The sequence below is a fragment of the Nicotiana tomentosiformis genome, chromosome 4 (genome assembly GCF_000390325.3).
Source record: "Nicotiana tomentosiformis chromosome 4, ASM39032v3, whole genome shotgun sequence".
Taxonomy (NCBI): domain Eukaryota; kingdom Viridiplantae; phylum Streptophyta; class Magnoliopsida; order Solanales; family Solanaceae; genus Nicotiana; species Nicotiana tomentosiformis.
Window position 1 is genome coordinate 112008429 of NC_090815.1, and position 72089 is coordinate 112080517.

General features: G+C 38.5%; 1 long non-coding RNA gene across 2 annotated transcripts; it reads left to right on the plus strand.

Moving 5' to 3' along the window:
* Positions 1 to 4748: 4748 nt before the first annotated feature.
* Positions 4749 to 19124, plus strand: LOC108948812 (uncharacterized). 2 transcript variants are annotated; one of them, XR_001973587.3, is made up of 3 exons: positions 4749 to 4879; positions 4974 to 5075; positions 18980 to 19124. It is a non-coding gene; the product is annotated as an uncharacterized lncRNA (long non-coding RNA). The 2 variants fall into 2 exon arrangements; XR_011415595.1 differs by having other exon boundaries at positions 18589 to 19056.
* Positions 19125 to 72089: the final 52965 nt, after the last annotated feature.

Consider the following 72089-nt stretch of genomic DNA (forward strand, 5'->3'; position numbering starts at 1 on the left):
TCAGTTAACCATCCGGAATACGAGGCTCCTGGGACCTTGATCAAATATACCAACATGTCCCAAAATACAATACGAACTTAGTCAAAACCTTAAACCACGTCAAACAACATCAAAATCATGAATCTCACCCCAATTCAAGCTTAATGAACTTTCGAACTTCAAAATTCTACGTTTGACGCCGAAACCTATCAAATCAAGTCCGACTGACCTCAAATTTTGCACACAAGACATAATTGCCATTATGGACCTACTCTCACTTCCAAAATCAGAATCCAAACCCGATATCAAAAAGTCCACTCCCGGTCAAACTTCCCAAAATCATCTAATTTCCAACTTTCGCCAATTGACGCCGATAATTTGAAGTCTTGAGCAGCTTTGTAATGTGTATTATGACTTGTGTGAATTGTCGGATTTGGTTTTAAGATGATTCAGGATTAAATTGAAAGAACAATCCTTGTTTAGAAGCTTAAATGAAAAGAGTTTATTGAAGTTTGACTTTGTGCAAACGACTCCAGAATGGAGTTTTGATGGTTCCAATAGCTCCGTATGGTGATTTTGGACTTAGAAGTGTGTCCGAAAAAAAATTATTTGGAAGTCAGTAGTTAAATTAGACTTAAAATGGCTAAAATAGAAATTTAAGTTTGGAAGTTTGACTGTGCGGTTAACTTTTTGATATCGGGATCGGAATCCAAATATGGAAATTGGAATAGGTCTTTTATGTCATTTATGACTTGTGTGCAAACTTTGAGGTCAATCGTACTTGATTTGATAGGTTTCGGCATCGAATGTAGAAGTTGGATATTCCTAGAATGTTTCGACGTCGATTCTTCAAGAATACATGGTATCATATTAAGTAAATGAGATCCAGCTTCAGTTTTTATTGAAGAGCTAGATCCGTATTCAAACTACGGAGCCATAGCAAAAAGAATCGTCGAATTCGGACATCGTATGAGAGAGATATGCCCATTTCCGTGTCGGAAAAAACAAAACTCCGTTACCAGCGCCCGGGGTAGTGTGGGGTGCTAGCCCTGGCGTTGGGATGTTTAAAGGTTCTGGAAACAGCACCATAGGCAGCGCCCTACGCCACTTGTGGTGCCCGAACATTAAAATCCCTATAAACGGGAGGTCTTTGCCATTTTTGACGAAAACAGAGTTGGGGAGCTCAGTTTGGGCAATTTTTAGAGGTAAATTTCACCACACAACTTGGGGTAAGTATTCTTGACTCCCTTGTGATTATATTCCATGAATTAATCTTCATTTTCGGCGTTAGATTATTGACTTTTCCAGAGAAATCGGAGGAATTTTCTACAATTCCATAAAATAAATTTTCGAGATTTGAACATCGAGTCGGAGTCAGATTTGAGTAAATTTAGTATGATTGGACTAGTAATTGAATGTATTGTCGGATTTTGTGAGTTTTGTCAGATTCCGAGACGTGGGCCCCACTGTCGATTTTTCGAGCGGAGTTGGAATTTTTTGTAAATTGTTAAATTGTAAGCATTGGAGTATATTTTAATTAATTTGCACGTTGTTTGACAAGTTTCAAATCGTTTGGCATGGAATTGAGGAGATAGGAAGGCGTTCGGTGGTTGATACGCGCAAAATAGAATTTCTGGAGCATTGTTTAGCTTGCTCGGTATTGAATTCGACTTGTTCGACGTAAGTAACACTTCTAAACTTGGAGTTGAGGGTATAAACCCTGATTATTTGTATTATATTAATTGTTTGGAGGTGACACACATGTTAGGTGACGGGCGTGTGGGCATGCACCATTGAAATTGAGACTCAGTCGATTCCGTAGAGCTGTATAGTCAATTAACTTGTATTTTTCCATGTATTTTTATGTGTTAGAGAAACTGAGTTGTGACTCATGTTAGAAATCATGCTTAGGTAAATGTTGGTGTTATTGGGACCCATTGAGGTCATTTCTGCTATCGAATTATATGTTTAAATTGTAATTCCGTACTCATCCATGTTCATTTATTGCATATCATATCTTAGTCTTTGTTGCTATTTATTGATATATCATATCATCATTTTGGGCTAGTTTCATGACATTATGAGCCCGAGAGACTGGAGAGATTGATGACTGAGTGAGGCCGAGGGCCTGATTGTGAGTGATATTTATGGGATCGGGCTGGACGCTGCATCATGTTTTATTTATTTATGATTGGATCTGGCTATTGTAGTGTTTGGGCTGAAGGAGCCCCTCATGAGTCTGCACCCCCCACAGTGAGCTCAGTTGATTTTATATTTGGGGATGGATCTTCCCCTGGGCATGGATCTTGCCTGAATTATTCATATTGAGCGATGGATCTTCCCTGGACATGGATCTTGTCCGAATCATTTATATTTGGAGATGGATCTTCCCCTGGGCATGGATCTTGACCGAATCATTCATATTGAGGGATGGATCTTCCCTGAACATGGATCTTGTCCGAATCATTTATATTTGGGGATGGATCTTCCCCTGGGTTAGATTGGCCTTGTATAGTACTGGGTGACTGAATGTCAGTTATTATGTATGTGTGTGTGTATATATATATATATTGGGATGGATCTTCCCTGGGCTGGATTGGCCATACACAGTACTGAGTGACTGGAGTGGAAATGCGAGATAGTGAGATTGAGTACTCTGAGAGTGTGAGTACATGAGTTACATGAGTTCATCACTGTGCTACATTGCATTAGACATGCATATTTGATATGTAGGCATAAAGAAGTATTTTTTTCTCATGCCATCTGATAATGAGGCTTATTACCTGCCATTAAAGGTTTTTGAGAAAAATCACAGATTTCATACTTACTCTTATTTTCGGTGACTTTCAGCAAAAGATTTGAGTTTTACTATTATACTTGAAAAGAAAATATTTATTTTCCAGAACTGTATACGAGCTGAGCATGTTATTATTGAGTTATTACTAGTGCTGCTTTAAATTGTATTGTTATGTGATGTTATTGGTTATTGGTGTGGACTCTGACCTTGGTAAAAGCTCGTCACTGCTTTCAACCTAAGGTTAGGTTTGTTACTTATTGAATACATGGGGTCGGTTGTACTCCTACTATACTTCTGCACCTTGCGTGAAGATTTCTGGTGCTGATGTTGTTGCGTATGGTGGGAGCTGGATCTGAAGATGTACCTGCGTTTCAGTCACAACTACCTTTTGTTCTAGGTAGATTTAAAATTTTTAAATCTGTTCATGTATATTTCAAACAAATGACATATTTTATTTCACAGCAACTTTGTAAATTCTAATCTTAGAAGCTCATGATTTGTACTTTCAGTCCTTGGGGAGTGTATTAGACTCAGTTAAATATTAATTGAATTGGGTTGTTGTTATTTGGCTTATCTAGCGGTTGAGGTTAGGTGCCATCACGACTAGTTGGATTTTGGGTCGTGACACCATAGGCGACCAGATTGGCTTATTATAGCGCTTGGGCTGAAAGAGCCCCTCCATAGTCTGCACCCCCGCCCCCACAGTGAGCGCAGTGGATATTATATTTGGGATAGAGTTCCCTGGGCATGGAGTTGCCATATATATTCACATTTGGGATGGAGTTCCCTAGGCATAGAGTTGCCCTATACATTTATATTTGGGATGGAATTCCCTAGGATGGATTGGCCCTGTATAGTACTGAGTGACGGAATTTCAGTTATTATGTATATATATTTGGGATGGATCTTCCCTGGGCTAGATTGGCCATACACAGTACTGAGTGACTATATGCGAGCTGTCATTTATATTTGGGCTGGATCTGCATGCCGAATATTGAGCATGATGAGTAAAAATGCGAGACAATTAGATTGAGTACTCTGAGAGTGTGAGTACATGAATTCATCATTGTGTTGCATTGCATTAGACATGCATACTTGATATGTAGGCATAGAGAAGTATTTTTCCTCATGCCATCTGATAATGAAATTTCTTATCTGTCATTAAACGTTTTGAGAAAAATCACAGATTTCAGACTTACTTAGATTTTCGATGATTTTCGGCAAAAGATTTGAATTTTACTGTTATACTGAAAAGAAAATATTTATTTTTTCGGAATTGTATACGAGCTGAGCATTTTATTATTGAGTTATACTTTTGCTGCTTTAAATTGTATTGTTATGAGATGTTATTGATTATTGGTGTGGACTCTGACCTTGGTAAAGCTCGTCACTAATTTCAACCTAAGGTTAGGTTTGTTACTTATTGAGTACATAGGGTCGGTTGTAGTTATACTATACGTCTGCAACTTGCGTACATGTTTTGGATGTGATGCTGATGCACATGGCAGGAGCTAGCATTGAAGATGTACCTGCGATCCAGTCATAGCTGCCTCTTGTTCTAGGTAGCTTTAGAATTTTTTTTAAATCTGTTCATGTATATTTCAAACAGATGGCGTATTTTTATTTCACACTAGTTTTGTAAATTCTAATCTTAGAAGCTCATGATTTTACTAACAGTCCTTGAAAAATGTGTTAAAGTCGGTTATTTCGTCACTTATTTTATTAGTAAATTTCATTTCAATTGGATTTTCGTAAATTGGATTACCTAATGGGTTGAGTTAGGTGCCATCACGACTAGTTGAATTTTGGGTCGTTACACTGACCCACTTAAGACCAAAGCAGAGATTATGGATAATGTTCTGGCAGGAATTCCACGGGATCAATGGACTTCTTATGTTGCTTACTGTTTTAATGAAAAAATAATGGTATTTATTTGAATGCTTCAATTGGTATGTGTAATTATATAATTTTTTTATTTGTATATTTGATTTTTATGTGTATTTATATAATAAAATGAGTAAAAGAAATGTTGAAATTCAGAAGAAATAAATTGTTGCACACACTGGTGGCTCCAAACCAAACTCCAGAAGAAGAGCTGAAATGGTGATAAATGTTAATTCAATATGTTTTACTTTAATTAAACAGGCAAAATATTCCTATTTAGTTAAGTTTGTCTGACTTGATTTTTCATTTATAGATGGCTGAATCTGGACAAAAGCCTGGACGAGCGCAACTCTATCTTGCTACTCATAATAAGGAAGATGGGTCATATGTTAATGAAGCGGCAAGAGAAATATGTGTCAGTTTCTACCTGTTAAAAGCTTCATGTATTGTGTTAGATCACTAGAAAGTATAATATGAAGACAAAGTTGTAGCCCATTAATGAAGTTGACATTGTTCCAAATACAACACTATGGCAGTAACATACCAACACTACGACTATTGTATATGAGTGGTAAATCTGAATAATGAATGTTATAGAAACTTAAACTTTGTGATCTCTCTCTCTCTCTCTCTCTCTCTCTCTCTCTCTCTCTCTCTCTCTCTCTCTCTCAAGGAGATTCAATTGATTGAGGATCATATTTGATATGAATGGAATCAGTAAACTGACAGTTACAGATAGAAGAGAAGCCCGCGTATTTAACTCATTCTGTGTTCATGCTTGCGTGTGATGAGGCATCTTACTGTTATTCAACTACTTAAATTATTCATCAAGGTGTTTCTTGATGGTTCACAAATATTATTAGAAATATTTGCAACAACAATACCAGGCCATTTGCAAGGTGATAAATCTGTAGGATTCCATTGAGTGTATTTAAATCCTCTGTCAATAGAATTTTGATCCTCAAGAAATGACTTCAAGTTTAGAAGTAATTGTGGATTATATAATCTGATCAAATACCTGTGCCAAACAACACTAAAATAATCCATTATTGATTGTTTTGTTTCTCCAGTTGCCATATACCATAGCTCTACTTTATGCCTATTTCATATGTTCAATATTGAACATTACTAATATTTGAAATTCATTTTCAGATGTTCAAAATTGGTTGAAAATTATCAATACTAATTATGCTCGTCTCTCTAGTTATCTTTTACTTTCCTTATGTTGTTGTCACGACCCAAAATTCGACTAGTCGTGATGGCACCTAACCCAACCCGCTAGATAAGCCAATTATCCACTAACCAATTCCAATAACAATTAATAAAGTAATTAAGTAAAGAAATATCCGAATCTAATACATTCCCCAAGAACTGGTAGTACAAATCATGAGCTTCTAAGAATAGAGTTTACCTATGCGAAAATGAAATAAATACATCATTTGTTTGAAAAATACATAAACAGAGTTTTATAGATCTAAGGCTACTACGAATAAGAGGCAGCTACAACTGGAACGCAGGTACATCTTCAAATTCAGCTCCCATCGAACACAGCAACATCAGCAGCCAACATCAACCGACCCCATGTACTCAATAAGTGTAACGACCCGACCGGTCGTTTTGAGCATTTACACTTCGCTCGGTTGTTTGAGGGCACGAGTAGCTCCGTAAGATAATTGGATTGTGAATTTTATAGAGGAAATTGGGGGTCTTGGCTTAAAGTTTCATAATATGAATTTTTAAGTTTTGAACATCGAATTGGGGTCGGATTTGAGTGAAACCAATATGGTTGGACTCGTAATTGAATGGGTTATTGTATTTTGCTAATTGTTTTGGGTTCCGAGGTGCGGGCCCGGGTTGGGTTTTGGCTAGTTTTGGGCTTTTGATTTATGATTTGATCTTTTTTGATCGGGATTGGTTCATGTAGCATTGTTTGATGTATTTGAGTTGTTTTTGGTTAATTTTGAGCCGTTTAGAGGTCGGAACGTGCGGGATGGCATCTTTGGAGCATTGTTTGGCTTGATCGGCATTGGTATTGGCTTATTCGAGGTAAGTAACTCTTCTAATCTTAGTGTTGAGGGTACGAAACCCTGTAATACATGTTATGTGATTGGTATTAAGGTGATGCACATGCTAGGTGACGGGCGTGTGGGCATGCACCATGTGAATTGGGACTCTGTTATTTCTATGGCACTGTATAGTAGTCCTACTTTGTTGATATCCGTGTTTTCACCTTGTGATAAAGTAATTGAGCTGTCACTCATGCTAGATATCATGTTTAGGCATTATGCCGATACTGTTTGGACCCATAGTGGTCGTTTCTTACTGTCATCTCACTGATTTCGTTGATATTTCATACTCAGTCATATCCATGCATTCATACCATTTCTCAATCTCAGATATTATTTATTGATACATCATATCATTGTTGTCGGGCTAGTTTCATGACATTGTGAGCCCGTGAGTGAGACTTGAGAGATTGATGACTGAGTGAGGCCGAGGGCCTGAGTGAGAGTGATATTTTGTGATCGGGTTGCACGCCGCAGCATATTATATTGATTATATTTTATATGGATCGGGTTGCACACTGGAACGAGCCTTAGGGCTGTATATATATATGTGGATCGGGTTGCACGCCGCAATGGGCCTTATGGTCATATATGGATCAGGTTGCACGCCGCAGCAGGTATTGTACAGTGCTGAGTGATTGAGTGTCTGAGCATTGAGCATAGTGAGAGAGAATGTGAGACAGTGAGATTAAGTACTCTGAGAGTGTGAGTACATGAGCTCATCATTGAGATGCATTGTATTTAATATGCGTACTTGAGATACATGCATAGAGATGCATTTCCTTCTGCTACCCGGTGTTGGTGACATTTATGATTTTACCTGTATCTTGACATGTAGGCATAGAGACGTACTTTCCTCATACTATCTGAAAATGAAACATCTTACTTATTATTAAAAGGAGTTTTGGGAAAAATCACAGTTTTCAAACTTACTCGTATTTTGGCATTTTCGGTAAAAGATTTGGGTTTTCACTGAAATAGTTGAAAAGAAATACCTATTTTTTTTGGAACTGTGAATAAACTGAGCATTTTATTTCTGGGATAGCTCTTTTATTGCTTGTACTATGCTGTTATGAACTGTTGTGGAATATTGGTGTTGGACCCGACCTTCGTGTTAGCTCATCACTACTTTCAACCTAAGGTTAGGTTTGTTACTTATTGAGTACATGGGGTCGGTTGTACTTGTACTACACTTCTGCACCTTGCGTACAGATGTTGGTTGTTGATGTTGCTGTGTTCGATGGGAGCTGGATTGAAGATGTACCTGCGTCCCTGTTGTAGTTACCCCTTGTTCATGGTAGATTTAGGTCTATGAAACTCTGTTTATGTACTTTTCAAACAGACGATGTATTTATTTTATTTCAGCTTTGTAAATTCTATTCTTAGAAGCTCATGATTTGTATTACCAGTTCTTGGAAAATGTATCAGATTCAGATAATTTCTTTACTTAATTGCTTTATTGATTGTTATTGGAATTGGTTAGTGGTTAACTGACTTACTTAACGGGTTGTGTTAGGTGCCATCATGACTAGTTGAATTTTGGGTCGTGACAAGGTTGTATTAGAGCTCTAGGTTTATAGGTTCTACAAGTTTTGAGAAAGTGTCTAGTAGAGTCTTGCGGATCAGTATGATGACGTCCATACCTATCTTCGAGACGCTACAGGACATTTAGGATATACTTCCCATCTTTCATTCCTTATCGTGCGGCATTGATTCAGCTTGAAGCGTAACTCTTTGAATTCCTTCCACGTATTCGTACGTGCGTGTGAGCGCTTGGTATCGGCTGTGCGCCGATGGCTGGTGATTCTATGGTTGAGGTGCGAGATATGGTTTTGGCGTGCTGATGATGGGCGAGTCTGGAGGACTTGAGGCCGGGTTTTGATTGTAGCTTGAGAATGGAGATTTCGATTGTGTGAGCACGTGCTTTTGGGACTTATATGTATGGTGGTGTCCCTATAAGTGGAATTTGTGATTTGAATGACTATGTGGTGAGTATGATGTGACTGAGGGATGTGTTCGGATTGTTCGAATGTGACGAGAAGAGTTTACTTGAGATGTAAAAAGGACTATGGGGTGTCTGATTTCTATCTTGATTTGGCATATGGCCTCAAGTTATGGGTGTATTGAGGGATCTCTCATGTTGTTTAGTTGTGAAGTGAAGTAGATTCTCATGTCTTGTTGACGAGTTCAGAATCGAGAAGATTAAGTGATTGCGTAGTAGTCGTGACTGTGGAAGGGTATAGAGAGATGTCAGTTTGCGGCAAAGCAGGTGGGTTATCCCCTGTGAGGTGTCTTGAGGTTGTGTGATCCCTTATATGTTTTGTAGAGAGTTCTCGTTTACCAGTGAATGATATATGTTTCAATTTGAGTTTGGATCGCCTATAGAAGTTGGCTTAACCATCACGAGGGTGAACGCGAGATTTGCAGATGATTTGATGTATTAGATGGTTTGTGTTGCATGAGCGAATGAAGGATTTAATGAAATCTCACTGTGGTATTAAGGTAGTAATGGGGTATGGTTATTGTAAGTAGTCTGATGTTTTATTCCATGGCTTTGAGCCAAGTGGGGGAGTCTGATATCGATAAGTTGATTGCATGGTTATGTGTTGTATTGGTTTCAGTTCGGGGTATACTGGTGAATTAGTTATGACTTGCAGAGGTCGAGATCGAGGATGACTCAGGTAAAGGAATTTTTGGATACAGGTTGTATTGCACTCTATCGGTATATGAGAATCATAAACTAATTGAGTGGTTATTCGCGAAGGATGTTGTGTACATGGAGTAGGAATTTGCTCGGTTTCTTAGGAGTGTGGGTTACTCCCTTGGGTGTTGGTGTGCTAATGGGGCATAGGTCATTCGGTCCGTTTGGTTGGTTTAATTAAGATTTGATCAGAGTGGATGACTCTCGATAATGGTTCTAATGGATTCAAGAATTATATGTAGCAATTGGGAATTTCGGATTGGTGTATGGCTAGGATATGATATTTGCATTGGACGGTGTCGAGACTTGTGGCATTTTTATATCATTGTGGATTATGCATTTCAGTATCAAGAAGGTAAAGGAAACAGTTTTAGGTTCACATAAGGTCTCTTTAGAGTGGGTGTCGCGGTTGTGGTTCTTTGGGGTGCTTAAGAGAGAAGTCAACGACTTATGGGCCTTAGGGCGTTGTGGTTTTATACTAGGGTCTCTTGTGTGGTGAATTATGGTTAAGGATCGTGGTGTTCTAGCAAGGAGAAGTATCAATTTGAAGGCATTTTGGAAAGGACTTGGAGAAATAGGATAGATTGGTAGTAGGTTGGGTTAGCACAGTAATGGATATAATCGGTTGTTTGGGTACTTATGATGTGGCTAGTCTCCACATGTGTTTCGTGGAAATGCTCTTGGGGTTTGACGATCTGTGTGGCTGGGTTGAGTTAGAGAGATTCGGTTCTGAGAGCTTGGTTATGTGCAAATGGGTTCGAAGAGTTCTCGATGGTTTTTACCACGGTTCGAGGAGTATGTTTCCTACCGGCGTGAGGAATGTGTTGTGTATTGGGATTTTCTCCGGGATGAGATCAAATGGAAGGTTTCTAACTGATCGGGTATGTATTCTGCTTGTGACTCAGAGTTGATTATGAGATTCTTGTACTCTTCACAAGATGGCATGGTAGACGCGATGTATTGTGTGGGATTGAGATTTGCATGTGCAAGGTCACACTTCAGTTTTGAAGGGAAGGACATAGATTCGTAGGCAGCATGGATGGTATTAGATGACTAGGTAACTGATATTGCTAATCGGTATGGCTTGATGAGAGTATACATTTCAGAAGGGGCAATGTGTTTTGATTTATGGATACTTCATTGGTATTGCGGCACTCTCCTAGTTGATCGGCTGCTGATATTCAAATTTTGCTTTGTGGCACAAAAGAATTATAGAAGTATTCCTCGTGGGATAATCGTGTATGGGAGATATGTTAGACATTCGGGCGGTGGAGTTGGGATCAAATATGGTGATTTGTGTGTTCTATGGATTTGGAAATTGAGAGTTCTCAGGAGAAGATTATTTCATGGTTGTGGACTATGAAGTTGTGACTGAAGCTAGCCAGATGATAGTATGTGTTATGATTCAGTCATTGTGGACTTTCGGAGGTATTTATCTATCTGTGGGTGACAAGAGCTAATTTGGGGGTCCATTGTTAGGACCAATTAGGATGTGTATTCTACACCGAGCCGGATTGGTTGGCTCCATACTGCTATTATTAACGAATGTGCCATTCAGTTGTTGTTGAGCTTATTCGTATTCTGAGATGATCTGTGAGTTAGTCTTCTATTCTACGAGGAGTTGTGATCCGTTGGTTATATGCACATATGGTGTGGTTCTATTTGGGCTTTATAGTAGAATTTGAGCGAGATGAGTATTTGGGTATTGTGTGATTGATTGCGTAATGGCTATGTTCTTTCCGGATTGTGGTATTATGTTATTTTTTCTTCGTGGTTACAGTAATGCACTTTGAGTACTTGATGTCGAATTGCGCATGGTTATTGATTTTAAGCAGGGTAGCTTGAGGTATTTCATATGGACCAGTATTTGGATAGGGTCGTGCATTGCAGCAGAGTTATATTGAGATATGATCCCTCGTGTTAGATTCATGTGTTTTGGTTCTACGGTGTGTGATAGGTTCTTGGCATTGCGTTGTGGTGGTACTTGTTGAGCTTGCGGGACAGTTCTCCTGTCTGAGTCAGATTTCCATGATTGAGTACATTTGGAATGTTGCTAATTGGTGCACGGATTGCACGGGTTGTGGCTTTAGATTGTATGGGTGTGTTATGTTACTAGAGTAGTCGTGTTGGATGAGATGAGGTCATTGGACCTAGAATGGATACTATCGAAATAGATTACAGCGTGGTTGGAAGGATAATATCAGAAGTCGGCTTAGAAATTTGCTATAGTCTTGTCGAAGGAGATGGAGTACCATGACTTGTTGATCTGATGAATGGTTATAAGTTCTTCATGTTTCTTTCATCATTGCTAGTGTATGAAGGTTTTAGAATAGAGTCTTGTTTGATATGAAGTTATTACCGGAATTGAGCTATTTTGAGCAGCTACTGTGATTAGAAATCATTGCTTCGAGCATTTGAGCTGTGGTATTTGAGTTTTGAGTATTTGAGTTATGGTTATAGCTTTTGGTATAGCTTTTTCAGACTTATAGAGTGTGTAGATGCGAGATTCTGATCTTATAGAAATTTTGGATGTTGGAAATTGGATTTTAAGGTTTATGGGCTAGGTTGAATTAAGAAACTATAGTTATGCTATGTTGTCAGGCCTATATGGGATAAGGTGACATGAGATCACCCCCAGGTATGTGCATGGTAAGGTTACACGACGATTTGATGGCTTTTGGAACAACTCTTGGCACATTCGAGGATGAACGTATGTTTAAGTGGGGGGGATGTAACGACCTGACCGGTCGTTTTGAGCATTTACACTTCGCTCGGTTGTTTGAGGGAACGAGTAGCTTTGTATGATGTATTATGACTTATATGAATCATCGGTTTTGGTTTTCGGGTTATTCGAAATTGATTTGAAAGAATAATTATTAGCTAGAAGTTTTAAATTTGAAAGGGTTGACCAAGTTTGACTTTTGGTGAATTTGAACCTGGATCGGAGTTTTGATGGTTTCGGTAGGTCCGTTGGGTGATTTTGGATTTAGGAGCGCATCCGGATTGTTATTTAGAGGTCCGTAGCAGAATTTGGCTTGAAATGGCGAAAGTTGGAACCTTGGAAAGTTTGACCGGTATCGAATTTTTGATATCGGGGTTGGATTTCAATTCCAGAAGTGGGAGTAGGTCCGTAATGTTACATGTGACTTGTGTGCAAAATTTGAGGTCAATCGGATATGATTTGATAGGTTTCGGCATCGGTTATGAAAGTTTGAAGCTTCAAAGTTCATTGATTTTGAGTTGAGGTGTGATTCATCATTTTGATGTTGTTATGTGTGATATGAGGCCTCGAGTAGGTCCGTGTTATGTTATTGGACTTGTTGATATATTCGGACGGGGTCCCGAGTGGCTCGGGTGAGTTTCGGACGAGGTTCAGATTATTTCATTGCATTTTGGATTTTTGCTGAGCTGTTGGTTCTGGTGTTCCGCACCTGCGACTAGCATTGCACAGGTGCGATGGTTGCAGAAGCATTAGTGGAGTCGCAGAAGCAAGAAGAGGATGGGTGAGGAAGACCGCAGAAGCGAATTTTTGTAGCGCACCTGCGTGCACGCAGATGCGAGATAAGAAGCGTAGGTGCGAAAATCTTCGCAGAAGCGGAATTTGATATCTGCAGGTGTGGGGTTTGCTGGGCAAGGCTATCTTCGCAGAAGCGAAGTTTTTACCACAGAAGCGGTGGTCGCAGATGCGACATATTGTCCGCAAATGCGGAATCGCTGGGGCAAAAGCTATATTATCGAGGGCTTTGGTTCTTTCTTCATTTTGGGAGCTATGGAGCTCGGATTGAGGCGATTCTCGAGGCAATTTTCACCATATGAATTGGGGTAAGTGTTCTCTACTCGTTTTTGGTTATATTTCATGAATCTACCTTCATTTTTGGTAATTGGATTGTGAATGTTATAGAGGAAATTTGGGTTTTTGGCCTAAAGTTTCATAATATGAATTTTTGAGTTTTGAACATCGAATTGGGGTCGGATTTGAGTGAAACCAGTATGGTCGGACTCGTAATTGAATGGGTTGTTAGATTTTGAAAATTTTGTCGGGTTCCGAGGTGCAGGCCAGGGTTAGGCTTTTAGCCAATTTTAGGCTTTCGATTTAAGATTTGATCTTTTTCGATCGGGATTGGTTCTTGTAGCATTGTTTGATGTATTTGAGTTGTTTTTGGTTAGTTTCGAGCCATTCGCAGGTCGGAACGCGCGGGATGGCATCTTTGGAGAATCGTTTGGCTTGCTCGGTATTGGTATTGGCTTGTTCGAGGTAAGTAACTTTTCTAATCTTAGTGTTGAGTGTATGAAACCCTATAATACGTGTTATGTTATTGGTATTGAGGTGACGCACATGCTAGGTGGCGGGTGTGTGGGCATGCACCATGTGAATTGGGAATCTGTTGTTTCTATGGCACTGTATAGTGGTCCTATTTTGTTGATATCTGTGTTTTCACCTTGTGATAAAGTAATTGAGTTGTCAATCATGCTAGATATCATATTTAGGCATTCTGCCGATAGTGTTTGGACCCATAGTGGTCGTTTCTTACTGTCATCTCACTGATTTCATTGATATTTCATACTCAGTCATATCCATGCATTCATGCCATATCTCAGTCTCAGATATTATTTATTGATACATCATATCATTGTTGTCGGGCTAGTTTCATGACATTGTGAGCCCGTGAGTGAGACTGGAGAGATTGATGACTGAGTGAGGCCGAGGGCCTAAGTGAGAGTGACATTTTGGTATCGGGCTGCACGCCGCATCATATTATATTGATTATATTTTATATGGATCGGGTTGCACGCCGCAACGAGCCTTAGGGCTATATATATATATATATATATATATATATATATATAGAGAGAGAGAGAGAGAGAGAGATCGGGTTGCACGACGCAACGAGCCTTATGGCTATTTATATGTTATGGGATCGGGTTGCACGCCGCAGCGATATAGCGTTTGGGCGGAAGGAACCCCTCCGGAGTCTGCACACCCCCAGTGAGCGTAGTTGACTGTGCACGCTGCAACGAGCCTTATGGCTATTTATATGTTATGGGATCGGGCTGCACGCCGCAGCGATATAGCGCTTGGGCAGAAGGATCCCCTCCGGAGTCTGCACACCCCCAGTGAGCGTAGTCGACTATATATATGTGGATCGGGTTGCACGCCGCAAAGGGCCTTATGGTCATATATGGATCGGGCTGCACACCGCAACAGGTATTGTATAGCGCTGAGTGATTGAGTGTGCTGAGCATTGAGCATAGTGAGAGAGAATGCGAGACAATGAGATTGAGTACTCTAAGAGTGTGAGTACATGAGCTCATCATTGAGATGCATTGCATTTGACATGCGTACTTGAGATACATGCATAGAGATGCATTTCCTTCTGCTACCCGGTGTTGGTGACATTTATGATTTTACCTGTATCTTGAAATGTAGGCATAGAGACGTACTTTCCTCATGCTATCTGAAAATAAAACATCTTACTTATTATTGAAAGGAGTTTTGGGAAAAATCACAGTTTTCAAACTTACTTGTATTTTTGCATTTTCGGTAAAAGATTTGGGTTTTCACTGAGATAATTGAAAAGAAATGCCTATTTTCTTTTTGGAACTGTGAACGAACTGAGCATTTTATTTCTGAGATACCTCCTTTATTGCTTGTACTATGCTGTTATGAACTGTTGTGGAATATTGGTGTTAGACCCGACCTTCGTGTTAGCTCATCACTACTTTCAACCTAAGGTTAGGTTTGTTACTTATTGAGTACATGGGGTCGGTTGTACTCATACTACACTTCTGCACCTTGCGTGCTGATGTTGGTTGCTGATGTTGTTGTGTTCGATGGGAGCTGGATTGAAGATGTACTTGTGTCCCGGTTGTAGCTACCCCGTGTTCGTGGTAGCTTTAGGTCTATGAAACTCTGTTTATGTACTTTTCAAATAGACGATGTATTTATTTCATTTCAGCTTTGTAAATTCTATTCTTAGAAGCTCATGATTTGTACTACCAGTTCTTGGAAAATGTATCAGATTCAGATAATTTCTTTACTTAATTGCTTTACTGATTGTTATTGGAATTGGTTAGTGGTTAACTGGCTTACCTAGCGGGTTGGGTTAGGTTCCATTACGACTAGTTGGATTTTGGGTCGTGACAATAAGTAATAAAACTAACCTTAGGTTGAAAGTAGTAATGAGCTAACACAAAGTCGGGTCCAACACCAATATTCCATAACAGTTCATAATAGCATAGTACAAGTAACAAAAGAGTATCTCAGAAATAAAAGGCTCTTTTCGTTCACAGTTCCAGAAAAATAGGCATTTCTTTTCAATTATCTCAGTGAAAATCCAAATCTTTTATCGAAAAAGCCAAAAATACGAGTAAGTTTGAAAACTGTAATTTTTTCAAATATCCTTTCCACGATAAATAAGATGTTTCACTTTCTTTTCAGATAGCAAGTGTGAAATACCTCTCTATGCCCTCATATCAATGTGTGTAAAAAGTCATGAATGACGTGATACAGTACAACATGAGGAAAAATGCATCTATATGCCTGTATGTCATGTGTGCATGCCAATACCATGTATCTCAGAGATGAATCATGTACTCACACTCTCAGAGTACTCAATCTCACTGTCTCACACTTTCCGCTCATCATGCTCACACTCGGTTCTATATATGGCCCATACGGCCTAGGGAAGATCCATCCTGGAATATATACATCACTGACCATCAGTCACTCAGTAAAGAGGAAGGCTAATACGACTCGTGGAGAAGATCCATCTCCAGGTATATAATGCTTCGGACAAGATCCATGTCCAGGGAAGATCCATCCCTCAATAATATCAACCGCGCTCCAGAGGGGCTCTTTCAGCCCAAGCGCTATAAACCGCACGGACAACTGACGTGCTGCACGGACAACTCATGTGCTGCACGGATAATTTACGTACCATAATATCAATATCTGGAATCGCACGAAAAACTCACATGCCGCACGGATAACTCACGTGCTATAATATCAATATCTGGAATCGCACGGACAACTCACGTGCTATAGTGACAACATCCTCACAAACAGGCCCTTGGCCTCACTCAGTCATCAATCTCTCCAGTCTCACTCACGGGCTCACAATGTCATAAAACTAGCCCGACAATAATGATATGATATATCAATAAATAACTGAGACTGAGATATGATATGAATGCATGAATATGACTGAGTATGAAATATCAATGAAATCAGTGAGATGACAGCAATAAACGATCACTATGGGTCCAAACAATATCGGCATAATGCCTAAACATGATATCTATCATGATTGACAGCTTAACTACTTTATCACATGGTAAAAACACGGATATCAACAAAGTAAGACCATTATACAGTGCCAAAGAAATAACAAAGTCCCAACTCATATGGTGCACGCCCACACGCCCGTCACCTAGCATGTGCATCACCTAAATACCAATCACATAACACGTATTTCGGAGTTTCATACCCTCGGCACTAAGATTAGAAGAGTTACTTACCTCGAACAAGCCAATACCAATGCCGAGCAAGCCAAGCGGTGCTCCAAAGATGCTATCACGCACGTAGCGACCTTCGAACAACTCAAAACTAGCTAAAAGCAATTCAAATATATCAAATAAAGCCCAAGGAAATAATTTCAAATAATAAAGATTGAATCCTTAATCAAAACCCAAAACCGGCCAAAATTCACACCTGGGCCCGTGCCTCAGAACCCAACAAAAATCACAAAATCCGATAACCCATTCAATTACGAGTCCAACCATGCTAGTTTTACTCAAATCCAACTCCAATTCGATGTTCAAAACTCAGAAAGTTATATTATGAAACTTTAGGCCAAAACCCCCAATTTCTTTTTTAAATTTCACAATCCAATCACCAAAAACAAAGATAGATTCATGGAATAAGATCAAAACCAAGTGTATAACACTTACCCCAATCCTTGTGATGAAAATTACTCCAAAAGTAGTCTAAACCGTGCTCCAAAATCCAAAAATGGGTGAAAATCGTGAACCCTCGAACTTAAAGGGTTATGTCCAGTCAATCCACACCTACGGACAAGAGGTCACATCTGCGACCCCCGCTTCTGCAGGAACAATCTCGCCTCTGCGCGAACAGCTTGGCCAGCCATGATCGCTTCTGCGATGCCTAGGACCGCACATGCGGTCGCGCTTCTGCGTGCATTGGCCGCTTCTGCATATGCGCATATGCGCCCTGGCTTCCGCTTCTGCGGCCTCCTCATCCAGCTCTCATCTCGCATCTGCGACACCTTTGCCGCACCTGCGACCATTGCACCTGCGAGCCCATTTCTGTAGGTGCGAAAATAGCAGAACCAGCAGCCTTCAACAATGCAATATGCAATGAAATCGATTTGAACCTCGTCCGAAACTCACCCGAGCCATTCGGGACCCCGTCCAAACATACCAAAAAGTTTCATAACACAATACGGACCTACTCGAGGCCTCAAAATACACATAACAATATCAAAACGACGAATCACACCTCAAATCGAAATCTATGAACTTTGAACTTCAAACTTCCATAACTGATGTCGAAACCTATCAAATCATGTCCGATTGACATCAAATTTTGCACACAAGTCACATTCGACAGTACGGACCTGCTCCAACTTTTGGAATCAGAATCCGACCCCGATATCAAAAAGTCCACTCCCGATCAAACTTTCCAAAATTTCAGCTTTCGCCATTTCGAGCCAAATTCAACCATGGACCTCCAAATCACAATCCGGACGCGCTCCTAAGTCCAAATTGATCCAACTGAGCTAACAGAACCATCAAAATTCCAATCCGAGGTCAAATGCTAAAAGTCAAACTTGGTCAACTCTTTCGAATTTAAAGTTTCTAGCTGAGAATCATTCTTTCAAATCAATTTCGAATAACCTGAAAACCAAAACCGATGACTCACATAAGTCATAATATATCATACGAAGCTACTCATTTTCTCAAACAACCGAGCGAAGTGTAAATACTCAAAATGACCGGTCGGGTCGTTACAGTTGTTAATTACTAATTGATGTTATGATAGTGAATTTTTGTATATTATATTTAGGAAAAAAATTGAGCTAATTGTAAGTCAAAGCGCCACAGATGAGTCTGAAGTTTCACCAAATAATGTCCTTGGTAAGGTGTTAGGAAAAGAGCATTCTGGAAGGGTAAGGTGCTTGAGGTTAAGAGCTATCGCAAGTAAAGTTTTTAGACAAACAAGACATCATTTTGGAGGTATAAATACTTCCAGTTATGATAATGGTTCATGTCCGTCCCAATGCGAAGAGAAATACAATCAGATTTTGAATGCTGGCAATCAAAGCCAAGAGAACTATGCTCAAATGATGACTGCACACCACCCAATGATGAATGCTTTCAAAGCATATATGATTATGAAAGAAGGGACAATACCTGAACAATTTTCTGGAATCTTTGTTTCTCTTCCTCCTATATCGGTAAACAAAATCTAGCTATATGCAGTTTTTTAATTTGAAAAACAAAAAAATATTAATGCTTTTTATTTCTTTGCAGCCAAATGATGCAGTCAGAGGGTCCATTTCACCTATGGGCTTAAGAAGATCATCTGGTGATAGTAATCTTAATGAAAATCATTGAGTTTCCCTGCAAAAGTATTAGATGATTAAATATGATACTGTAATTGAATGGTTGAACTAGATGTTTTATCTATTAGAGAAAACAAATATCATTGCCGATCGAGGATTTGAGGATCCCTTTTTGTCTAGTTAACCTTTGAAGATCTAATTTAGTACTCCATTAATATTTACTGTTGTGTCGTCCACCGCTCTCCTCATGGGTTCTTTTCGATTTTCAAGGATGATATGTTGAAAACTGAAAATTAGGAATGAGAAAAGAATGCATGCACTTATGATAGTCAGTGTGGTTAAATGAAAATGAGGAATGGAGTATGATATTGCAATTGCAAAGTTTAGTTTTTGAGATTAATGACAATACTTTATGTCAACTGCTTATGATTTTATAATGTGGTTGTTACTTAACATTTATGCATTTTTAGTATTATGTTAATGCCTCATAAAATTTATTAATATAATTGAAATATCGTATTAAACAAACAGGTAACCCCATAATTGCCTAAAAAAAGGTCTTCAATTAATAGAGGAAGTTAAAACTGCCACTAAATAAACAAATTGAAGGGGTTAATGTTGATGCGAAATAGAATTTGCTATATTTCTAAGATATATTGAGGATGTTAAAACCGCCGCAAAATAATTATGTAGCGGAGTTTTCAACCGCCATTGTATATTTTTTATATGTTGCTAAATTGATTAATATGTTAATTTGTGGAGTTAAACCGCCGGCAAATAACCTCCGTTAAATGGTTATGGCGGGCTATAAAAAACTATCTCAAAATGACAGTGGCGAACCTTACAACTTGGGTTTTGAAGACTGCCGCAATATCAATTAATAGGGGTTGCTAACCGCCGCAAAACATAAAAATAACCTCCGTATATAGACTATTTTTTTGTAGTGAGTTATGTGGGTGATGGTGTGATTTAGGTTTGGTGAGTTAGTGGAGTATTTGTATTCCATGTATTGCATGATAACAAAGTTAAAGGTGAGTAGGTTACAAAGGTTATTGTAGTAGTTGTTATTCCTATTGAGCCAAAGGTGCCAGACGGCGAAAGGGAAGAATTCATTCCAAGTCAGGTTTAAGTGGTCCATATTAATAGGTAGGTCTAGAGTATTGTTCTATGGGATTATTTCTTTCCAAAAGATTTGTGCTACTAGGCACTCGAAGAGTATATGGATTATGGTCTTTTCGATTCCTTTACATACTGAACAAACCGTATCAATATCCAAGCCTATATGATTAAGATAGTATTAAGTAGGTAGGTGGTTATGGGAGCATTGCCAAAAGAAAAACTTAACTTTATTAAGAGTATTTAATTTTCAGATCCAGTGGAACTTATAGTTAGAGAGAGTTAGCGGAGAGAAGAGTTAGATAGACTATTTTGGTAGAGAAGGAGCCATTAGAAGTAAGATCCCAAATTGGTATATCTTTGGAACCTTGTAAGGTGAAAACACTAATGGGGCGAATATTTTTGATAATATAGAGGAACAACTTTATGTAAAAAGATGGAATAATATTTATAACTTAAATATAAATTTCATATAGTGACTCATACAATATACAACTAATTTTCAACTTTCATATAATATTAAAAAAAACTACAAATAAATACAACCAAATACAGTTTTTATACAATTTTTATACAACTATTATAAAACTTTAATACAATTTTATATGCATATTGTATGTCATGTCGTTGTCTTCTTCTTCTTCTTCTTCTTCTTCTTCTTCTTCTTCTTCTTCTTCGACGAATTTCAATCTGAAAATCTAACTAAAATTAATTCTAAACTTCACCAAATACCCTCAAAATCGAGATATAAGCTCCATAGAATATTCCCAATCATTTTCAATAACAGCAGATTCAAACAAAAAAAATATTTTTTGAAAATTCGAATTCGAATTCAAAGTTTCGAAGGCGTCGAATCAAGAACTCAACGCGACGTGGTAATCGGGGAGTGGACTTTGAGACGATATAAGTCTCTTGTCTAATCTTGTGAGGGGGAAATTACCCCCTAGGGATTAAATTGAATAATTGTTGCTAACTGTGGGGGCTACGTACGCACGGGAAATTACCCCCTAGGAATCAAAGCATGAATTACTTGTGTACATTGTATTCTTTGTTTAATTAATATTAATTGATATATATGAGTATATTGTGAATTGTCAGATAAAGATATTAAAGGATGGAAATCTCATATACTTGATTTTCTGTTTAAATTAGTTAATTGCTAAAAGAAATTGTTCTTCCTCCCGAATTTATCATATAATAAATATACTCTCCTCCTGGAGGTACATAAGAAAATGTCCTCCTTTCTTGTGGAGCGGGCCGAATGCCTCGGCAAGATAGATGCATCTATGGATCATGCCGCAAGTCCCTCGGTAGTGTATACGACACTCTGGCTGTCAATGGTGGAGAGTCAAACACCTTCAAAATTTATTGATTGACAATTTCAATTTGAATAATCGATCCAAATAATTAATATACATCTGATGCTAGCCCACCATCGGAACGCCAACAAGAAAATGGGAAGTCCAGAAAGCTCCAAACTCCAGTCATGGAAAAATTAATCCCTTTCTTCGCAATTGTTAGAGAAAATTATGAGCTCTAGAAGAACAAACCTTGTAGAATCAATGTAGAAAGAGGGTTGATTTCAAAGAGAGAAAGAGACTTTAGAAAGAAGTGTGATTGGGGTTTGACTGGGTAAGAAAAGTATTGTGAGGGTTTAAATGGATTTACTAAATTAAAAAGCTACAATCAAGTAATACTCATTTAAAACTAATTTGTATATAATTAGTAAATTATATATGACCTTATAATTAAGTTAAAATACTATTAGGGAGGGTAAATAAATTTCATATGTAATATAGATAGGTAAAAATCTCAATTGCTCTAACTGAGGAAAGACACTTTTTTCCTTTTCTTTTTGTTTTTGGTAGAAAGATGAATAAGCAATATTATTTGCAAAAGGGTGATCTTAGAAAGAATTACATGTTTCATAATATCCTAGCTTTATCTCCAATTTCATTATCGGTAACATGTTTTGATAGTGAAAAGAATCATTCTTTCTTAACATGGGCAATATGGATATAATTAACATCATTGCTTAAAATTATTTTTGTGATTGTTTCTATACATAGGGAGGTAGGAAATGCAAAGACATAGTAAGAATTGATTATCACTACAAAAAAATACTAAATTTGTGGAGGTTTTATTTCGGCGGTTACTATAATCTCCGCAATCTATATCAAATTGTGAGGGTTTATTCACCACCGCAAATATATTATATTTACGGCGGTCAATAACCTCCACCACCCTTAAAAAAAAATAGCGCCCACTAACCCTAATTTTTCCTTCATTTTTTAATCTTTTCCCTCTCTTTTTTTTCCAAACCCCTTTCTCATTTTCAGCTACCCTTCTCTCTCCCCCTCGCTCATTTTCCGCTTTAAATTAAAAAAAATTGCGCATTTTACAGATACAAATGAAAGAGATTTGTAAAGGAGAACATGTGAAATAGTTTTCTACAATCAAACTTCAGATCTTTGGTAATTCCTCTTCCCCATTCTTTGATTTTTCTTTTCTATTTTTCTTTCTTCTTGCATGTGGATTTTATATTTATTTTCTCTATTAATTTGTGTTTTTTCTTTGCTGATTTTTTTTCTTTCTTTCATCTCGATGTATTTCGATTCTCAACAGAAAGTAGCAGAAATTTAATAGAATCGGTGTATTTTGAAGAAGGATATAACACTCTTTGTTGAAATTGAGATGTAAGTTCTCTTTCTCCTTCTGCATGTCTTAATTAAAATACCTCCTTTTGCATGTGTATTTTAGAACTCTTGGGGACCTTCAGAGAAGACGCAATTATCACTGGCTATTTTTCCTCTTTTTGCTCTGCGTTGTGTTAGAATCAATATCAAGGTACTATTTTAGGACTGTTCAAAGAGTACAACTAAAGTATAAACAGATTTTTAGTTTTCTTCGTAGTGTTGAATATTAATTTTTTTTCTTTCCAGATTCAAATTGGTTTTGTTGTAGATGTGCTTTATGTGTTTGAAAACTATTTTTCTGGAGTTGCGATTTGGTTGGTGATATTTACAAGTATGCAGTTTTCGAAATGTGTTATTTTGGGATTTAGAATTCTACCTGTTTGATTGTCAATAAGCTTTGTTGATGTTTTGAAAATTTCATTTAGTTACTGGCAAGATAATCTTCTTCTCAGTAAAGTTTGTGCACCCTTATAGCGCTCCAAACAATATTATTTTGATTTTATACCTGCTTGAGTATGTAGACACGTAAATATTAATTGCAGTTATTTCAGTCTCTTGTGATTTCTACACTGCATCTGGCTTTATGGTGCATCTACAGAATTCTACTTAATAACTGAGGAATTAGAACTATGCTGCCGAAATTATTTGATATTTGTAGAGTTGAAATATGATATATAAATCATTTGGTGCTATGAGTAAAGAATGGGTTTATGAACTACCACGAATTCTCAGCCTTATTACCACTTCTTTATTTTGAAGCTTCAATTTTTGTTCTCAGCTTTTTTTAATTTTCTGTGTCAAATTCTCAGCTCATAAAACTTATTATATTTTCACATACACACTCACACAATTCACATCTACTGCTAGTCTGCATTTATTTATACATATAGCATTCCAAGTTAATAGTTTATACTCTGAAGTTAATTACTCATGATTAATTAATGGCAAGGAGAATACCAGTAGCAAGCATATTTTGCCCAGTGATGATGTTTGTGTCCCCCATTGGTATTTCTTACAAATTCCATACTTAGCTCCAAACCAGTGCTTGCAATATTGGCTACATTTGTGAGGGTAGTGGCAAGACCCATGCCATTTGTGATTTTTCTTCCAACGGTATTTTTCTTCTGCCATTTGCATCTCTGCATGAGTAGGAAAGGTATAATTGCAAAAGAAGATATACTGTTTGTGTAACAAAAGATACTTTCTTGAGACATTCTGAACTTCAAAGTTATATATATCACGGTAACTTTATGTTTTCCATTCTTTAACAAATTATTTTATTGTGCCATTTTATTTTATCTTACAAAATATTTTTAATGTTATAGCGTTGATAGGTTACTAAATCATCCTTTTTATTGAAAATCTTGTAGGTTACAGTAAACACTCTTGCTCAGAGAAATCCTTATCGGTGGCATACTAGTCTGATTGTGGATCAGTTTGACTTTTGAAAGGTTATATATCAATACCTTCCAATGGATAAATCTTGTATTGGAAATACAACAAAGTATTTACTTGATTTGAATCAATTTCTAAATTTTGCATTTAAGAATGCTTCTATAGGAGATATAATAAAATGTCTGTGTCCTAAATGTGATTTTGGGAAGTGGCAAACTAGAGAGATAGTGTACGATCATTTGATTAGCAAGCCATATGATTAGCAAGCCACCTAGAACCTATGAACCTACAGCTTTGATACCACCTTGTCATGATCCAAAATCCACCTAGTCGTGATGGCACCTAACATAATCCGTTAGATAAGCCAATTAACAACTATCCAATTTAAATGAGATTTATTAAGAAAAGAAATAAAAATACAACTGCTTTATACAATAATTTCCCAAGGACTGGTAGTACAAATCATGAGCTTCTAAGATTTAGAATTTACAAAATTGATATGAAATAAAGTACATAATCTGTCTGAAATATTCATGAACAAAGTAAAATTCTAAAGCTACCAAGATCAAGAGGCAGTTATGACCGGAACGCAAATACATCTTCAAATCCAGCTCTCGCCGTGTGCAGCAACATCAGCATCCAACATCTGCACGCAAGGTGCAGAACTGTAGTATGAGTACAACCGACCCCATGTATTCAATAAGTAACAAACCTAACCTTAGGTTGAAAGTAGTGACGAGATAAAACAAAGTTCGGAGTCCATCATCAATAGCCAACAACAATTCATAACAACATAATAAAAGTGATAAAAGAAGTAACTCAGAGATATAGTGCTCAGCTCATTCACAGTTCCGTAAAATAGGCATGCTTTTCAGTTATATCAGTAAAAACCCAAATCTTTTACCGAAATCACCAAAATATGAGTACGTTTGTAAAACTGTGATTTTTTCCAAATATTTTCAACAGGTAAATGTTTTATTTTCAAATGGCATGAGGAAAGTACATCTCTATGCCTACATGTCAATGTGTATGTGAAGTCATAAAGGACGCAATGTCGTACAACATGAAGAAAATGCATTTATATGTCTGTATGTCAAGTGTGCATGTCGAATGCAATGCAACTTAGTGATAAAATCATATGCATACTCTCAAAGTATCAATTCACTCAGTCCTCACAGTCACTCAGTCCTCCCAATCACTCGTCACTCGCACTCGGCACTCGCACTCAGAAGGTACATGTGCTCACTAGGGGTGAACAGACTCCGGAGGGGCTTCTTCAGCCCAAGCGCTATAACAAGCCAATCATGGCATAAATCAATAAAATATGTAGCAGCGTGCAGCCCGATCCCATCATAGATCAATAATACATGTTGCGGCGTGCAGCTCGATCCCATCAATATTTTCACCATCAGGCCCTCGGCCTCACTCAGTCATCAATCTCTCCAATCTCTCGGGCTCACAAGGTCATAAAAATCAGCCTAAAATGATGATGTGATGTATCAATAAATGGTAACAGAGACTGAGATATGATATGCATATGAATGTGTATGACTAAGTATTTAATTGCAATGTAAGCAAATAACTCAATAGCATAAATGACCTCAGTGGGTCCCAACAGGATAAGCATATAGCCTAGACATGATTTCTAACATGGATCACAGCTCAATTACTCTAGCACGTAGAGATTTCATACATACAAATAAGATTAGTTAACTACACAGTACCATAGAAATAACCGAGTCACAATTTACACGGTGTACGCCCACACGCCCGTCACCTAGCATGTGTGCCACCTCAACACCAAAAACATAACACGTATAATCAGGGTTCACACCCTCGGCTCCAAGTTTAAAAGTGTCACTTATCTCGAACAAGCCAAATCTAATACCGAGCAAGCCAATCGATGCTCCAAATATGCCATATCGCACGTACCGACCTTCGAACGACTCAAAATTAGCCAGGAGCAACTCAAATACATCAAATAAAGTCTAATGAAGTAATTCCAATTGATAAAGGTCGAACTTTTACTCAAAAGCCCAAAATCAACCATAAATCAAACCCAGTCCCGCACCTCGGTACCCAATAAAACTCACAAAATCCGACAACCCATTCGATTTCGAGTCCAACCATACTAGTTTCACTCAAATCCGACTCCGAATCGATATTCAAAACTCAAAAACTCACTATATGAAACTTTAGGCTAAAACCCCCAATTTCTCTTTAAAATCCATAATCCAATTACCAAAAACAGAGATAAAATCACGAAATATAATCACAAGTGAGTCAAGAATGCATACCCCAAGTCATATAGTGAAAATTACTTCAAAAATTGCCTCAATCCGAGCCTCAAATCTCAAAATATCATAAAAGAGCCAAAACCTCGAAGTATATAGAATCTGCCCGGCAATCTCACATTTGCGAACAAAAGGGCTGCTTTTGCGACAAAACTCCACTCCTGCAGAAAACACTGGGACTCCACCCTTCCGCACTTGCGCAATAGGACCCGCTTCTGCACAAGCGCAGGTGCGCCACAAGCTACGCTCCTGCGCACATTCTCGCTTTTGCGATCAATCTTACCATTTCTGCGTTGCCGCAGATGTGGTCCACTTCCCCGCTTCTGTGGATGCCCTGTTTCAGCTTACATCGCTTCCGCTCCTGTGACTCATTTATCGCTTCTGTGACCATCGCACCTGCGCAAACCAGTCGCACGTGCGATCACACCAAGTCCTGCCACCAATAATTTTAGCCAAAAATGATCCAATTGATCCGAACCTCGTCCGGAACTCACCCGAGCCCCTCGGGACCCTATCCGAATATATAAACAAGTCCCATAATATAACACAGACTTACTCAAGGTCTCAAACCACATATAACAATATCAAAATGACGAATCACACCTCAAATTAAAATTTAATGAACTTTGAACTTTCAACTTGCAAAACTCGCGTCGAAACATATCAAATCAACTCGAAATGAACTCAAATTTTGCATACAAGTCTCAAATGACATAACGAACCTATTCCAATTCTCGGAACCACAATCCGAATTTGATATTCACAAAGTCAACTCTCAGTCAAACTTATGAACTTTCCAAACTTTTAAATTTTTAACTTTCGCCAATTAGCGCTGAATCCTGCTAGAAATATCTAATTGCAAATCCGGGCATACGCCCGAGTCCAAAATCACCATCCGGACCTAACTGAACTATCAAAATTTCAATCCGAGTTCAAATGCTAAAAAGTCAAACTTGGTCAACTCTTCTAACTTAAAGCTTCAATAATGAAATTCATTCTTCCAAATCGATTCCGAATAACTTGAAACCAAAATCGACGATTCACACAAGTTATAATACATCATACGAAGCTACTCCTGCCCTTCTGAGTGAAGTACAGATGATCAAAACGATCGGTCGGGTCGTTATATTCTCCCCCACTTAAACATACGTTTGTCCTCAAACGTGCCGAGAGTCATTCTAAAGCCATCAAACCACCATGTAACCTTACCACGCACGTACCCGGGGGTGATCCCATGTCCCCCTATTACATATAGGCCTGAAAACGCAACATAACTTAAGAAAATCACTTTAACCTTAGCCCATAAACCACAGAATCCAATTCCCAACATCCGGAATTTTCATAAGATCTGAATCTCGTATCTATACATTATATAAGGGTGAACAGGCTGTATTAAGCCATAACCATAACCCAAGATGCAATCACATGATATACCACATAATTCAAATACTCATAGCAATAATTCTGACCATAATAACTGCTCGAAGCAAATCCGGTACCGATAATAAACCTCGTACCAAACAAAACCTCATTCTAAAACCTTCGTACACTGCCAATGATGGAAGAAACACGCAGAAACTCATAACCACTTATCAGATCAACAAGCCATAGAGCTCCCTCTCCTTCGACAAGAACTATAGCCAATTTCTAAGCGGATCAGTAACATTATCCTTCCAAATATACTGCAATCAGATCTGATAGCACCCATTCTAGGTCCAACGACCTCACCTTATCAAATACAAGCTACTCTACTGACATGCCACACCAATACTACCCAGAGCCACAAACCGTGCAATCTGTGCACCAATACGCAATAATTCAAATGTACTCAAACATAGAAAATGACTCCAATGAGAGAACCGTCCCACAAGCTCAACAAGTACCACCACAACCGCAATGTTACAAACCCATCTTACATAGTAGAACCAAGACACACGAATCTAACACAAAGGATCATATCCCGACATAACCCAGCTGCAATGCGTGACCCCATCCATACACGGGTCCATATGGAATACCTCAAGCCACCATTCTCAAAATCAACAACTATACACAATTCGACATCAAATACCATAAGTGTATGGCCATAACTATGGAGAAGCAAATATCAAAATATACCACAGTCCGGAGAGAACATAACCAAGGCGCAATCAACCATTCGACACCCCAATAACCATCTCGCTCAAATCCCGCTAAAAGACCCAAATAAAACCGCACCAGGTGTGCTTATAACCAAAAAATCAAAATCCCTCGTGGCATAGAAGGGTAACTCATAGAACATATCAGAACACGAATACGCTCAAGCCTGGCCAAATGGAACATCACTCAACAATAACAGTACAGAGTCAACCAATCCGACCCGGTATAGAATACACATCCTCGTTGGGTCTACCAATGGACCCCAAATCAACTTTGGTCATCCACAAATAGATAAATAACCCTCTGAATGTCTACAATGACTAAATCATAGCACATACTATCATCTGGCTGGCTTTGGCCACAACTTCACAGTCCACAACCACGAAAAAATCTGCTTCTGAGAACTCCTAGTCTCCAAATTCATAAAACGCACGAATCACCATATCTTCTCCCAACTCCACCGCCCGAATGTCTAACACATCTCTCATACACGATCATCCCACGAGGAATACTTTTATGATTCTTCTGTGCCACATAGCAAAAATCTGAATATCAACAATAGAACAACCATGCGAGTACTGCAATACCAATGAAGCATTCGTTAGCCAAAACACAGTGCGCCTTCTGAAATGTACACTCTTCTCAGGCACCATCCGATGCAAATCTCAGATTCTAACCATATGCAAGTCCGAAAAATTCTCAATTTCCACATATAAATCTTGAATCCATTAGAACCTTCTCGAGAGTCATCCACTCTTCTCAAATCTCAATTGCACCGCCCAAACGGGCCGAATGACCTGTGCCCCACTAGCACAACAACACCTAAAGAAGTAACCCTGCCTTAACGCAACCGAATAAATGCATACACCGTGCACACTACATCCATCACGAATAACAACTCAAATCATTCCATGGTTTTCATATACCTATAAAGTGTAATATAACTCGTATCCAAAAATTTCTTTACTCGAGTCATCCTCGATCTCAACCTATGCAAGTCATATCGGATTCACAAGTATGCCTCAAACCAAAATCAGTACAACACATAACCACGCAATCAAATCATCGATAGCATACTCCCCCACTTGGCTCAAAGCCATAGAACAAAACACTCGATAAATCAAAATACCCATACTCTATTGCTGCCATAATCCCACACCGAAGTTCAACTCAATCTTTCATAAGCTCATGTAACACAAACCATCTAATACCTCAAATCATCTGCAAATCTCACATTCACTCTCGTGATGGTCAGGTCAACTTTCTCAACAACCCGAACTCAAATCACATAAATATAACCCACTGGTAGAAAGAAAGTCTCCACACAGCATCATAAAGACCATACATTCGTGGATTACCCCGCAGGTTATAACCCACCTGCTTAGCCTCAAACTGACATCTCTCTACATCCTTTCACAACCGCACTACTATGCAATCACTTATTCTTCCTGAGTCTGAACTCATCAACAAGACATGAGAATCTAATTCGCTCCACAATTAAGCAAAGTGAAAGATCCTTCAATACACTCATAACTCAAGACTATGCTTCACATCAAGACATAAATCAAACACCCGGTAGTCCTTTTTACATCTTAAGAAAACTCTTCCCGTTACAATAAAACCATCTGAACACATTCCGTAGTCACATCATGCTCATCATATAGCCATCAAGCCATTCATCGAGTCACAAATTTCATTCATATGGACGCTACCAGACATATAAGTCCAAAAGCACATGCTCACACAACCGAAATCCCCGTGCTCAAGCTACAGTCATAACCCGACCTCATGTCCTCCAGAATAGCCCATCACCAACACACAGAAAATACATCTCACACCTCATCCATGGGATCACAAGCCATCGATGCACAGCTGATACTGAGCACTCACATGTGCATACGAATGCGTGGAAAGAAATTCAAAGAGTTATGTTTCAAGCTGAAGCAATTCGCACGATAAGGAAATAAAGATGAGAAATTATCCTAAATACCATGTAGCCTCTCGAAGATAGGTATGGACGTTATCATACCGATCTGCAAGACTCTACTAGGCACTTGCTCATGACTTGTAGAACCTATGAACTTAGATCTCTGATACCACCTTGCCATGACCCAAAATTCACCTAGTCGTGATGGAACCTAACCCAACCCGTCAGGTAAGACAATTAAAAACTATCCAATTTAAATGAGTTTATTAAGAAAAGAAATGAAAATACAGCTGCTTTATACAAGAATTTCTCAAGGACTAGTAGTATAAATCATGAGCTTCTAAGATTTAGAATTTATAAAACTGGTATGAAATAAAGTACATCATCTGTCTGAAATATACATGAACAGATTAAAATTCTAAAGCTACCAAGATCAAGAGGCATATATGACCGGAACGCAAGTACATCTTCAAATCCATCTCCCGCCGTGTGCAGCAACATCAACATCCAACATCTGCATGCAAGGTGCAGAAGTATAGTATGAGTACAACCTACCCCATGTACTCAATAAGTAACAAACCTAACCTTAGGTTGAAAGTAGTGACGAGATGGAAAAAAGGTCGAAGTCCAACACCAATAGCCAACAACAGTTCATAACAACATAATAAAAGTGATAAAAGAAGTAACTCAGAGATATAGTGCTCATCTCATTTACAGTTCCGTAAAATAGGCATGCTTTTCAAGTATATTAGTGAAAACCCAAATCTTTTACCGAAATTACCAAAATATGAGTACGTTTGTAAAACTGTGATTTTTCCCAAAAACTTTCAATATGTAAATGTTTCATTTCCAAACGGCATGAGAAAAGTACATCTCTATGCCTATATGTCAATATGTATGTGAAGTCATAAATGACGCAATGTTGTACAACAAGAGGAAAATGCATCTTTATTCATGTATGTCAAGTGTGCAGGTCGAATGCAATGCAGCTTAGTGATAAAACCATATGCATTCTCTCAGAGTATCAATTCACTCAGTCCTCCCAATCACTTGGCACTCGCACTCAGTAGGTACCTGCGCTCACTAGGGGTGTACAGACTCCGAAAGGGTTCCTTCAACCCAAGCGCTATAACAAGCCAATCATGGCAAAAATCAATAACACATGTTGCGTCGTGCAGCCCGATCCCATCAATATCCTCACCATCAGGCCCTCGGCCTCACTCAGCCATCAACCTCTCCAGTCTCTCGGGCTCACAATGTTATGAAAATTAGCCCAAAATGATGATGTGATGTATCAATAAATGGTAACAGAGACTGAGATATGATATGCATATGAATGCGTATGACTGAGTCTATAATTAAAATGTAAGCAAATAACTCAACATCAAAAATGACCTAAATGGGTCCCAACAGGATAAGCATATAGCCTAGACATGGTTTCTAACATGGATCACAGCTCAATTACTCTAGCACGTGGAGATTTCATAGATACAAATAAGATTAGGTAACTACACAGTAGTACAGTACCGCAAAAATAATCGAGTCACAATTCATACGGTGCACGCCCACACGCCCGTCACCTAGCATGTGCGCCACCTCAACACCAAACACATAATACATATAATTAGGGTTCATACCCTCAGATCCAAGTTTAGAAGTGTTACTTACCTCGAACAAGCCAAATCCAATACCGAGCAAGCCAAACGATACTCCAAAAATGCCATACCGCGCGCACCGATCTCCGAACGGCTCCAAACAAGCCAAAAGCAACTCAAGTACATCAAATAAAGTCTAAGGAAGCAATTCCAATTGATAAAGGTTGAACCTTTACTCAAAAGCCCAAAATTAACCATAAGTCAAACCCGAGCCCGCACCTCAAAACCCGACAAAACTCACAAAATCCGATAACCCATTCAATTTTGAGTCCAACCATACTAGATTCACTCAATTCCGACTCTGAATCGATATTCAAAACTCAAAAACTCACTATATGAAACTTTAGGCTAAAACCCCCAATTTCTCTTTAAAATACACAATCCAATTACCAAAAGCGAAGATAAAATCACAAATGAGTCAAGAATGCTTACCCCAAGTCACATGGCAAAAAGTACTTCAAATATTGCCTCAATCCGAGCCCCAAATCTTAAAATATCATAAAAGTGCCAAAACCTCGAAGTATATAAAATCTGCCCAGCAATTTCGCATTTTCGAACAAAAGGGCCGCTTATGTAGCGTCGCTTTTGCGACAGAACACCGCTCATGCGGAAAACACTATGACTCCATCCTTCCGCACATGCGCAACAGGACCCGCTTCTGCGCAAGTGCAGGTGCGCCACAAGCTACGCTTATGCGCACATTTTCGCTTTTGCGCTACCGCAGATGCGGTTCACTTCCCCGCTTATGTGAATGCCATGTTCCAGCTTACTTCGCTTCCGCTCCTACGACTGCTTTGTCGCTTCTGCGACCATTGCACCTGCGCAGAACAGCCGCAGGTGCGATCACACCAGGTCCTACCACCAGCAATTTAATCCAAAAATGATCCAATTGATCCAAACCTCGTCTGGAACTCACCCGAGCCCCACGGGACCCCGTCCGAATATACAAACAAGTCTCATAACATAACACAGACTTACTTGAGGTCTCAAACCACACATAACAACATCGAAATGACGAATCGCATCTCAAGTCAAAATTTAATGAACTTTGAACTTTCAACTTCCAAAACTCGCGCCGAAACATATCAAATCAACTCGAAATGAGCTCAAATTTTGCATACAAGTCTCAAATGACATAACGAAGCTATTCCAATTTCCGGAACCACAATCCGAATCTGATATCCACAAAGTCAACTCCCGGTCAAACTTATGAACTTTTCAAACTTTCAAAGTTTTAACTTTCACCAATTAGCGCCGAATCATGCTAGAAATATTCAATTGCAATTCGGGCATACGCCCGAGTCCAAAATCAACATCCGAACCTAACGGAATTATCAAAACTCCAATCCGAGGTCAAATGCTAAAAAGTCAAACTTAGTCAACTCTTCTAACTTAAAGTTTCAACAATAAAATTCATTCTTCCAAATCGATTCCCAATAACCTGAAACAAAATCGACGATTCACACAAGTCATAATACACCATACTGAGCTCCTCCTGCCCTCAAACTACCGAGTGAAGTGCAGATGCTCGAAACGATCGGTCGGGTTGTTACATAAAACTTTCGCAAATTTAATATTTTTTTGGAGTGTATTGAAAAACAACATAAATACCATTAGAGGATAAGTTGTGCTTAGTTCAAATACATTACATTCGTACTATTTGTACATTATGTCCCTTTACAATTTTGAATTTAAGAAAATGATCTTTTTAGATCTTATGTGTAAAAGACAAATCTTTTAAGTGTAAAAGTAAAATTTCATGTGTAAAAAAAAAGGTATAATCATAAAACTAAAAACAAGTTTGTGAATAGCCAAAAAAAACCAATTGACAAGCTACATCTTTAAAGATTATTATCGATCAGCCACAATACATATCCACTCCCCTGCAGATCTTGAGTAGCTTTTTAGAAACCCATTGATAGCAGTATAACACCCGTTTGATCAGAGGATCTTCATTGGTATTTTCAATAGGACCGAGACTGCCCATTGATTTATTTAGCCCACACCTACGTTCGAACTCCTTCTTAAACAACATCGAATTAAACCACCATCTTTCCATAGAGTTTTCTTGCCCCCTATTTGCATGAAAATACAATAGATGAATAGTCATTCGCTAGAAAATTATTTATTTGAATATCTTATTTACTATCAGACTAAGCATAGAAATCTAATCACTAGGATTATTAACTAATAAGGATTCTGAGTATTGAAAAAAAGTTCTGAATCTGAGGGAACACTTCACTATATATTAATATGTTGGAACCCCCTTATATATTATTAAAAATAATTTTTAATAAAGGGCGGCTTCTCCTATGTCGTGTCAAATTCGCATCGAAAAAAAGAGATTTGTCCTCTCCTATAAAGAAATAAAAAAATAATTGTTTCGTAAAATCTCGTCTAATACTAATATCTAATCACTAACAAATCTAACAATCTAAAATCGAATAAAAAAATAAGTAATAAATTAAGGTTCTATTTCAACACGGAACAAAGGGGACAATATACAGGATGGGTAGAAAGAGGTGTGATACTTGGCTTGATTCAGGGAAACTAAACTACAGGATAGAAAAGAATATACCAATCCTAAGGATCCGTAGGCTTAATTGTGGATCCAAAACAACAATAGAAAGATTTGAGTCTTAGATTTTGATTTAGTTTTCTAGATTTTGTATTTCAAGAGGTAAAAGCTTTGTGGGGCCATGTCATTTGTTTGACTATAAAAATTTTTCATTAAGGATAAAATGAATAAAATAAAAAATTTAAAGTTGAATTATTTTCAAATTTAAAAATATATTATTTATTTTATAACAGACTAAAAATAAAAATACTTCATCTAATTTGAAATGGATAAGTAATCATGACCATCTAAAAGTCCTCTTCATTTCTCCAATACTTCTGTCAATGGAAACGGAATCAACTCTTGTCTCCACTGCGCTTCAGTTTTTTATATTACTAGCATTTATAAGCTACGTTCATTGCACTTACCTAGTCCACTTCCAATTTACTCTTACTAAAAATTGTAATCCTTCCGTTTCAGTTTATGTGAACCTATTTTCTTTTTGGTCCGTTTAAAAAAGAATGGTTCCTTTTTAAATTTGAAAACAGTTTTGCTTAAACTTACAATTATATCCTTAATGAGAACCTTCTATAACCACACAAATACTCTGAGCCTCTTTTTGACTTGTTTAGGACCAGAAATTCTAAAAGTCTTCATTTTTTCTTAAACTTCGTGCCCAATCAAACATGTTCACATAAATTGGAACGGAGGAAATAGTAGTTACAATGTTATAAATAGTACTCCCTCCGTTCCAGTTTATGTGAACCTATTTCTTTTTTGGTCCGTTCCAAAAAGAATGATCCCTTTCTAAATTTGGAAACAATTTAGCTTAAACTTTCAATTCTACCCTTAATGAGATGTTTTTATAACCACACAAATACTTTGGGTCCCTTTTTAACTTGTTTAGGACCACAAATTTAAAAAGTCTTTCAATTTTTCTTAAATTTTGTATCCAGTCAAACAGGTTCAAACTTGTGGTATTAGCGCAGATAGGGATTAGACAAAAGCGCCTCCTAAAAATATACAGTGATAGAGAAAGTATTCCATTAACTCTCTAATCTATAAAATTTGTACTACGATCAAAATAGGTTGCCTGCTAACGTAATTCAGGGAAAGATGGCTCTTAGATTTTTGCATTAGTTTATAATATGTTAAAGCTTCCACCGAACATAAAACTTATATCACTTCATTAATTCTTTTTCCTTTTTGGAAGGCAAAATAATTTATTTCACTGAGATTTAGAATCTAGAAATTTAAAAATATATAAATTCATGGATATTTCTATTATGGGAGTAGCTTTTATCCAACAAATATACTCATAACATAAATCAAACATGGATTTGCCTCCACCAAACTGCAAACATATGAAACACGATAACTAAACTATAATAAAAAATAATAATAAGTACTTCCACAAGTAGAATATGGGGAGAATAGTGAGTATACGCTCTTACTCTCACCTTGTAACTTTATCTATTTTTCGTTAGATCCTCGGTTGAAACAGGACAACTAAATTGAGACGGATAAAGTGATAGCCACAAATGTTTTGAGAAAAAAATCAAAGCAAAATAATAATAATAATAATAAATGCAGGTAGGTGATATGAATTGGCAGATAAAAAACTTTTATTGGCAGTTGAATAAAGTAAAAGCATTTTCAGAAATCTGCAAACAGTTATTCAACTCCTTGAAGATGACGCCGTCTCGAAAGTCAGTCAACCCACAAAAAGCGCCAAGAAACAATCGGACATTGAATATATCACCAAACTTTCAACACGGTTTTTACTACTATATAACAATAGCCAACGTTTCTTTCTCTTTCATAAACCAACCAAATAAATTTTGAAGATAAAGAGGAGAAAACGATAATCATGTGTTACGAGGTTAAGTGTTCGACTTGTGGAAAGACCAGTTGGGGTGGTTGTGGAAGACATGTTCCTTCAGTTTACAACCGAATCCAAGAAGGACAACACTGTCAGTGCAAGGATTGGCCCGGTGTCAAAACCACCGGCGACGGCGATAGCGACGGCGGGGATTCTAAACCTTCTTCTTACTGTACTATCCTCTAGAGAGATTGGGAGTTAAAATATGCTTTAAGTCTATCTTTTTTATTGTATTTTAATTAATCAGCGTTGGCTGGAGTTATGTTTGTTGTGGAGTTAGTAGTATCAATGTAATAAAGGTCTATGGTTATGGAATTTTTTTCTCTTTAGATTCTACTTTGGTATCCTTTATGGGCTTTTATATTTGGAATTAACTCATTTTCCGCGGTGGATAGGGGAGCACGTCTTTTCTGGGAAGAGAATTAATTACAACTTTGAATATAATAATAAAATGAATAAAGGAAATATAAATACACTTATCCGGTCCTTTTTATTACTTTAGGCAAAAGAATCTAGTTTCTGTTATAAATATATTATATTATGGATGTTCATTTAGTACTCCGTTGTAAATAAGCTTTCTGAAAAAGCTTATCCATATGAGGTTCCGTCGTAAATATGTTTATCTATTTAGTACTCCATTGGAAATAAGCCTCCTGAAGAAGCTTATCCTTTCGGTACTCCGTTATGGATAAATATTTCCCATGGTAGAAGATTATCTATATCTGGCACAACAGCTTAAAGTAGCAGCTTGCAGCAGCAGCTTACACAGCAGCTTGCAATAGCAGCTTACAAATCAACTTCCTTTCTTCTATAAATAGAGGAGAATTCAGTTCATTATGTACATAAGTTTGAAGTTTGAATAATATATCAGTTTCTCTCTATACTTGTCTTTACTTTACTGTCTTTATTTTATAACACGTTATCAGCACGAGACTCTGCCATCTCGAAAAAATACTTTAAAAGTATCAGAGGTACGAACTTTCTTTTTCTAAATAATGTCAAATCTTTCTAAACTTGAGTTTGTAGCTATGGATATATCGGGCAAAAGCTACATGTCTTGGGTGCTTGATGTCGAAATTCATCTTGATGCGATGGGTCTGGCAGACACCATCAAAGATAAAAATCAGGCATCAAACCAAGACTGTGCCAAAGCAATGATATTCCTACGCCATTACCTTGATGAGGGCCTGAAAATAGAATATCTAACTGTTAAAGATCTAGTCATACTGTGGAATAATTTGAAAGATAGATATGACCACCTAAAGATGGTCGTTCTTCCATAGGCACGTTATGATTGGACTCATCTAAGGCTACAAGATTTTAAATTTATCAGTGAGTATAATTCTGCTATGTTTAGAATTATTTTCCCATTGAAACTATGTGGTGATAATATTACTGATCATGATATGTTGGAGAAAACTTTCACCACTTTTCATGTCTCGAATATGCTCCTGCAGCAGCAATATCGAGAGATGGGATTCAAAAAGTATTCTGAACTTATCTCACATCTTCTTATAGCCGAGCAACAAAATGGGCTATTAATGAAAAATTATGAAAGCCGACCTACTGGTTCTTGTTCATTCCCTGAAGTGAATAAGATGAACTTCCACCAAGCTAAGCGTGGAAGAGGACGTGGCTCCAGTCGTGGTCATGGCCGTGGTCGGGGAGAAAACTCTAATCGTGGTAATAACAATGCACCAAAGAACCCCCCTCACTACCAGCAGTGAAAAATAAAGGAACAAAAACATGAAGAGGTGCAAGCAGCAAAGCCAGAAAATACATGCTATAGATGTGGAGGAAAAGGGCACTGGTCACGTACATGTCGTACGCCAAAGCACCTGGTTGAGCTGTATCAAGCCTCCCTGAAGAAGACAGAGAAAAATATTGAAGTAAATTTTATTTCTGAAGATAATTTAGACTTCATGCATTTGGATGTAGCTAATTATTTTGCACTCCCAGAAGGAGAAACAAGTCATGTGATCGGTAGTGAATCTGTAGAAATGTAAATATGTTAATTTTTGTTGTTTGTAGTAGATAGTATAGTTATGTAATTGTTGTACATAAATAAAAGTTATACTTTGAAAATGATGTTTACTATCATATTAATTTTGTTTATGTCATTTTGAAGAATATGGATAATCCTCAAATTATGTTTGGATCAAAGACCAATCATGAAAATATTTATGTAGTTGATAGTGGAACAACTCATGCCATATTCAAAGATCAGAAATACTTTTCTTATTTGCATAAGGAAAAAGCAAATATTTCAACAATTTCTGGTAATATAAGTTTGATTGAAGGCTCCGGAAGAGCTACCGTATTTCTGTCTAAGGGAACAAAACTTATAATAGACAATGCATTATTCTCCTCCAAGTCCCGAAGAAACTTGTTGAGTTTTATAGATATCCGCCGAAATGGATATCCTATTGAGACAATAGATGAAATGAACATGGAATATCTTTGTATTACAAAGAATATTTCTGACCAGAAATGCATTGTAGAAAAGTTACCAACTTTATCTTCTGGCTTATACTATTTAAAGATTAGTACAATTGAAGCAAACTCTATCATAAACCGGAAGGTTACTGATTCAAATACTTTTGTGCTTTGGCATGGCCGTTTAGGCCATCCTGGATCAATAATGATGAGACGAATTACTGAAAATTCGAGTGGGCATCCATTAAAGAACCTGAAGATTCTTACAAATGATGAATTTTCTTGTGATGCTTGTTATCAAGGCAAAATGATTACTAGACCATCACCAATAAAGGTTGACATTGAGTCCCCTGCTTTTTTAGAACGTATACATGGGGATATATGTGGACCTATTCACCCACCAAGTGGGTTGTTTAGATATTTTATGGTCCTAATAAATGCATCTTCAAGATGGTCTCATGTGTGCCTACTATCATCTCGCAACTTGGCGTTTGCAAAGTTATTAGCCCAAATAATTCGATTAAGTGCACAATTCCCAGATTATCCTATAAAGGCTATTCGCCTTGATAATGCTGGAGAATTCTCATCTCAAGCTTTTGATAATTACTGTCTATCAGTTGGGATAAAAGTTGAATATCCTGTAGCTTATGTTCATACTCAAAATGGCCTTGCAGAGTCATTTATTAAACGACTGCAATTAATAGCAAGACCACTACTTATGAAAATAAAATTGCCCATTACTGTTTGGGGTCATGCTATCTTGCACGCATCATCACTTATCCGTCTCAGACCAACACATTATAATAAATATTCTTTGTCACAATTAGTGTTTGGTCATGAACCAAATATTGTCCATCTACGAATTTTTGGATGTGTCGTATATGTGCCAGTAACACCACCACAGCGCAGTAAGATGGGCCCCCAAAGAAGGTTAGGAATATATATTGGGTTTGAATCACCCTCTATTATTCGCTATCTTGAACCATTGACGGGAGATTTATTTACTGCTCGATTTGCAGATTGTCGATTTGATGAAATAAATTTCCTACAATTAGGGGGAGAGAAAAAGGAAATCAAAACACACATTATGAAAAGTTTCATCATTATCTCACTTTGATCCACGTACCTCTATATATAATCAGGAGGTCCGGAAGATTATCCATTTACAGAATATAGCAAATCAAATGCCAGATGCATTTACTGATTTGAAAAGGATAACTAAGTCGCATATCCCTGCAGAGAATGTGCCTATCCGAATTGATGTCCCAGCAGGACCATCTACTAGCATGAGAGCTAGTGAACCTAAAGCACGCCTGAAGCGTGGTAGACCTTTGGGTTCTAAGGATCGAAATCCTAGAAAAAGAAAATCGACAAATGATCAAAATGATATTATGAAGGGATCTCCTGAAGAGACCCAAGATCTGATTAGTTCTGAGATTCCTGAAGAAATCAATGAACCAGAAACTCAAGTGAGTGAGGAACTTTTAATAAGTTCTACTGGTGATGGGATTAATTTAAATCGATCTGAAATAGTGGTGGATAATATTTTTACATATAATGTTGCACTTAACATTATGCAAGATAGTGAGAATCTTGAACCCCAATCTGTCGAAAAATGTCGACAAAGATCTGATTGGCCAAAATGGCAAGAGTCAATTCAATCGGAATTGAAGTCACTTGCTAAAAGAGAGATCTTTGGACCAGTAGTCCAAACACCCATTGGTATAAAGCCAGTTGGTCATAAATGAGTTTTTGTGCGAAAAAGGAATGATAAAATAAAGTTGAAAGATACAAGACTCGCCTTGTTGCACAAGGATTCTCACAACGACCTAGAGTCGATTATGAAGAAACATATTCACCAGTTATGGATGCCATAACGTTTCGATATCTCATCAGTTTAGCCTTACGTAAAAGGCTTGAAATACATCTAATGAATGTGGTTACAACTTATCTGTATGGGTCACTTGATAATGAAATTTACATGAAAATCCCTGAAGGATTTAAAATGCCTGAAGCATATTCAAAATCTCGGAAAATGTACTCAATCAGATTACAAAGATCTTTGTACGGTTTAAAGTAATCTGGGCGCATGTGTTATAATTGCCTTAGTGAATATTTGCTGAAAGAGGGTTACATAAATGCTGTTATTTGTCCATGTATTTTTATAAAGAAAATGGCTTCAGTATTTGTTATACTTGCTGTTTATGTTGATGACATAAATCTTGTTGGAACTCCAGAAGAGCTTCAAAAGGCAATTGAATATCTTAAGAAAGAATTTGAGATGAAAGATCTTGGAAAGACAAAACTTTGTCTTGGTCTGCAGATTGAACATTTAGCAGACAGGATCTTTATCCATCAACCTGCCTATACAGAAAGGGTCTTAAAACGCTTTTACATGAACAAAGCGCACCCATTGAGTACACCAATGGTTGTTCGATCACTTGAAGTGAATACAGATTTGTTTCGACCTCCAGAAGAGGATGAGGAACTCCTTGGTCCCGAAGTACCCTATTTCAGTGCAATTGGTGCACTAATATATCTTGATAATTCTACAAGGCCTGACATAGCATTTTCTGTTAATTTACTAGCAAGTTATAATTCTTCTCCTACACGGAGATATTGGAACGAGATTAAGCATATATTGCGATATTTAAAGGGAACTCTTGATATGAGTTTGTTTTATGCTAACAAAGATAGTGCATATCTTGTTGGTTATGCGGATGTAGGTTATTTATCTAATTTCCATAAAGCTTGATCTCAAACAGGGTACGTTTTACATGTACTGTCATATCATGGCGCTCCACAAAGCAATCTATTATTGCTACTTCTTCAAATCATGCTGAAATAATAGCTATTCATGAAGCAAGTAGGGGATGCATATGGTTGAGATCAATAATTTATTTTATTCGAGAAAAATGTGATTTGAAATGTGAGAAAAGACCCACAATTTTATACGAAGACAATGATGCATGCATAGCCCAATTGAAGGGGGAATTTATAAAAGGAGATAGAACGAAGCACATTTTACCAAAATTATTCTACACACACGATCTTCAGAAAAATGGTAACATTGATGTGTAACAATTCCGTTCAAGTGACAATCCGGTAGATTTATTCACTAAATCTTTACCAACTTCAACTTTTGAGAAGATGGTATACAAGATTGGAATGCGGAGACTTAAATATTTGAAACAAGGTTTTCATTAGGGGGAGTAAAATATGCTATGTACTCTTTTTTCCTAACTAATATTTTTTTCCACAGGGTTTTCCTTATAAGGTTTTTAATAAGTCAGCTAGCAATGCATATTACTAAATATGTGTACTCCTTTTCCTTCACTAGGATTTTTTTTCACAGGATTTTTTCCTAGTAAGGTTTTAATGAGGCACATTATTTTTTAATGAATATCCAAGGGGGAGTGTTATAAATATATTATATTATGGATGTTCATTTAGTACTCCGTTGTAAATAAGCTTCCTGAAGAAGCTTATCCATATGAGGCTCCGCCGTAAATATGTTTATCTATTTAGTACTCCATTGGAAATAAGGCTCCTGAAGAAGCTTACCCTTTCGGTACTCCGTTATGGATAAATATTTCTCATGGTAGAAGATTATCTATACCTGGCACAATAGCTTAAAGTAGCAGCTTACAAACAGCTTACACAGCAGCTTGCAGCAGCAGCTTGCAATAGCAGCTTGCAGTAGCAACTTACACAGCAGCTTCCTTTCTTCTATAAATAGAGAAAAATTCAGTTCGTTATGTACATAAGTTTGAAGTTTGAATAATATATCAGTTTCTCTCTAAACTTGTCTTTACTTTATTGTCTTTATTTTATAATAGTTTCAAATATTTGTCGGTTTACAAAATTTAAAAAGCATTAATTATTTTTTCTAGGTCCACCTTATTACTCCAGGAACAATATCATTAATTACTCATCAAGAAAAAGATAAAAGTAGTTTAGTCAAAATGCTCTTTTAAAGTGATAAGAGTGAAAATAAAGAACAAACATAACATACCTCACGGCATAAGCATACATGGGATAGGCTTATTGCATTGGTTCATTTTCATCACATAGTGACGACGTCCTCACTAACTTAAAGGGCTTGTTTGATATAAAGGAAAATATTTTACGTGGAAAATGTTTAAACTAATTTAGCAGACAGCAAATTAGCATAGACAGCAAAGTGCTTAAACTCACAGCCAAGATTAAGAAAAAATGATCAGTAACTATATTTCAACTATTTACAAACCTACGTATTCGATTCCAGTAACTAAACAAATGAGCTCATTTATCTATTCTTATATCGTTTATAGGTTAAGAATCTTTTACGTGAGTGCGGCGTTCTTCACAATTTTAGAGGCTTCGATGAAAGTAGTGAAAAGAAAATGAAAAATAAAGCATTAGAAATTTAGAACGAAGTATTTTCAGAATCACAAATGTGTAACTAAAAAAAGAAAGAAGGGAAAATGACATTGTATGGTCGCTCTTAAAATAATAGAGAAAAATATATATTTTTATATATACATACATAATACATTTCGTATTTTATATACAAAAATTATATAAATTTTATATTTTTTTTTTGTTACCAAATATAAATAGTTTCTGTCAGATGCTAAAAGTAAAAAACAAAAGCCCTAAAAAGAAGGAAAGACACTCGCTACTAATGGGCTTCTTAAGAAAATGTACAAGATATTCAATCCTTGGACCAACTAAGTAAGATTTCATGACAAGTTTATGGATTTTTATTTATGAAATTTGAAATTTCAAAGCAATAACTATTTTTAATTATTATAAAGTTAAAGAGCGCCTAGCTTGCGCCATTACTACGGACGAACTTGGCAGTACCATAGATTTATAGGCTAAGTTGCCTAACAAGGCCTGGCAGTGAGTTAATGGACCGAATCAAATGGGCCACCACTCTAGGCCTCGTTGAGTTCCTGATCTAAGATGCGTTAAATGGGGGGAAGTGCACGTTAGCCACTAATTAGAGATGTTTTTACTTTTTAGTAACTGTTTAAAATGTATTTATTTTTAGCCAGTGCTTAATAATTTTTTATCCGTCCAGACAAAAATACCCTTGTGCTAATATGAAGGACATGGTATCTTTAAATTCATGAATGTTGTGTAAATATTAAGGACAAAGTGTCATGTATTTGCACTTTCCGTTATTAAACTTTAGGACATCATGTCCTTAACTTCATATGTGCAGTGTAAATGTTAAGGACATGACGTCCTTAACTTCATGTGTGCAATGTAAATGTTAAGGACATAATGTCCTTAACTTGTATTTGCACCTTCTGTTATTAAACTTTAGGACCTCATGTTCTTAACTTCATATGTGCAGTGTAAATGTTAAGGACATGGTGTCCTTAACTTCATGTGTGCAGTGTAAATGTTAAGGACATAGTATCCTTAATTTTATGAGTGTTGTGTAAATATTAAAGTCATGGTGTCCTTAACTTCATGAATATTGTGTAAATATTAAGGACAAAGTGTTATGTATTTGCACCTTTCTTTGTTAAACTTTAAGACATCATGTCCTTAACTTCATATGTTCAGTGTAAATGTTAAGGACGTGACGTCCTTAACTTCATGTGTGCAGTGTAAATGTTAAGGACACCATATCCTTAATGTTTACACAGCACTCATGAAGAAAGGGTAAAAGCATCTTTTCGTATTAATTTTAATAGAATAGTGGCTATTTTTGCTCAGCAATAAAAATACTGAATAAAAACTAAATATCATGCTAAAAAGTGACAATCCCACTTCATTTCTACGATAAATGGCATAGAACCAACTCCGCCATGACAAGCTGAAAAACATTCGGCAAGTCCCGCCATATATATATATATATATATATATATATATATATATATATATATATATATATATATATCTTGCTACAGAGTATTATTTTTGGGAACAGAGTTTTCCCAAAAATTGCACAAACTATTCATTTGTGCGCGACCTTCTTATTTTTTACTTTTTTGACTAAATACTTGTAACCTTCCTAAACTTGGCCAATTTTGTAACTAAAACTCTTAAATTATGTGGGATTTTTTTGCTTCCTCCTGAATTACAAGCCTACAATTCGGTGGAAGGTGCTTTTCATGAGCTACACGGAATTTTTGAGCACGTGACGTTTTTAGAAACGATTAAATAACTTTTTCCTTCTCAAAACTTGCACTCTTTCAGCCAGATCTGTAAGTTTGGTCAGTATTCTAATTTTTCAATGTAGCTACAGTTCTAAATTGTGAATTCATAACTTTTAATTTCAAATTAAATGTAGTTTTTTCTGTTTAAAGGTGGACATTTTGGGAATCCATTTTGAGTCATATAAATATAACAGGTTTCGTCTAAACTTTATTTTTCAGCGTTGAACTACAGTTCTAAAATTTAAACACCAAGATTTTATTTTAAATAACTGAATTTTTCTAACTAGTATTGTTCTAACACGTAACAAGTTTCTCATTAATATTGTTATGTTTTTTATTATAAAAGCATCGATTTAGTAAGTAATTGTTTTTTTTGTTTCATGATGTTCTATTCATTATGAAAATTTTAAAAAAGAGTAATAGATATTGCAATGACTATATCTTCACATTCTAATAATAAAAATAGCGACGTACAAAAACTTATTCATATTCTTCCTCTCTTTGAACAAAAGGGTACATTAGGAGTCAAATTCTTTTAGGTTACAATATTGATTCAAATATTCAGAAGAAAACCAAAGAATATAATTAGTATTTAGTTTGAAAAAGCAGAGCCCTCAGTTTTGACCTATCTCGATCCCTCCAGCATCTCAAGATAACCTTGCAATTTGCCGAAAAATTCACACCTTTTAGGTCTTTCTGTTTATTAAAGTGGCGCTGTAAAATAATATAGTTTCCATTGTCAAAAGCATATATGAAATTACTGTATTATAAATTTGTTAGTCAAACTATTAAATCCATTTATCCGTATGACTTTTATCTCCTTAACTCGAGCTTAATTTCTTGGCATTTTGAATTTCCACTAATTTCCAGCATAAAATAATCTTATGGTACGAGGATGATAGAGAATAAAGTGAAAAAAATATAAGACAACCAGTTTCTCATGTTCCAGTTCTTCTGTGTATATAAATTTGGTTCTGAGTCCATAAGGCTTAATTTCAATGCCTACAAAAATAAAAAATAAAAAATGAACGTCCCAAACTAGAGTACTTACTAATATATTGGCCGACCATTAATATATTGGGTTTCTTATCGCGTCCAAAGCACATGTCAAAAGAAGCATGAAACGATTGTTTGCAATTATAGAAACTCAACTAACAGTTGGAGTCGGAGTCGAATCCACATGGAGCTAAGATGGGAGTTAGGGGTATATATTTCAATGTGTGTGATTGAATTATCGAGATTGCACTCCCACAAAAAAATTGGTTTTCTATTTTTAATTTTACTCTATTGATTGCCAAATAAAGAAAGAAACTAGAGATAATTATTTTTGAGGTTTTTCCAAATTGATAAAAAGCCTAGGGCTCTTACCATTACCTAGGTGTTTGCCTAATGAGATAAAGACTTTAATACTTGTTCTGTTGACTGGGGTGTATTATAGCTATCAACTCTAAATTACTCACTCAATATCTTTCGGTCAGAGAGTGGTTTTGCCCAATTTGGCATTCTCAAGACCAAATGGGTATCACACAAAACAGTTGATAAAAGCTCAAGTCGGATTATTACTAACTCTAGGTTGAACCCTTTAATTGGGTAAATCAATCTCTCAATTGACCCAATTCCTTGTTAGCCAAGTTATCCTAGACTAGGTCTCACTTTCTCAAGAAGAGATTAAGTCAAATAGGCATGAACTAATATTTGCAACCATTAATTCCTCAAATTAAAGCATGAACTAAGCTAAATAATAAACACTCAATCATGAACAAGCATTAAATTAAATACCCATAAGGTTTACACACTATGGTTGGGTCACAACCCTAGTAAAAATCTAGCTACTCATACTTGGGGTTAAAATAAATGAAGAAGAAAGATTAATTAAACGCATAATAAAAGATTAAAATAGCTAAATCTATCGTAAATTACACCAAAACAAAGCAAACTTCCAAAAATGACAAAGAAAAACAACTACAATGTTTACAGAGGTTCAAACTTGACCTAATTTCGTGAAACTCTTCTATTTATACAAGTCTGAAAATCTCAGACAAAAATGCCCCTCGAAAGGTTCTGCGACCGCACAATTCCATGTGCGGTCTGCAAATTTAATGCTTGTTCTGTTGACTGGGGTGTATTATAGCTATCAAATCTAAATTACTCACTGAATACCTCTCGGCCAGAGAGTGATTTTGCCCAGTTTGGCTTTCTTAAGACCAAATGGGTATCACACAAAATAGTTGATAAAAGCTCAAGTCGGGTTATTACTATCTCTAGGTTGAACGTTTTAATTGGGTAAACCCAGTTCCTTGTTAGCCATGTTATCCTAGACTAGGTCTCTCTTTCCCAAGAAGAGACTAAGTCAAATAAGCATGAACTAATATTTGCAACCATTAATTCCTCAAATTAAAACATGAACTAAGCTAAATAATAAACACTCAATCATGAACAAGCATTAAATTAAATACCCATAAGGTTTACATACTAGAGTTGGGTCACAACCCTAGTAAAAATCTAGCTACTCATACTTGGGGTTAAAGAAAATGAAGAAGAAAGACTAATTAAACGCATAATAAAAGATTAAAATAGCTAAATCTATCGTAAATTACACCAAAACAAAGCAAACTTCCAAAAATGACAAAGAAAAACAACTACAATGTTTACAGAGGTTCAAACTTGACCTAATTTCGTGAAACTCTTCTATTTATACAAGTCTGAAAATCTCAGACAAAAATGCCCCTCGAGAGGTTCTGCGGCCGCACAATTCCATGTGCGGTCTGCAAATTTCTTTATCTTTGCAGGAAGTGGAGTTCTGCGGCACACATTTTTGAATTGCGGTCGTGAGGCAATCTTCTGCGGTGCGCACAATAAGGTCTGCGGTCACAAAGCACTTCTTCTGCGGCCGCATAATTCTTGCGCGGTCCGCAATTCACAGAGACTCCTGGATTTGGTTTTTTTTGCACACTCTCTGATCTTCAACTCTTAGCCCTGTTTTGCGGTCGCACAATTCATGTGCGGTCCGCAATTTGCACAAATATATGCTAAGTTTTCCTTCTTTATTTGCGGTCCACAATTTCTTCTGCGGCCGCAGAATTCCTTCTGCGGACTGCACATTTTGTGCTTCTGTGCCCTTTTATTGCCTTGTGCTTAGACTGCTCTTTTTTTTTAGTCAGATTTCATCTCGGGAGCCCAACTTACAGTATTCCTGTAATTTTATACAATTTCATTAGTTCCGGGAGCACAATTCAATGCTTTTGGACTAAAACAAAAGTTAAAAGGCGCTAATAAGTAATCAAAATCCCCACTTATCAACTCTCCCAAACTTAAGTCTTTGCTTGTCCTCAAGCAAACAATTTGGTTCCCACCTCCAAAAGTTAAAGGTTATTTCAGCGAGTCGAAGGTGAGCCGTCTAACATCAGTTGGGACCAACAATTACCCATACTACTTATGTATTATCAACAAGGCGACACGTTAAACATTTGTGCACATATAGTTCTAGAGTGACATTTGAGCATCAAAAATTAACTTTACTCATCAAGGACTCTTTCTCAATCATGTAGGTCATAGTGAATTCCAAAGTCTTCCTCCTCAACTTTCCGGTTGCCTGGCTCACTTAAGAATTTTAGCACTCAATCTAAAGATTTATGAAAGGTTCACTCATCTCTCTCAATAGAATGTCGCAAGTACGGCTTCAAGTACCATAGGCTTGTCCCTCATGTAGATCGCTACTAATGTAAGCTCACTCGGCTCGAGATCAAATAGGACTTCTTTCGGGATGTAATGAAGGCTTTTGGATTAAGGTTGGATACAATATGGTTGAGTGGTTACACCTTCCTTATGCACTCCATCATTCATTTTTCGGCTCACACTTTGCCAATTCCTTGAGGCACTTTCTTTTCCTTAGGGGACTAGAGAGACTTAACATCACTCTTTCTTGATCATTACATTAATATTTCTCCATATTTGGGATTATTGCCTTTCTTTGAATCCCTTCAACTCTTCAACTTATTCATTTTGTTGCATTTTTCTTTTTTTTGTTCTTTTCTTTGCCTTTTCTTCTCATCATTTCTTTTTCTCTTTTTGTGCCTTGATAATTTTTTCAATTTCCTCGTCTCTCCCCCAAACTTACATTTTTAGTCATTTGTTTCATATGAGTGTTAAGAAAAGCTCGGGTGCCAAGAGAGGGTCATAATAGAATGGGTAAAGGCTTGTAACATGATTTTCAAATGAGAAAGGCTAAAGGCTCGAAGAGGTTGACAAGGGATGACATCGTTGGTAGGCAATAGAAAACTCAAACGGAGCAAGGAAAGCCTACAATCACTTCTCAAGCCTAGCAACACTTAGGATTTCGCCTTGAAACATATTCGGGGCAAGTTTTAGACCTTTCGCACGGGTACTTAGACTACCAACAAAGCAACTCACCTCTCAAGCAACTGGATTGTTAAAGAGGACAGAGTTGAGGGCCCACAATGACCACATTCAAGTTTGAAAATTATTATGGTTCAATTAAACCACTCGATGGTTGCCAAAGTCAACACAAGAGTCACAAAGTCACTAGCTAGAGCTATTTCTTTCAAAAATCTTATTTTTAACCATAAGCACGTAGTTAAGTGTATTGGTACCAAATGAAGCACAATTGACTCTTCGAGCATGACTCAATTAGGTCTTTTTATTCATTACTACTACTACTATTATTACCTAAATACAAAACAGACTCATTCCCTTAAGAAGGTTGTCACGCCATCCATCGTTGGGACGAGTCACCCGGTTCACACAATAACTACCTTTGGAAAGAACCATAGCATTAAAAAAACCAAAGGCTTATTATATACTAAAACATAAAAAGAAGCTACTAAATCAAAAAGAAGCTACTAATTTAAAAAGAAGCTACTAAATTAAACACTAACTAATAAGAAAACAAACATAAAGAAGCTACAAAGCAAAAACTATCGAAAACATAACAAATATATAAATTGAGGGAGAAAGAGAAGATATATACATAATGACAAAAGAAGAAGAAAATAGTATCAAGTTTTTACAAGCCAAATGTCTCAGAATCATCAAATAAGATCAAATAAACTCCCCCCCATCCGAATAAATATAAGCATTGTCCCCAATGCTTAACAAAATAAGAGTAAAGGAAGGGAAAGAGTGAAAAACATTCCCTATGGCTCCTTGGACATCTCTGTGTTCCTAGCAATGTCACCACCCTCAATCTCTTCCAACTGGATCTCATCATCCTCAACTCTGGGAGTAACTTGGTTGGTGAACATTTGACACATTTCCTCGGTAGTGTCGGCAGTTGAGTTTGGCTCCTCAGACTAGCCAGTTGGTGCTACCGGTGCTGATGGTGCTACAGGATCTGGGCCTGAAGGGTATGGGTTAATCAGCATGTCGAAAGGGATATCTCCGGCTGCAACAAGCTTTGTAACCTGTCTCCGGAGCTTGTCCACTAATTTTTTGCTGGCCTAGGACTTTCTCATTTTCTTGACTTTTTTGCCCAGCTCTTCGATCACTGACCCGTGATGTACCAGGGCAGCCATGATAGTGTTCAGGTTCTCAAGGAACTTCTTCAATGTCTCCTCAACTGTTGGGGGAATTTGAGGTTCCTGAGCTGAAGACTATGCTGCAACAGTACTGGATAGGTCAGACAACTTTACAGTGGCTGTCTGCATCCAGTTGTTGAGGCTCGCCAATATCTGGGAGACTCGCAGCACAAAAGGTGGAGCAGTAGGGATGGGCACCGGCTTCAAAGCCGAAGAGGAACCTGTGGCAGGAACTGCAGTGGGAACTGAAGATGGTGGTGGAGGCATAGTTGCAGCACTAGATGAAGGCTCGGCCAAAGTGGATGGAACATCAACTGCCTCTGCAACTACCACCGATGGCTCATCAGACTGGCCTGTGGTGGTAGATGGCTGACCCTTTCTCTTAGGGTTATGTGCATCCATCAATGAGTACCAGGAGAAAGGCTTCTTCGGCTACACCTTTGTATCAAAGTCCCTCGGCTCTACCCTCGCATCCGTGAGATACTCTATAATAGTGTTGGGATATGGGTAGGACGTGTCAGCTTGCCTAGCGATCACAGAGATGTTGGCCAACATCACGACACCCACATTGATAGGGTACCCAACCATGATAGAAGCAACTAGATCTGCCCGAGGGATTGGAAGATAGGTCTCATTTTGGCACGGGTGTAGTCTGTTGCAGACAAAGGTTTGCCACCCTTTTGCCTCAAAGCTCATAGTGTTCCTGTGAATAGAAACCCCTACTGTGATCCATGGTGGTGGTGTCCCAGGAGCTGCTAGAATCTCAGCTAGCCAAGGACGAGTTGCATCCCCAAGTGCACACTTCTCTAAGTACTCTGTGGGCTTGACATCATAAAATCCCAAGTATGTGTTCAATGTATGCTGATCAAATCGTACTTTGAGGTTTCTCACTTTCGTTACCTTTGTCCCTTTCTTGATATGCGCCACATTGGCGTAGTATTACCGGACAAGGTACTCCTTAGCATCCACCACGCACTGGGTAAACCACATCCACCTTTTGTGTTCTCTAAACCGTCTCAATTCTGCCGGGTTATACCTCTCCAGATCTTTCAACTGAAACTGTCGCTCAAGAGTGAGCGACCTCACTGGTCACCATTCACGGAAGCTGGAGAAGGGGGCCAAGCTGACAAATCGATCCTCCCATACCTCTTTCTTCTTCGACCTTTCAAGGCAGGCAACTGTATCATCTCCCCCTCTGCCATCATTGGGGATGTCCTGAACTGATGTATCTGGTGCCTCAGGGATAAGTGTAGTGGATGGCTCAGAAGCCTGACTAGCACTTTCAGATCATTTGGAAGTGCTATGAGATGAGGACGACTCATCCCTGAGTTGATACCTCCCTAGCGGCCTTGACTGAACAGCCGGCTGCTCTTGTACAGAGGCAGAGTTTCCCCCTGATGCTGCCCTAGATGGGACATAAGATCTGGTCTCGGAAAGGTTTGTACCTCTCCCTCTGGCGGCTGTAGGTTTCTGTGTGATTGTCTTTTGTAGGCCGAGGGGTAAAGCACTCTTGCCTCGACCCTTGGAAGGTTCACCCCTTTTTTTGAAGTGTCGCCTTTGCCTCTAAATCGAACCATTTTCTGTACCAAGCGAAGGCGATTATTAGTTGCAATTCAATTTCAGACATACAATGAGTTATGTAAGGACACACCAGAAGATACAGTGAGGAACACAATTAAAATATGCTTGCAGGATAGAGATCTGCGGTCCACACATTTATCCTTGCAGCCGCAGATTAATCCTTGCGGACCGCACAATTCTCTCTTGTTGCCGCAGATGTGAAGTGCGGTCTGCACATTTTTCATTGCGGCTGCAACTCATAAACCAAAAATATGCCAACTCTCTGATTACAGAAAAATTGGTTGATGTGCGGCCGCAACATGTTTTCTGCGGACCGCACATTTTTTCTTGCGGCCGCACAATGAATCACAAATATGCAAACTTCTCTTAAGACAGAGAAACAACTATTTTGCGGACGCAATGGAAATTCTACGGTCCGCATAATTTTCCTTGCGGCCGCAGACCCATGCATTCCTAGAGTTACCCCTAGACTCAACTTCTGAGGACCACACAATTGCTTGTGTGGCCGCAGATTTCAAACAATTACGAACAAGTCATCCCTTTTATCTAGGGCTTGCAATATTTTTGTACAAATTTTGACACGGTAACAACGTACAAGCATGAAAATCTATTGACCCAGTTCCTATAAAGCATGTACTAGTTGACCACCACAGATTTACCCCCACATGGTTGTATAATTGTTTCACACCCCAAAAATCCTTGAAAGGTCGTGATGGCGCCGGACACTACTGTCAGGCAAGCCAACACCAATAATTAGTAAATTCTCATTTTAATATTTTTGAAATCATAGTTATTCCCCTCATGTTTATACAAACCATGTATTTAACTTATAATAAGTGGGGATCACTTACCTTGGCATTGATGACGAAGAATGAGCTCCAAACTTGCTCCAAGACGGGCTCTCATGGAGAAAATGAGGTGAAAATGAGCCAAGCCCTCATTTTTAAAGAACACACTGCCCAGTCCCGACGTTCGCACCTACGGCCTATTCATCGCATCTGCGGTCTCACAGGTGTGGCCAAAACCTCGCACCTTCGCATTACCTCTGTCTAGCATGACTCTGCACCTACGCCCTCCTTCCGCATCTGCGCCTCCGCAGGTGCGGACATACCCTCGCACTTGCTCTCCCAGATTCTTCTCTCACTCTCGCACCTGCGGCGCACCTCTGCATCTACGAACTCGTAGGTGTAGACAACCCTCCGCACCTGCGGTCACTGCCCAGCTTCGCCCAAACCGCACCTACGGTCACTGCCCAGCTTCGACCAAACCGCACCTGCTACCATAGGCTCGCACCTGCAACCTCGCACCTGCGACCTCGCACCTGCGGCCCTTATTGCGCAGGTGCGATCACACCAGATATCAATTGCCTCATCTTTTCTTCCAAGTCCAAACTCGATTTGTTAACCATCCGGAATCCACCCGAGGCCCTCGGGACCTCAACCAATTATACCAACACGTCTAAAAACACATTACAAACTTAGTCGAGCCTTCAAATCACATCAAACAACGTCGAATTCATGAATTGCACTCCATTCCAAGCTTAATGAACTTTAGAATTCCAAACTTCTACATTCGATGCCGAAACCTATAAAATCACGTCCGATTGGCCTCAAATTTTGCACACAAGTAATCTTTGATATTACGGACCTACTCCAACTTCCGGAATCAAATTCCGACCCCGATATCAAAAAGTCTACTTCCGGTCAAACTTCTAAACATTATCCAAATTTTCAACTTTCGCCAAATGACCCCTAAATGACCTACGGACCTCCAAATCCACTTTCGGTCGCGCTCCCAACACCGGAATCGCCATACAGAGCTATTCCCAGATCGAAATTCCAAATGGACATCGATAACATTGAAATGCACTCCAACCTAAATTTATGGAATTCTTCCAAAATGCTAACTTCCACAATAGGTGCCGAAACGCTCCCGGTGTATCCAAAACCCGATCCTAACATATGCCCAGGTCCGAAATCGTCATATGAACCTGCTGGAACCTTCAAATCCTGATTCTGAGGCCGTTTACTCTAAAATCCAATCTTAGACAATTCTTCCAACTTAAAGCTTTCGAAATGAGAATTTTCTTTCCAAACCGACATTGAACTTTCCGAAATTCAATCCCGACCATGCGTACAAGTCATAATACCTGAAGTGAAGCTGCTCATGGCCTCAAACTACTGAACGACGTGCTAGAGCTCAAAACAACCGGTCGGGTCCTTACATTCTCTCCCACTTAAAGATACGTTCGTCCTCGAACGTGCTAAGAACTGCTCTGGAGTTGTCTAAAATCACTACTTAACACCTCGTGCACCTACCCATTCTACCATAACTCAGTTCAGTACACTGGCTCGATTAAATCTGAAGATTCCCCTTTTTGCTTAGTCAAATTAGCCTTAGAGCCAAATTCCAACATCCGAAATCTTCTGCCAGGCCTGCTTCCAACGTACAATCACCGTATCAATCACCACACGATGTACCAAAACATGACTGCATACCTTTGCTGAATTCACACCATGCAATGCATAATTCACATGACCATAATAGAATCCTTTGATAATAATAGCCGAAATTCCACGAACCTAATGTCCACGACACACCTCATACCACACACATGTTCTGCTCCAATTCTTGTAATGCTGCCGCAGCGGAAACGATGCGTAGAAATTTACAACCAGCTGCCGAGTTAGCCATTCATTGAGTTTCTCCCCTTGACAAGAACCATTACCTCATTCTGGACTGAATACCGATATTTACTCTTTAACTATGCCTCATACCGATCTGATCATACTGACCCCAGGTCCAATAATCCCATCTCTCCCAGTATAAGCTGTCCAGGCAATAAGCCACCTCAGACTCTGCCAAAAATCTCATATGATGCCCCAATGTGCCGACAAACTACAAACTTGAATGTGATACATAAGGAAAACAAACTCTGGAAAGAACTACTCAACCCCCGTAACTAATTAAACAACCGAAAAGGTGTTATGAACAAAAACAAACTCTGGAAAGAACTACTCAACCCCCGTAACTAATTAAACAACCGAAAAGGTGTTATGAACCTTCCTTAGAAAATGAGAAACAAAATACACAAGAATATATATAGGGAACTGTACTCAACATCACACTGTTGTGCGTGCAACCCGATCCAAACAACATACCTGTGGCGGCATGCCACCCGATCCACACATAAAATCTACATAAAGAGATACTTACCGAGCTAGAATGCTCATTACTACAAAATACCCGAATATCGGCCACAAGCACAGTAAGTGCATAATACCATCCTTGGGGAGACAAATAGCACCATACGCTACAAAACTCAAGCACAACTAAGGTGCGATATATGATTTAAATCTCGAGAGCCATCCTGCTCACATAACACCATCGCTATGCGGAACCTCAACAAATAAGAAATTTACCAAGCCATTTCACAACTCACACGGCACAATATAGTATTACATGAAATAGCCGATGACGAAATGACATCCAACGTCCGAATACTCCTCCATAAGGAGCGCTATACCGAAATGAACACATCCGGCCTGACATAGAGCCCATATTCACTTTTAAATCCATCCACAGATCTCAAGCCGATTCTGATCGCACGGTACTAGGCTAATAACCTTTCACGGGTCCATAATAACCCCTCTTTCCCATAATACATAAGAACAACCATCATAGCCGGAACAAACTTCCACAGTCCACCACCAAAATAACCGAGTGCCCTCCAGGCATAAATTCCCAATTAGCGATATTACCAAAATCTTCATACTTGGTTTCCATTCTTCAATCAATCAAGTGATTACATGTCACACTTATACAATCTTCCCATGGGATATTCCCCCATGACCTTCCGCACCAGGTAACAAGTCTGTATATTCATACTACCGGCCACACCAATCGCTGTAAAGCAAACTCAAGAATCTGTATTCAGTGTGCAAAGCCCTTTCACACCAGGCACCGATCTCAGGTGACGCCAAAGACAATACTAGCTTACTCTAACCAGCTAAATCCTTTCCCGCTCATCTGAGCTCTTGACATTCTTGTCGACACCAATCTGTAACCTTGATCCTCAACTTCCGAATCCCATGTCGATCACTGCACTTAGTCATGCCAATGCACAAGAGTACAATAATTTCATCTTAACTTTCGAACTACTAATAGGGTAAACACTTCACCACATAGAAACCTTTTACTTAACTCGTTCCAAGAGAACGATCTCAACTCGTGACTGAATCCTCATATATGCAGAAAATACCAACCTCAAGTAGTGGTCTAAACCACCACAATCCTTCCGGGATCCGTCTACACCTAACATGCCATAATGCTCGAATGCCCCCAAATAAAATCAATTACGGCGGCCGTCAAACCTCGCACGTACCGCCACAAATCACATGCACAACTCAACACGCTGCAGGAGCTGATCATTGACATCATCATGCCAATTCAACCATTGCTAACCAAAACCCGACTTCTCCTAATTTACTCTGGATCTTCCTTAGAAATAACAACATCTCCTTTATCAATATCCGCTGCAAAAGCTCGATATTCAACCATACCATGGACTCGAAATCCTTAGACACCACACCTTAATTTTGAATCTACTAGGACCGTTATTGAGAGTCACAGGACCGTTATTGAGAGTCACCCACTCTAACTTGGTCCCGAATATAATCAACTCCAAGGCTCCGCTAGCACATGAGCACCCTCTCAAATCGCTTGCTCAAATTACTACTGATGTTCTCTTTCCTTAGTCGTAATAACCCATCAATATGTCGATAACCAGAAATCTTACAAATAGACGACCATGCAATCCAACTGTAGGCGGTGAGACTCTACCACTTAGCTTGAAGATACTATTGCATAAACCTGGAACCCACCAAGATTCTTCCTTCATCGACATGATCCAGCATAATCAACCAGCCAAATTCCTGGAAATCCTTCTATTAACCTTTAATAAACACTTCGAACCACTAGCCACATTTACATATTAAATCTCTTACCGGGTAGCCAGTAGAATTCTTCGCAGAAGCTTCGTCAATTACCACGCGACCGCTAACCTGCTCAAAGGAGATAACCCACCTGTGGAAATTACATGCTGACATATTCCAACGTCGCTGCACTGGGTATAATTACTACAAATTAGTAGATAATCATGAGTCCGAGATCATTCACCAGTTGCACCAGTCCGTTCACTCCTCATGGACGCCAACTAAAGGTGCGACAATACATTCCAATCCCAAGTCATGTTGTATCTTTCTTCATATCAAGCAACTCATTTATGTTATATCCAATCTCCCGCCGTATAATAGCCAATATTTCAAATTAATTCCGCAGACCTAGTCACTGTCCACCATGAATCCCAAATCACTCTAAAATTTCCTCAAGACGTGTAGCTATCCTACCCCGTAACCCATATGCTACCTTGCCACTCTCCCACTTTTGTCAAACCTTCTCCTTTAAGCAACTACTCAACTTCTATTTCTCACACTTGGCCTTCTAGGAACTTAACCACCACAAGACACTTCCTACATGTCCTTCCTTATCCTTCGCTGCCCAGTTGTTGCCTTAAATCATAATCTATCTCTGTAGCACTTGAACCGATAGATCGCTACCAACCTTAAACCCTTCCGAAAATCATCTCTCTCGAGCCATCAATACCAGGAATGCCGATTCGATCCTGAACCTCTGCACACTGCGACCTTAGAGAGCCGCTTTCCCGGCACCATTTATAATACCCTGCCCCAAGGCGAATTGAAGGAAACCATAACACTGACGAACTTAACATATTATAACCAATCAAGGACAATGACGCCACATCACAGGCGAAGATTCCACCATGCTCGAAAATATCGGGTCCCGCTACTCCATCAGCCCAAGTCTGAACATCTTCAGTCCGATTGCCTTTCCTCCGTCGGAAGTAAATTACCGAATCTCTGAATCATGCACTGAGTAAACCTCCTTTCAAGTCATTCACTGCCCTAACACATGGGCAAGCACCCTACCATCATATTAATACCGAGCGATAATAACTCATAAGCATCGTAGCAACCTGTGCATAGCCTTAATGCTCTCAGAAGTACAACTACTGAGCTAATGACAGAATATCCTTCCACAAGGCGATGACAATAGCCCAATCTGCCACGCAGGGAGAAACGTCCCGCACCGTATCTGTAGAACCATTACAATTCCTCAATTCCCGATTTATAACCAGCGCTTCACGTCGCATAAGTTGAATGGGAAAGAAATGAAGGCATAAGCCTCAAAGGAATCAAATCGCACGATGAGAATGAAGAAGGGAAGTGCTCCTAACAGCCCTGTAGCCTCTCGAAGATAAGTACAGACGTCTCCATACCAAATTGCAAGACTCTACTAGACTCGCTCATGACTCGTGAGACCTAAGTGAACCTAGTGCTCTGATACCGTGTTGTCACAACCCAAAAATCCTTGAAAGGTCGTGATGGCACCGGACACTACTGTCAGGCAAGCCAACACCAATAATTAGTAAATTCTCATTTTAATATTTTTGAAATCATAGTTATTACCCTCAATTAAATAGCAGAAGATGGAGTTTACAAAATATGTCATAATATCTTTAAAAGAATTTCCAATACAGTGCAACCCATAATCATCCCAAAACCCGGTGTCACAAGTGCATGAGCATTTACTAAGAATGTAAAATAAAATACAACAACTGTCCGGAATACAATTGGATAGGAAAAATGTAAGTACTCTGAAGGAGACTCTGTTGGTTGCGGAACGTCGTATAGAATGCAGCTCACCTAAGTCCACGCCATAATCGTGCCTCTGCGCCCAAAGGCCGCTAAACATACGTGTACTTGCATAAAAATGTGCATCAAGACTACGTAAATCAACGCGTATCCAGTAAGTATCCTGCCTAACCTCGAAGAAGTAGTAACGAGGGGTTGACTCGGACACTTACTACGAGCTATAATCAATATACCAATGATATGATAAATTATGGATTTTTTTATGAGGCAACGATAAACACAATAACATGAGACAAGTAAATAATTCTGTTGTTAATAGGGGATTTCCAAATTTCTATTCATCTTTTAACAATTTATATCCTCGACCAATGAGCCATATCAATTATCAATAATTCCAAACAATCAATTAAGTCATGCGCAAATCATATCGAGGTCGTACGACCCGATCCAATAAATATTTAAATTGTGCACTGCCAGAGGGTCGAATGGCGCGAACCATAGATGTATCTATAAATTTCCCTGCTCGCGAATCATACATGCGATGCGGTCCCCGCTCGCGAATCATACATGCGACGCGGTCAAATATAAATTTAAGGAAATACCCCACTCGCGAATCATACATGCGACGCGGCCAAATATAAGTTTAACATTTAAATCATATCTCTTTCTTGATTCTTTTTTTTAAATAATGAAAATTCAACTTGAAACTTTTTAAGGAAATCACCCGCTCGTGAAACATACATGCGATGCGGTTACTCACAGATTTCTTCAGCTATTATATTATTCCTCAATTCTTTTAAAAATTACGAAGTTCAAATTAAACATTTTAAATCTTAAGTTCTTCAATTTCAACTCCTTTCAAAACATTTAATAAGCAGACTCAATCTCGCTCCCTCTCAAGGCAAACAATAAACATAAATCAATAACAATATCAACAAGGCATGATGTGAGCCTAAAACTACCCGGATGTAGGCACAACTAGTAGCTACGTATGGACTCTCGTCACCTCATGCATACATAGCCCCCACAAATAGAAGCACACAATAATTTAGTTCACCTATGGGGTTAATTCCCCCTTACACGGTTAGAAAGGAGACTTACCTCGCTCTGTAGTTCCATAACCAGCTTCCGAGCCCTTCAAACAATTTGAATCGATACACAACGCTCCAAAACTAGCCAATAATTATGCAAACCCATTAATATACACTCGAATACTCAATATAATCCAATTTATAGCAACTTCTAACCCCGATCGAAAAGTCAATAAGAATTACCCTCAGGCCCACGTGCCCGAATTCCAAAAATTTTCGAAGATAACTTTACACATAACCTCACGAACTCAAATATATAGTTTATTCTAAATTCCATGCCCAATTTCGTGGTCAAAATCCAAAAATACCAAATTCTAGGTCTTCTACCAAAACCCCACAATTTATACTAATTTCCATGTTTACATCCTTATACAAACCATGTATTTAACTTATAATAAGTGGGGATCACTTACGTTGGTATTGATGACGAAGAATGAGCTCCAAACTCGCTCCAAGACTGGCTCCCATGGAGAAAATGAGGTGAAAATGAGCCAAGCCCTCGTTTTTAAAGAACACACTGCCCAGCCCCAAAGTTCGCACTTGCGGCCTCTTCGTCGCATATGCGGTCTCGCAGGTGCGGCCAAAACCTCGCACCTGCGAATTCCCTATGCCTAGCACGACTCCGCACCTGCGCCCTCCTTCCGCATCTGCACCTCCGCAGGTGCAAACATACCCTCCCACCTACGCTCCCAGATTCTTCTCTCACTCTCGCACTTGCGACGCACCTCCGCATCTGCTACCTCGCAGGTGCAGACAACCCTTCGCACCTTCGGTCACTTCCCAGCTTCACCCAAACCGCACCTGCGACCTCGCACCTGCAGCCCTTATTGGGTAGGTGTGATCACACCAGATATCGGCTGCCTCATCTTTTCTTCCAAGTCCAAACTCGATCCGTTAACCATCCGGAATCTACCCGAGGCCCTCGAGACCTCAACCAATTATACCAACACATCCTAAAACACATTACAAACTTAGTCGAGCCTTCAAATCGCATCAAACAATGTCGAATTCATGAATCTCACTCCATTCTAAGCTTAATGAACTTTATAATTCCAAACTTCTACATTCGATGCCGAAACCTATCAAATCACATCCGATTGGCCTCAAATTTTGCACACAATCTATCTTTGATATTACGGACCTACTCCAACTTCCGAAATCGAATTCGTACCTCGATATCAAAAAGTCCACTCCCAGTCAAACTTCTAAAAATTATCCAAATTTTCAACTTTCGCCAAATGACCCCAAAATGACCTACGGACCTCCAAATCCACTTCTGGTCGTGCTCCCAACACCGGAATCACAATACGGAGCTATTCCTAGACTCGGAATTCCAAAAAGACATCGATAACATTGAAATGCACTCCAACCCAAATTTATGGAATTCTTCCAAAATGCTAACTTCCACAATAGGTGCCGAAACTCTTCTGAGGTATCCAAAACCTGATCCGAACATACGCCCAAGTTCGAAATCGTCATACAAACTTGCTGGAACCTTCAAATCCCGATTCCGAGGCCGTTTACTCTAAAATCCAATCTTAGTCAATTCTTCCAACTTAAAGCTTTCGAAATGAGAATTTTCTTTCCAAGTCGACTCTGAGCTTCCCGAAATTCAATCCCGACCACGCCTACAAGTCATAATACCTGAAGTGAAGCTGCTCATGGCCTCAAACTATCGAACGATGTGCTAGAGCTCAAAATGACCGGCCGGGTCATTGCAAATTTATTTGTTCTGACAAAAGGCCTAAACTAATTAAAAAGCTATAAATTAAACTAAAAATTGAAAAATTCTAACAAGTAATTGAAGCATACCAGATATGAATTAGTGATCAAGAATTTCTAGGCGTGTGGGTAGATGATTTACCAAGAGGTTTCAAATTAGTGCAAGTTTTGTGCTCATAGAGGGAGAAGGGTAACAATAGCCCTAGCCCTCTTATTTATATGCTTGAAGTTCAAAAGGGGAAAAGGGGTGAGTGCGGTCGCAAAATTCCGGTTGCGGATCGAACTCTGTTACCTAGTGAGATTAAAACTTCATTTTGTGTGCGGTCCACAAAAATTTGCGTGCAACAGCAGGTCCTTGTTGCGGACTTCAGATTTTGTGTTGCGGCCGCAGATCGACCTTATTTTTGACAGGCCAACTTTAGAGAGCTGTCATTTTCCACCTTCAATTTGTGCGGTCCGCAAGTTGTGCGGTCGCAGGGCACCTTTTGTTGTAGCAACCATAATTGTGTGGTCCGCACAATACGACTACAATCTGCAATTCTTTCAACACTTAACCAAATTTCTGGCCACAATTCCTATAAAGCACACTCATCTCTGCAACACACTTCTAATCAAGTTAGCAAAAAAATAACACCTAACTACAAAAGAAACAAAGAAAAGAAAAAGAAACATGGGTTGCCTCCCAATAAGCGCCTAATTTAACGTCGCGACATGACGCAAAATACCATCAGTTGCTATGAATCACCGCCACGATGTGGCCATCTCTAATGTTTCCCAAATAGTGTTTCACCTGGTGACGATTGACTCGGAATACCTCACTATTTTTGTTCTTCAAGTCCAATTCACCAAAAGGTGTCATACCCACAATTTCAAAAGGACCACTCCATTTAGACTTTAGCTTTCCGGGAAACATCCTTAACCTCGAGTTGAACAACAATACAAGATCGCCTACCTTGAACTCTTTGTTCCAAATGTATTTGTCATGAAGGTATTTCATATATTTTTTGTACAAGGACGAACTTGCATAAGCAAGATACCAGAACTCATCCAATTCATTCAAATGTGCAACCCTCAAGTTAGCGGCTACATCCCAATCAAGATTTAACTTCTTTAGAGCCTTGTGCTCAAGTTCTACCATAAGATGACAAGCTTTTCTGAACACCAACCAATATGGCGATATTTCGATAGGTATTTTGTAAGCCGTCTGATAGGACCATAATGCATCATCAAGCTTCTTAGACCAATCCGTCCTGTTAGCATTCACTGTTTTGGACAAAATACTCTTTATCTCCCAGTTGGAGACATCCACTTGACCACTAACTTGTGGATGATAAGGAGTCGTGACTTTATGAGTAACACCATGCTTGCTACATAAGGTGTCAAAAGCCTTATTGCAAAAATGCGACCCCACATCGCTTATGATAACCCGCAGAGTACCAAACCTTGTGAAAATATTCTTCTTCAAGAATTCCACCACACTTATTGCCTCATTATTGGGTAGAGCAGCGGCTTCAACCTATTTAGACACATAATCAACCACAATCAAGATGTAGGTGTTTCAACAAGAACTCACAAAGGACCCATGAAGTCAATACCCCTCACATCAAAGATATCCATCTCCAAAATAGTAGTGAGAGGAATTTCATTTTTCTTCGAGATTCCACCGGCACGTTGACATTCATCACATCTTTTCACTACATTACTTGCATCCTTGTAAAGAGTGGGCCAATAGAAACTCCAACTTAGCACTTTGGCCGCCGTTCTTTCTCCACTATGGTGACCACCATATGGCGAAGAATGACAATCCCCAAGAATAACACCTTGCTCTTCTTCCGGTACACATCTTCTAATCAGCCCATCCGTGCAAATCCGGAAAAAGTATGGTTCATCTCGATAATAATCGTGACAATCCCGTTTGAGCTTCTTCCTTTAGTTTGAAGAGAACTCATCCGGAATGATTCCACACACAAGAAAATTTGCTAGATCCGCGAACCATGGCACCTCCTTCATTGAAATATTCAAGAGTTTCTCATAGGGGAAGGAGTCATTGATTTCAAGGCCATCATGCGCCCTTCCCTCCTCCTCCAAATGAGACAAGTGGTCTGTCACTTGATTTTTACTTCATTTTCTATCTTGGATATCAATATCAGACTCTTGTAATAAAAGCACCCATCTCACCAACTGAGCTTTGGAATATTTCTTGCTCATAAGATAACGAAGTGCCGCATGATCCGTGTGGACAAACTTTCGCATCCATCAAGTACGGGCAGAACTTCTATTTTGCAAACACAATGGCAAGGAGCTCTTTCTCTGTAACGGTATAGTTGACTTGGGTACCATTCATGATCTTACTATCAAAGTAGACCGGATGAAAAATATTATTGATGCATTGCCCCAAAACAGCCCCAACCGCTACGTCACTAGCATCACATATGAGCTCAAAAGGGACACTCCAATTTGGAACGGTGATGATGGGAGTGGTTGTCAACTTGAACTTTAACAATTCAAAGGCTCTCATAGAATCATAATTGAAGTTAAACTTAGCATCTTTCTCAAGAAGTTTGCACAACGGTTTCACCACCTTAGAGAAATCTTTGATGAAACGGTAGTAAAACCCTGCCTGGCCTAAGAAACTCTGCACACCTTTCACCAAAGTTGGAGGTGGAAGTTTATAAATCACATCAATATTTGCGTTGTCAACTTCAATTTCATTCTTTGAGATTTTGTGGCCAAGGACAATGCCTTCCTCGATCATGAAATGACACTTCTCCTAATTGAGTACCAAATTCATTTCTTCACATCTTGCCAACACTTTATCTAAATTTGCAAGACAATCATCAAAAGAATCCCCAACCACCAAGAAGTCATCCATGAAAACTTCAAGGTAGTCCTCCACCATGTCTATGAAGATAGCCATCAAACACCTTTGAAAAGTCGCTAGTGCATAACACAAACCAAATGGCATCCGCTTAAAGGAAAAAGTACCATAGGGACATGTAAATGTTATTTTCTCTTGATCCTCCGGAGCAATAAGGATTTGGCTGTAGCCCGAATACCCGTCAAGAAAGCAATAGAAAGCACGGTCGGCCAACCTATCAAGCATTTGGTCTAGGAAGGGAAGTGTGAAATGATCCTTCCTTGTGACTTTGTTGAGCTTATGATAGTCCATACGCACTCTTCAACCGGTCACCATTCTTATAGGAATCAATTCATTATTGTCATTGGTGGCCACCGTCATGCCCCCTTCTTTGGGACACATTGAACCGGAGAACTCCACGAACTATCGGAAATAGGGTAGACAACCCCGGCATCCAACCACTTGATAATATCCTTTTTGACAACTTCTTGCATAGCCTTATTTAGTCTCCTTTGATGTTCAATAGATGGTTTGGCACCTTCCTCCAAGTTGATCTTATACATGCAAAATGCGGGACTTATCCCCCTGAATATCCGCCAATATCCATCCAATAGCCTTCTTCCTCTTATGTAGCACTACTAATGTAGAATCTACTTGCACGTTAGTCAAACAAGAGGAAAGAATCACCAGTAAAGTAGAACAAGGGCCAAGAAATTCATACCGAAGATGTGGAGGCAATGGCTTCAACTCCAAGGTAGGAGGCTCTTCAATTGAAGGCTTTGTAGGAGGAGTTTTCCTATTTTTAAGATCCAAAGATAGTTTCCGGGGTGCATAATTATACGACCTCATTCCTTTCAAAGAGTTCACATATTCTATGAAGCCATCCATCTCGCCATCATCAAAGTTGAGCAAGACAGTCTCCAACATATCTCCAACATTTATTGTGGAACTTGTATCATCAACGATAACATCAGTCACCAAGTCCACAAAAGAACACACCTCATTGCTATTTGGTTGTTGCATAGATTTACACACATGGAAAACTACTTTTTCATCAATAACTCGGAAGGTGAGTTCTCCGGCTTCAACATAACAAAGAGCCTTCCCCATAGCAAGGAAAGGTCTTCAAAGAATAATCGGCACCTCATAATCAACTTCACAATCTAGAATGACAAAATCCGCCGGAAGAATGAATTTATCAACACGAACCAAGACATCTTCAATCACCCCCAAAGGTCTCTTCATGGTACGATCGACCATTTGCAATCTCATAGACGTGGGTCTTGGTTGCCCAATTCCCAAGGTCTTGAAAATCGAATATGGCATCAAATTGATACTTGCCCCAAGATTACAAAGAGCTTTAGCAAACTAGGCACTTTCAATTGTACAAGGAATATCTTCCAATTTATGAGCCATTGAGTGCACTATTGCACTCACTTGATGAGTGAGCTTGATAGTTTCAAAAATTATTGACCGCTTCTTTGTAACAAGATCCTTCATAAACTTTGTATAACTGGGTATTTGTTCCAAAGCTTCAACTAATGGCACATTGATTGACAGACGCTTCATCATTTGAATGAACTTTTTAAATTGATTCTCACCATTTTGTTTGGAAAATCTTTGAGGATTTGGAGGTGGAGGCTTAGGCAGTGGTGCCTTAGCCTTTTGCACTACCGGTTTCGGTATGTCAATAATGTGATCCCTAGACGGGTTCACCTCCTCTTGAGTATCTTTCACACTATCATTAATATCAATCCGAACTTCATCATTTGTTTGCACCACATCTTTTGGGACCTCTTCTTCTTGTACCACTTGCTCATCATCCACAAGTTGCCTTTGACTTGAGGTGGGTGCATTCCCACCTCTTCCACTTCTTGTAGTAACGTCCATGGCATGCCCCGTCTTGTTTCCACCCTTTGGGTTTACCACCGTGTCACTTGGTAGTACCCCCTTAGGACGAGAATTGAGAGCTTGAGAGATTTGCCCCATTTGCATTTCTAAGTTGCGGATCGATGTGTTGTGTGAGGCAAGTTTGGCATTCGAATCAGAATTCTTTTCCATAATTTTCTTGAACATGTTCTCAATACGCCCCATCTCATGGGAAGGATAAAGAGGAGGGTTGATTGGTTGTTGATACATCGGGGGGCTTTGAAAACCCGACCTCAATTGCCTTGATTATTATTGTTATGCTAATTCCCTTGATTGTTGCCACTATTCCAATTTCCTTGATTGTTTCCACCACTCCAATTTCCTTGGTTATGAGAATTCCAATTGCCTTGATTGTTTTTAGGTCGCCATTGTTGTTGGCTCGGGCCTTGGAAGTTGTTTCGTTGCCTTTAAAAGTTGTTCACATATTGCACCTCCTCTTCTTGGTCATTGTAAGAATCATCTTGATCAAAACCACTATCCTCTTGCACAAAATTATCCAATCGATGTTGCACTTGTGGAACCTTTGTTCTTCTTTTGTTCATCATCATGTTCACTCCCTCCATGGAATTGACTTGCTTAGGATGTTGCACTTGTTGAAGCTGAGCCTTTGCTAGTTGATTCATGGTGGTAGTCAATTCGGCTATGGCTTGCCCATGGTCATGCAACTTTTTGTGAAGGTGGATCACGTTGGGATCACCTTGTGGAACATTAGCCCGGGATTGCCAAGTCGATGATATTTCTGCCATTTCATCCAAAATCTCACACGCCTCCGCATAAGGCGTAGTCATGAATTTCCCTCCGGCAAGTTGATTCACTACATATTGGTTGGTTGTGTTGATCCCACGATAGAAAGTTTGTTGAATCATGTTCTCCGTCCTATCATTGTTGGGACATTCCTTAACCATTGTTCGATAGCGTTCCCATATCTCGTGTAGTGATTCTTTTGGCTCTTGCTTAAATACCAAAATCTCATCCCGAAGTATAGCCATATGCCTCGGAGAGAGTAACTTAGAAATAAACTTTTCTGCCAACTCATCCCAAGTGTGAATGGAATGGTTCGGCAAACGTTCCAACCAATCTAAAGCTTTCCGCCGTAGAGAAAAGGGAAAAAGCCTTAGCCTCAATGCATCCTCGGAGATATTTATTTGTTTTATCCCCCAACAAGTGTCCACAAACCCCTTCAGATGTTTATATGCATTTTGACTTGGAGCACCGGTAAAGAAACCTTGTTGCTCTAGCAAAGTGAACATCACGTTGGTGAGTTGAAAGTTGCCACCCTAATACGGGGAGGGACTATTGAACTTGCATATCCTTTATTGGGTAACACCCGGTGTAGAGCCGCTCGTGGTGGAGGTAGGGGTGGAACAGGCACATTGTCATGAGGCACTCGGCCTCTTCTATTGGCTTGAGGTTCAAGAGGAGCCTCATCCATTTGGTCATCCTCAACATCCACCTCCCCCAAAGCAATATTTCCAAGCTCATTATTTGCCATGGTTGTACCTACGATTTCTCAAACAAGTTAGTAACACGGAAGGAAAAGAAGATACTCCTAAAACACACCTAAATATATAGCTAACACCGTTTTTAACTCCCAGGCAACGACGCCAAAAATTGACCGCGTCCAAATGCACACCTCAAAAGAAGAATGAAATGGCCGTTTGCAATTATAGAAATCCAACTAAGAGTCGAGGTCGAATCCACAGGGAGCTAAGATGGTAGTTAGGGGTATATATTTCAATGTGCGTGATTGAATTATCGAAATTTCACTTCCACAAAAATATTAGTTTTCTATTTCTAGTTTTACTCTATTGATTGCCAAATAAAGAAAGAAAACTAGAGATAACTGTTTTTGGGATTTTTTCAAATTGATAAAAAGCCTAGGGCTGTGACCATTACCTAGGTGTTTGCCTAATGGAATGAAGACTTTAATGCTTGTTCTGTTGACTGGGGTGTATTATAGTTATCAAATCTAAATTACCCACTGAATACCTCTCGGTCAGAGAGTGATTTTGCCCAATTTGGCTTTTTTAAGACCAAATGGGTATCACACAAAATAGTTGATAAAAGCTCAAGTCGGGTTATTACTATATCTAGGTTGAACCTTTTAATTGGGTAAATCTATCTCTCAATTGACCCAGTTCCTTGTTAGCCATGTTATCCTAGACTAGGTGTCTCTTTCCCAAGAAGAGACTAAGTCAAATAAGCATGAACTAATATTTGCAACCATTAATTCCTCAAATTAAAACATGAACTAAGCTAAATAATAAATACTCAATCATGAACAAGCACTAAATTAAATACCCATAAGATTTACACACTAGGGTTGGGTCATAACCCTAGTAAAAATCTAGCTACTCATACTTGGGGTTAAAGAAAATGAAGAAGAAAGACTAATTAAACTCATAGTAAAAGATTAAAATACCTAAATCTATTGTAAATTACACCAAAGCAAAGCAAACTTCCAAAAATGGCAAAGAAAAACGGCTACGGTGTTTACAGAGGTTCAAACTTGACCTAATTTCGTGAAACCCTTCTATTTATACAAGTTTGAAAATATCGGATAAAAATGCCTCTCGGTATGTTCTGCGGCCGCACAATTTCATGTGTGGTCCGCAGATTTCTTCATCTTGGCAGGAAGTGGAGTTCTGCGGCCGCACATTTCTGAACTGCGGCTGCGAGGCAATCTTCTGTGGTCCACACAATTAGGTCTGCGGTTGCAAGGAACTTCTTGTGCCGCAATTCACACAGGCTCCTGGACTTGGTCTTTTTTGCACACTCTTCGATCTTCAACTCTTAGCCCCGTTTTGCGGCCGCACAATTCATGTGCGGTCTGCAATTTGCACAAATGTCTGCTGAGTTTTCCTTCTTTGTTTGCGGTCGCAGATGGAATTCTGCGGTCCGCAATTTCTTCTACGGTCGCAGAATTCCTTCCGTGGACCGCACATTTTGTGCTTCTGTGCCCTTTTATTGCCTTGTGCTTAGACTGCTCCTTTTTAGTCGGATTTCATCTCGGGAGCCCAACTTCCAGCATTCCTGCAATTTTGTACCATTTCATTAGTTCCGGGAGCACAATTCAATGCTTTTGGACTAAAACAAAAGTTAAAAGGCACTAATAAGTAGTCGAAATCCCCACTTATCAGTTTCTCACTTCAACAAGTCCATTTTTTGATTCTCTTTTAATATATTATTAGCCTGAGAGATTCGATAATTAATTTCAAATTCGCACTTCATGGCTGGCTAGAATTATAGGGGAAAATAGGCGACTTTCTCCCAATCATAATATTAGAACAGCAACATTTCAGATCTTGTGTTAATTATTATTAATAAAACTGCGAAAAGAAATCGAGTTGGATATTAGAATAATTATTACTTCGACCCAAGGAGTGCACGTTTTATATTTTTTAAGAAAATATGTGATATGATACTTTAGATCGCATGTCTATGGTCCAGCCGTGCAAGCAACAAACTCGATTTAGCATGTTTCTTTACTACGTAGGATCTTGATTGCTTCATTATTTATATTATATTTATATTATGACATATTGACATGTATTACTGTGGTATATATTATCTTGGTAATTGCATAAATAGTAAAATAGTTAGTAATAAAAATGAATAACCTGTTGTTTCTTTTTTAAATTATTTAAACGGGAGAAAAGGTACAAAACTTACCAACACATAACGTATACACGAAATCAATAATGAACACAACACAATTGTTCTTCATATACACATAATATAGTTAAGTAAAATGTATCCTTACTTTTGTTTTTTTACTTGCTAACGTTAAATTGTTTGATTTAATTAAACATCGAAGGCCAAAAGTATTTACCAAAGAAATTCATGACAATGGTCCTTTAAAAGATGATGGTTTTGGAATATTGGCTTCAACATAATAAGGCAAATTAGTAGACTAACATTTTGCTATTTTTATTGGAACTTGTTGTTTGGATTATTATATGATTAATACGTGCGACGTGCCTAGAAGAGCAACAGAAAACTCAGTTTGGCAGGCAATAATGGACGGCAAATAGCTTCATTACTTTAATTTATGTTACTCCTTTCTGAATATATTATCTCACGTGGTATTTTCTCTCAGTCGTTGCCTCTACTTTTGAGAACTAGCAATGTATATGTTTCTCATTTTAAATTGTTAGGAAAAGAATTGACCACACAAACTGGGAACGGATCTAGGATTTGGAAATACCGAGTGCCCCACCGATTTAAACCGTGGAAATATTGTAATTAACACAATCAAATAGGGTATCCATTCTACCGATTTGATGTATATATTTTGCTAGTTTGGTTTGAGTTATTCGTCTTGAAATTAATGGATATTCTTTTTCCTAAATTGGCTTTAAATGATTCAGGAAAAGAGTGAGATTCAGTATATGATTTTGGTGTCAATTTTTTCCATCTCATTTAACAAGAATTAGGAACACTTTCCTAAGAAAAAAAGTTCAATGCAACTCATTAGCAAATGAACTAGTTAAAGAAAAAAGAAAAAAAAGGAGACTAAATAGTGTTATAAAAAAAGTAAAAAAAAAAAAGAATTAATGAAATAACCACCCATCAATGTCCTAGAAATAAATAACGAAAAAATTATTAGACCAAAGATTACACATTACTTAGATCATTAGTTAAGGGGCTTAAGTTCAAAACATTGAATTTAACGGGATCTCGATACGATGGTTTATTCTAGAAACAACAACAACCCAGTATAATTCCATTAGTGTAGTCTGGGGAGATAGTGTGTACGCAGACTTTATCCCTACCTTGGGGTAGAGAGGCTGTTTCCGATAGACCCTCGGCTCCCTCCATCCAAGAACTCCCCACTTTGCTCTTGGGATGACTCGAATTCACAACTTCTTGGTTGGAAGTGGAGGGTGCTCACCACTAGAGCAACCCACTCTTGTCTAAACAGGATAAACTAAAAGGCATAACAGGATAAACTCGATCCCCCTTCTCTTTACGGGCTAGCATAAAATCCGAAAAATCGAATTTCGAACTGGACCGAATTAATTCGGTATTTCGGTTTCGATTTTTTCGGTATTTCGGTATAATTCGATATTAAATTTTCGGTATTTCGGTATAACGGTACGGTCCTCGGTATTAAGATCTTGAAATTTCGGTATACCGAAATACCGAATTTTTAAATAATTTCATGTGCTTCCTACACTGCCCAACCCAACCCAAAATTTTAATCGTGTATCTCTACTCTCTAGCCCAATAAGACTAGGCCCAACTTCCTTACCCTCTTTCCCTAGTTTCACTATAGGAATTAGTAATTAGAAACCTAAGTACTGAATAGATCGGCTGTGTGAGAGAAGTGAGAACTGAGAAACCTAATTAGATCTGAGAAATAGATCGATTGC